The sequence below is a fragment of the Conger conger genome, chromosome 3 (assembly GCF_963514075.1).
Source record: "Conger conger chromosome 3, fConCon1.1, whole genome shotgun sequence".
NCBI classification, from domain to species: domain Eukaryota; kingdom Metazoa; phylum Chordata; class Actinopteri; order Anguilliformes; family Congridae; genus Conger; species Conger conger.
Window position 1 is genome coordinate 59,407,455 of NC_083762.1, and position 56,259 is coordinate 59,463,713.

The 56,259-nt window shown below is 44.6% G+C and overlaps 1 protein-coding gene across 16 annotated transcripts; it reads left to right on the top strand.

The window, feature by feature from the left end:
- The first annotated feature begins 821 nt into the window (after positions 1–821).
- Positions 822–52,007, top strand: LOC133123812 (R3H domain-containing protein 1-like). 16 transcript variants are annotated; one of them, XM_061234405.1, is made up of 26 exons: positions 822–939; positions 19,097–19,287; positions 20,878–21,018; positions 22,693–22,749; positions 23,250–23,339; positions 25,832–25,958; positions 26,365–26,443; positions 26,790–26,849; positions 30,881–31,021; positions 31,469–31,577; positions 32,388–32,531; positions 32,945–32,973; positions 33,512–33,565; positions 33,652–33,863; positions 35,705–35,965; positions 37,254–37,411; positions 37,789–37,890; positions 39,280–39,522; positions 39,881–39,986; positions 43,846–43,958; positions 44,254–44,408; positions 45,589–45,695; positions 47,533–47,702; positions 48,811–48,955; positions 49,813–49,910; positions 50,629–52,007. In XM_061234405.1, the coding sequence occupies exons 3-26, from the start codon at positions 20,893–20,895 to the stop codon at positions 50,650–50,652; spliced, it is 2,910 nt and encodes a 969-aa protein (XP_061090389.1). In that variant the 5' UTR covers positions 822–939; positions 19,097–19,287; positions 20,878–20,892; the 3' UTR covers positions 50,653–52,007. The 16 variants fall into 16 exon arrangements, with proteins under 16 accessions (XP_061090389.1, XP_061090381.1, XP_061090376.1 ...); XM_061234397.1 differs by lacking the exon at positions 822–939 and adding an exon at positions 12,381–12,553 and having other exon boundaries at positions 19,097–19,291; XM_061234392.1 differs by lacking the exon at positions 822–939 and adding an exon at positions 12,419–12,549 and having other exon boundaries at positions 19,097–19,291.
- The last annotated feature ends 4,252 nt before the right edge of the window (positions 52,008–56,259 follow it).

Below are 56,259 nucleotides of genomic sequence, written 5' to 3' on the forward strand. Positions count from 1 at the left end.
GCCCACTGTATGTTTAGCATCTTCCAACAGAACCTAAACATGCCTGTTTCAACTTGGTTCAACTGTTTCATATACGTCAACACATGTTATACAGTAGATATCTAAAGCATATGATATCACTCATCTTCAATTAATCTGGGTTATACAGGTAGTTAATTGCTACTGCATGTGCAGTAGTATGAGACATTGCTTTTATCGTTAATTATTTATAACCATGTTATATGGCATATGATAATATTCATAGAATCTATAGGCGGATGTTCTGTAGACAGTACATTTACAAGTGATAAAGTGCAAAACCTGTCTGGTCATAAGGAGTTTTTAAATATTTGACTCAAATTTAACACTTCTGTTCAACTCAACGCCTTTTACTGCAATTTACAACAAGACTTATCGAGCTTTGCAAGTTATAGTTTTTGCCAATTAAATACATACAAATACAATAATTCACAACAACCATCATATATTTAAGAAATTCAGTTTTACTGGTACAGACTGAATCTTAAATTCAGAATAGCCTACCATACTGCAATTTAGTTGTGTTCTACATCTATGCATATACAAACATACGATACACAACACACATCGAGCACACGAACACACTCGCACATATGAATAATTATAATATTTCACACACGAGCTTCTCCGGATCTTCAAAGTTATTTTCACAGCTCAAGTCCCACCTTTTCCATGTGGGCGGATGTTATTTAAATGAACAGTTGATTGGGATGGTGCATCGCTTTACAGTAGTTGCTGTAATTGGAGGAAGAAGCAGTCAATAGTGGTTCACGCTGTCTTAATAGCCAACCCTTGTGGGTCGTGTATTCACCGCCTACTCTCGGCATGCTGACTGAAAAAAAAACCCAATAAAGCCACATAAATATATAACAGGCAAATTTGTTTTTGAAATTAAACAACACTAACACCCATAGGCACCCGGTAAGGATATATGTATATATTTGGTTTGTTTGCTGATAATAATTCATTATAAATTGGTTAACGTTACTGAAGATGTATGAATGATGTGCTGTAACTTAGCTAGCTGGCTATGTACATTGTCCTACTTTGCTCTGCAGGTTCAATGCATTTTTTGGCCACCAAGGCCTTGCTAGTTATCTATCATTGGTAGATAATTATTAAGCTAACTAGCTAATAGCAGCGTTAAATATAATTTGCATTCGTCGGGTTAAGTTCTTTCAAAAGATGCGAAAGCTGACACGATTTTGTAGTTGTTTATCTAGTCTAATGGCTAATCTTATAAGCTACATAAAACTGCAGCTGTCATAACAGCAGCATTGTTGATAAGAGATCATGTAGATAACTTAAGGCTTGTTAAGGTGAAATTGTCTTCCGTATAGCTAGCGGTAGCTAGATAACGATAACAAACTCACACGTGAAGGCCGGGGCAATAGTCTCGCTTGGTGTTGTGATTTTGTGGACGTGTGGAATGATAAAAAGCTTGCTAACATATACGTCAGATTTTTTACTAGCTAGCTAATATGACAGCCCTTTCATATTCTCTGTGACAGTATTGCTTGTATTGATGTGATAACTTACCAGCTAACGATTTTTTGATTTTCTGCAAAAGTCGCTGGAGAACACAGCTAGGGAGCCCTTGGCTCTGGATGACTGGGCCCAGCTGACAGAGCAGCCGGCTAGCTAGCTACAGTAGTGGTTAACGCCGGTAGTTAGTTGACTAGCTAGACTAGTGCTAGATCGCTAACCGTTCTTAACAGGTGCTAAAACGTATGAGGAAGTCATTTTCAGGAAGCTCATTTCTAATACATAATCTCCTCAAAAGTTGTCAGACTTTTCAACGGAAAACATGTGAATAAATATGTATGTACATGGTTACCTTAGCCCTAACCTAGTCAACATTCGTTTGAGCTACTTCTTATCGTAGCTAGTTTGCGAGGAGGTGAAGACTTTAATCAAAGTTTTTATCAATAGCGAAACTTGTTATGGTTTAACGCCTTGTTAATCTTTGTGCAACATACTTTTTAATTGATTCACACACCCTGATTATGATCTGTTGTTCAGGATGTAGCTAGAGAGCTATATGTTCGATTACTATATGTGAAATTAGATTAAGATTGACTTGACGTTTAACGTTTGCACGTGCAATCGGAATAAAATAATGAATGTAGCTACTCAAATTTGTCAGCAAATGTAATGACTGAACGCAATACTCTGACCTTGCATTAATGTCTGCTTAATTGTTGAACTATTAAGATTCTCCATTCCGGATTCTAAAATGTCTCTTGGAGACTGGGACCCAAACATGGAAATGTTGTTCTCTGTGTAAAACCGTAGCGAGAAGTCTAAATATAGCAAGCTGTGTCAAACTAGAGATTTTGTACAGTCTTGTTTTCTGGGCTCTGTTAGTTAGGTTTAAACAATTTGCCTCCAGGATAATATTCTCTATACTTTGCTGCATTTGCCACACTGGCTGGTGTAGTCTGGTAGAATCCTACAACAGTTATGGCTGTGTGTTTTTATGGGGGATGATAATGAAGGAGGTATGGTAAAGGTAGGTACTGTATTCTTAACTAATATGGTCTGACACTAGGATCTAAGGCTCACCCAGAATGATGTCCGAGTTGATGGATGGCACGCAGTTAACCATATCTTATTGAATTCAGTCCCAGTCCCAAACAAGATGTGCTGGTTTTCACTCCAGCAAAAATCACAATTCTTCAAATATATTGAGCTGTCATTTTATTTTTAGTCTAGTTTTTTGAACGCAATATCTAGCCTACCTTTTTGAGACCACAACATGTTAGAAATGGATAATGGTCCTGTGAATTGTGAATGAGCAATATTAAGTTCAAGACTGACCAAGTGGATGGAGATTTTTGACTGCTAGTGCTTTTAGGTTATGTAATATCCTTATGACTGTTCACTTGAAAAGATGATTGCCTTTATTACTGGTTGATTGGTTGATAGATTCACAGTTTGAAAGTGTGGGCATCTGCCTACTGAAGTTAAAAACCTGTTCATTAACAAAGATTTTTACACTAAGCCAGACCAACATTTGTCAGAAATTTCTCAGAAAGACAAAAACATGAAATCACTCAAATGAATATGGCAGATATTCCTGGGTAAAAGAAAGTTTATGCTTGTTCGGTGCACAGTCATCCTATAACCAGAGGATAACAGTCAAATATGGAAGCTATCATCCGTCTTCCTGCCGGAGAGTCAAAACACTGAAGGCTGTGAATGTAGCCTACACTTTGCCTCATTTTGAGTTATTTTAGGTTGAGTTCTAGGCCTAACTGTATGAGCGTCACACAGTATCACTGCTGTTCTGTTTGTCCGTTCCCTGACTCCTGAGGCTTGGACTTGTTCAAGACACCAGTAAACTGAAGGTTCTGTCCAAAGCCTCCACCTTTTACTACGTGCCCAAGTGCCGATAGTCTCTGTAAATTTGTATGGAGCAATGTTCCACCGGCAGTTATGTTCTGTAATGTACGTTTTGGCTGTATCAGGGCGTCTAATCGCATTACCACTAATCTCACCGCTTTAATGTTTGCCAATAGTCTCATTTGCCTTGGCTGTGTCGACTGGGGGGAATATTAATAGGGCACAAGGTGATGCGGGGGGTGGGGCAGGGTTGGTGGTGGTGGCGTTGTCGAAATTCCATCTTCATCACAGGCAACTGGGACCCTCGTCTGAGAATACGGTTTTTCTAGCACAGCATTTCCCTCTTTCTCTGGGAACTGTGCAGGACCAGTATTGGCTGCCAGGTTACAAACAATAGTAACATGTGGGCATGGGGTGAAGGTAGTAATGGCAACCATGTTGTTGATCCTGGAGTATTTGTTCAAATATAATTCATCTGTCCCTAGGGAATGAGTTTACTTGAGCTCCTGTATCACCTGTAGGTTTTTTGGTCATGTGACAGAACATGCTTTTCTGTGATTTGCTGAAACTGAGTCCATACAAAACCAGGCCCTCATCCGATCAGGAAGTCCCCATGAAAAAAATCCTTGAGGAAACCTAGATGTGCCTGGAGCCTTTTCATCTTTATCTTATAATATACAAGTGAAGAAAACAGGATTTGAACAAGGCAAAAACCCAGTAGCTGACATGCGTAGAATGCACAGCATTAATGTGCAGGTGCACCCCTTCACTGTGTTAGTGTGCAGGTGCACGTCTCCACTGCATTAGTGAACAGGTGCACACCTCCACTGTGTTAGTGAACAGGTGCACACCTTCACTGTGTTAGTGTGCAGGTGCGCATCCTCACTGTGTTAGTGTGCAGGTGCACACCTTCACTGTATTAGTGAACAGGTGCACACCTTCACTGTATTAGTGAACAGGTGCACACCTTCACTGTATTAGTGAACATGTGCACACCTTCACTGCATTAGTGAACAGGTGCATATCTTCACTGTGTTAGTGTGCAGGTGCACATCTCCAATGCATTAGTGAACAGGTGCACACCTTCACTGTGTTAGTGTGCAGGTGCACATCTCCAATGCATTAGTGAACAGGTGCACACCTTCACTGTGTTAGTGTGCAGGTGCACGTCTTCACTGCATTAGTGAACAGGTGCACACCTTCACTGTGTTAGTGTGCAGGTGCACGTCTTCACTGCATTAGTGAACAGGCGCACGTCTTCACTGTGTTAGTGTGCCGGTGCATGTCTTCACTGAATTTGTGTGCAGGTGCACACCTTCACTGTATTAGTGAACAGGTGCACACATTCATTGTATTAGTGAACAGGTGCACACCTTCACTGTATTAGTGAACAGGTGCACACCTTCACTGCATTAGTGAACAGGTGCACATCTCCAATGCATTAGTGAACAGGTGCACACCTTCACTGTGTTAGTGTGCAGGTGCATGTCTTCACTGAATTTGTGTGCAGGTGCACACCTTCACTGTATTAGTGAACAGGTGCACACATTCACTGCGTTAGTGTGCAGGTGCACGTCTTCACTGCGTTAGTGTGCAGGTGCACATCTTCACTGCATTGCATTGCTCACGTGTGTAGTTCTAATACGTGCGCTCTCAAGTTGCTTCCCCAGCTGTACACTAAAGGGATTCTGTGATCGTTCTTTGAGTGCCCGCCTTTGCAGTACTGAGTCTCTTATTTTTGTTCTTTAATTTCCTCCGCTGTCTCTTAAAGGTCTTCTTGGTTTGCAGCCTCTCCCTTTTCACATAGCACACTGTCATGTACTCTCATCCCTCTTTCTCACTCGTGAAATATTAGTTTGGCTTTCATCTGACACGGCAGTTGGATTTACGCACAGCTGTAACGATGGGCGATGACGGAGAGGCGGCTTTCCCGCTCACGGACACGTAACATCGGCTGCTCCGCTAGCAAAAGGTGTTTGTGATGTCATTAATCAATGGGAAGAGCAGTGTGGTAAAGGAGTGGGTTTTCCTACACCAGCCCCTCTCCTTCCCATTCTGATGCAATGTGAACTCAGTGGTTTTTGTACACCTTTGGGGATAGTTGAACAGGGATTGTTTGATGCAGATTGGCAGATGCTCTCTCTTTGAAAAAGGGTGGGACGGACTATGTATGAACACTGCTGTAATGTCTATGTGGTGAAACCAAAATTGATAAAATCTGAGAGTGTGCACTTTAACCACATAATTGTGAGGCAAATCACGACATAATGGATCTTTGTCCCAAACGTTATGGAGGGCACTGTAGCTGTGATCAGAGAAAAAAAAAAAAAAAAAAAAAAAAGTCAACTGAAAATAGCCGAACTTGGCTTGTTTCTCTTCACTGACTTCAGGTGGGAGGGAGGGGGCGGCATTTATTTTTGCTCATGAGCCAGTTTTGAGAGAGGCTCATCCTCATGTTGACAAACTGCAATAAAATACATCAAAAGCCTAGAATGAAGACTAGTTCCTGAAAGCTTTCTTAAATCTGCACTAGGGAAGCGATTAATAACACCTGACTAATCGGTACTGGCTGACAAACCAACTGTCCAGTTACTTTTGTGCCCCCAAATTGGCTTTGTATAAAAATGCATTTCCTGATGACCTGATGTGGACTTAAATGCCCTCAAATTAAAGGGGACAGTCTGCACTTCCTCCTCATTCATTTATACACCAGTTTAATAATAGTTTAATTTGAAATCAAGTGCGCTGGACTACAGAAAAGGAATTGTACCACTCTCCAAATAAAATAACCTTAGCTCCTCACTGTATGTATTTGACCCAGGCCTGGTGGGGAATGCTGAGTTGTGTTGGGTTGCCTGTCACATTACACTAATAATAATAATAACAATAAAATTTTTTTTTTTAAAAATTAAAAAAATTAATAATAAATAATTACACTGTTAGGCAGGGGTGCCAAACTCCAGTCTGGAGCGTCGCAGTGCCTGGAGTTTTTGCTTTCCTTTCAACCGGCAGCCAATGCAGAACAATGTGTGTGGATTCTTTAGCCAGTCATTGACTTAAATGTGTATTGGTGGTTTTGAGCCCCTTCAAAAAGCCAGCAGACACTGTGGCCTGCCAGAACTGCAGTTTGACACCTGCTCTGTAAGCATTCTCCAGGGGTCTACTGGCGAGGCAGCGAGTCCACCAGGTTTCTCCAAAGTGAGGTAGAGGACAACATGGAAGAAGTAGGTGACCTAATTACAAACCGCTCTGACAGATCCCCTCTCCTTCTCCCTTCGGTGCTCCATTTCAGTCCGTTTTTACTGCATTTACAGGGCCCAGGTTCTTGAGAACTACGTTGAAGCTCACGGTTCGAAAGGCAGTGGCTTTCTTTATCATCTCTACAGAGCTTTTTGTTTGCAATCGCTTCCATTTTATCCATCATTTCCGTTCCTCAGAAACTCAATATCATTTCTCTGTGTAGATTTGAATATTCGAAGCCATCAAAGGGAGCGCACTGATCCCCGCAGGATATGAAATTGTTTGTCAAATATTATTGCCCTTTCACCGATATAAGTATAGACCTTGTACTCTTCGTATCTGCTTGGAAAGGTCAGTCGACGAGGGAGTTTTGCAGGTTGAATTACTTTTAGATTATGAAGGGAAAGTGATACGCATTACAGAGACTGTACTTAATATGAATCGAGCCAAGGTGTGCGCTGAATACATACATGGTTTTAATAACGGTGAGTGGTGACCTGTCTCCATGTATATTAAAAAAAAGTGTGTTTTGTTTATTAAGTCTAGGACACCATCTCAGCCATATATTCATTTTATGGGTCTGTTGCAGCAGCTTGGAAAAAGCTGTTGCTAAGAAACAAGTTTCCTATAACAAGCCCAGGGGAAAGACAAGCTCCTGTCACAGTTCTTTCATTAAGAGCGCTGCTCAAGTCAATTCGGGTCATTTGGTGGCAGCGGTGGGATGCACTGGGTCTGGCACAACGGGAAATGTGTCCTTGAGGTCATTAGTTTAGATTCCGGAAACTGGTACTGGGGTCGCCGACTCGGTGTCAAAGGTTACCAAAGGTGACTGTCTGCTATTCCTGCTTCTCATCGCTTCAGGGATCTCGCGGATCATCAGCGTAACCGTGATTGTTTTTCGACTGGCCAATTATTCATGTGTGAATGGATTAACTGGCCATTGAATTAGTTCCGTCTCGGTGTCTGATGAGGTTTGATTGATGGCCAGCCATGCCTGATGCCTCAATCTAGATTGGCTCGGGAGATTGACTGGACCGTAGGTGCCATTTGTGACTTTCCACTTGAGGAAAGCGTCAAACTGAGGGCATTGCGTAACCCCCCCCCCCCCCCCCCCCCCAGCAGCTGCACATGCGTGTCGTCTCTGCCCCGTGTGGCAGGTTCAGATGGCCAGTCTGTCTGCGCCCCAGGACCCCGGCGGCGGTTTAATGAGAATGCGGAGACGCCGTCGAGGACACGGCGGCCCTTTCATGTCCCGCTCGGTAGATCCGCGGCGGTAAATTCTCCTCTGCCCCCCCGAGGGGCCTCATTAGAATTGGGATTAGGTGCGCTATTATTTATTTATTTCTCACAAACCGCTTCCGATTGGTGGACAGCGGGGTGGCGAGTGGGGTGAGAGGGGGGCCGCTGTAAATAAACGTATTTGTCACTTTTTGCGAGCGCAAATTGCATCGCGAGGCTTAATTAGGAAGCGACGGCATTCCGCTTGCTTTATTATGCAAATGAGCGGGTCGAGCGTTTCTCTCTGAAATGTTGTGCCAGGTGTTGTTTTTCCAGCAAGAGAAGAGACTGGTGTGGTGATGAAATAACAGACTGCCGATGCTTTTTATTTTTTTTATTTATTTTTGACAGGTGGCTTGTGACAAGTGAGATGTAGCATTTGCAGTCCTCGGTTTGGATAGATATTACTGTTGGCATACTTCTTGGATTTGTTCTGGTAAGACGATGGACTGTGAAAAGGGGGCAATGGTTAAGCGATCGTTGTGCTTTTTTAACTGACAACAAGGCACTGCTGTTCGTCATCTGGTCTCTCTGCTGTCATTCTTGAGGGGGTCCCCATGGGAACAGGCTGAAAGTTCCACTTTTAAATCTGTGAGCGTTGCGTCACGTCCTGCGCACTTTGAACCCCGCGCAGCTCCAGCCCTGCGTAGTATCCCATGCGTCTAACCCTGCCGTCGAGCCCTGACTGCCTCTAGCCTTGCCTGTGTTGAGCCCTGCACACCTTGAGTACGTGTAGACCTGCCGTCGAGCCCTGCCCACGTCTAGCCCTGAGCGTGTCTAGCCATGGCTGTGTTCAAAAACCGCATACCAGCACAACTAGACTAAATTTCAGGCAGTTTTTCATTTAAATTTAGTGCGAGTAGTGTGCAAAGTATGCTGTTTCGAATGCAGCCCACACCTGCATCGAGCCTTAAACTTTAACTGCATTTTACCAGTAGGGAGAGTGTCAGCCTAGGTAAGCCTGTGTAGTTTATCTCATGGTTCCACCCGATAAGCAACCAGTCATATGATTGGAGAAAGGGGAAGCTGGTAAACAGCAGTGGTGCCCAATCATGTGCCATGGTGGGCAAAGAGTGGCTGTGTCTAAAATTGCAGACTTGTGGACTAGTTAGTGCGTAAATCAAGCAAGGAAGTCAACGGTCATGTGATGAAGTGTGTCCCAAACTCAAGTACAAAACTGGCAAGTACCTACACAACATTACTGGAAGTTCTCTTGCTTTATTTGGGAGGACTGAAAATTGAAGTCAGCTTCAGAGCACACATTCCATTCCCAGTGGTCATTGCGTTTTCAGAGCCCACGGCAAAGAAGAATTGGAATTTTAAATATGCAGACATATAAAGGGATGTAAGCTATGTAGCTAAAAATACAATGCAGCATCTAATGATGGCATAAAACTACATATGCTAGCTAAAGTCACTGACTAGAGATGACTAGCGTTAGCCGTGATTATCACATTTTCGCTCATCTCAACTTTAATATACATACTGCTAAGCATTTTACCATTTTTACCAACATATATTCACCACAGTTTCGTATAACAAATGTGTTTTTCTGCTGTAGCATATTGAGTCGGCTAGCTAACTCACTTCAGATGTCAGTCCCTGCTGCTAGTCGGATGCGTGTCAAATTACAGTCAGAAGAGTCATGTTATAGTACAACTGCGTCTCAAATTAACGGATTTTTAATGCTTTTGCAATTTCATGTGCACTTGTCAGGTAAACTTAACACAGGAGTGCACAAGTACACAAGTGTGCAATTTGAGACACAGCCCATATCAGCCCATTTTCATTCCAATCAGTACACCTGCTGATTTCACTAATTCGTTTCTTCCTCTCAGGATGAAGGTGTGTCAGTTAGTGAAATAAGCAGGTTGATCGGTTGGAATGAACCTGCATTCTCTCAGCCCTGCATGGCAAATGATTGGGCACCACTAGTGTACAGGGTACAGCAGTGCTCCCATTTTAGGAGCATTTGCTCCTGAAAAATTGATGTGCTCCTAATTTTTTCCCCCCAAATTCGCACACAATTAATTGGGATGCGTTAGTGTGCTCCTAAATTTTTCAACTTGGGGGCACTTGTGCTCCTTGGAAGAAATGGTGGCCTAGAGCCCTGGCAGAACTTTGGACCGATTGGGTCACAGGTGTCTAAATATTTGTTTAAATACTACCACATTGCACGGCGTGAAAGATTACTGAACGCATGCACAAACAGGCATCTAATGTTAGCATATATTACTCTGCAGCTGGTGCTCAGATTTGTGAAATTTGGCTTATTACCATTATACGTAATTGTCATGGCTGATCAAAATTGGCTCAGAGTCGCATATATTTGAAGAGCACCACCCCCCCCCCCCCCCACCGAGTCTTGATTAAACACAGTCTTTCAATGGTGTTGTGTCTTGTCATTAATTATTTTGATATATGGCTCTGCAACACAGTTGGTCTGGCCACCAGAGCGTCTGTAATTAGCCGCAGCAATGCCAGTCCTGATTTATGCTCCATATATAGTCATAATTTGTGAATACCGAATCGTCTGTGACAAACTGCACTTTCTAATTGAATAACAAAGGAAATATTTTTCCCAATTGGGTGATTAGATGCTGTGTTTCTCCCAGAGTCCCACTGGCTTTCATCAGTAAGGTATTGGGGAGTGTTTTGGTCCACCTAAAAACAAACAAGGTTTGCGATTTGTCGACCGCTTTCCTAGTTGTGGGATTTTGGTCCGTTGCTTTTTTCCATGCGATGTTTGCTGAATGAAGACTTTTGTTCGACGCTGTGTAATTCCATGTTAATCTGTTTCCCACTGAAGTGCTTCGATTTCCATTTATCGTTGAGGTTGAGTGCACCCGGTTGGATTCCACATATTGGATATCAGCTGTTAACAGGCTCTATGGCCTGAGGTCGCAAATTATGTGATTAGAATCTTCTTAACCGAACATTCTAATGCTGATGCAGCAATCACTACTGGTAATGGAATGCAATGGAGTTCTAGAACACTGACTTAGAATTTTGAAAAAAAATCTGTTCAAGCAAAATGTCAGCTTTTGACACTTGTTCTCAAATCCGTTTGCAGATTGACAGAAAAAGTGGTTGAAACGCCTTATCACTATGATTCTCTCACTCGCCTGATGTGATCAAAGGTTGAATAAAGTTCACAGGAATAAAAATATATAAATAATAAAAACATACATCGCTTACAATATACTGTATTAATCACTGTGGTCATGGGGCACTGATGAACATCTTCACATTAGTTGAACATCTCCAGGTTATTGCAAACCGTAACCATTAATTAATGTAGTGAGAGAACTGTTTTCTCGAAGCCCCAGAAAATGTGTTCGGTCGCATCTGTAAATAGCAGGTAGGTCGCAGGAGTTCTGCTGGTTCTGGTGCTGAACCGGAATCGGGTGGTCGACAGGCAGCCAGGCTACGTGACCAAAGCGAACACATGGGCAGAAGGGCAGCCTTCGGTTTGGGAGATTTGTCACTGACTTACTTTATAACGCTTAAAAACCTGAGTTAAACACCTGCAGCAGGCTTTGTAAGCGGGCTGAAATTGCGATGGGGGGCAGAAGGGGGGGGGGCAGCTTGTGCCCCTGCCCAATACTCAAATTATTGCAGCAGAAGGAGGGTGTCTGCCTGCTAATTTCAGCCTTTTAAAGAAGCTATCATCAAATATTAATGCCTGGAGAATTGCTCGGTGGGGGGGGGGGGGGTTAATCGAAAATGCAATACTTCCGCGGCTAATGCTAATGCAACGATAACATTTCTACATCAGCCCAGGTTCCTTTATTGCATTGTTTGGTTATTTAGCCAATATTTTCCTTCCGAAGGTATCCATGGAACTTTCTGGTCATTTTCCTCACCGCGTGTAGCTCAATGCAGTTGAACTACTGCGGCTGATTTTCAGGCAGAGGTGCGGTGATACGTTCCTAAACGTCGGAGTAAAAAAAAAGGGCTTTGCAGTCAAAGGCGGAAAAGAAAAGTCAGTATTTCTGCTTGTGTAGAAGGCCTCTGCAGACCCCTGTGGCGAAACGCTGTGCGTCTGTTAGACTTTGTGAAATGGCTGGAGCGCAGTGCAGGTGTTAGAGCCTGTCTTGTTTTGGGGAGGATTAGTGGTAGGGATGTGCAGTATAAAACCGTCTGGTGAATTGTTGCTCTATCGGTATGTCGGTCTCATCAGCTGTGTGCCCCTCGACTCTTTCGCTGCCGCTGTTCCCAGCCCCCCCCACCTCTCTGTGTGTGCGGCCCCCTTCCGGCTGGGGGTCCGCCCCCCTCCCACTCCCCTCTCTGAATCAGCTTGCGCACGGGCGGGCTGCCGGAGCGCTAATGAAGAGCTCAACTTAGCCGGCGCTGCGCCCGGTCCGAGCGCTCCGATTGGCTGAGGCCGCGCGTGACGTCGCGCAGCGCGGCTGTTGATTTGCCGTCGTCTCTGAGGCTGGGCCGAGCGCCTTTTGACGATGGACACCGGCAGGTAGAGCTCAGAAGTGTGTGTGCGCCACACAGAGAGAGAGCGAGAGAGAGAGAGAGAGAGAGAGAGAGAAAAGGAAAGAGAGAAAGGCTGCTTCAGGGAGCTGGCAGCTTGCAGCAAAGTCCATGGCCACTGCTGCTGCCGGTACTATGGAAACTAATCCTCTGACCAATGGAGATAACGAAGGCAGCTATGAGGCAGGTATTGTATGTCTTCCCCTTGCTTGTCTCACTGGTGCCTGTGTGTGTGTGTGTGTGTGCGTATGTATGCACACGTGTATGCGTTTGCTTTATGGTGAGGTAGGAAATTTGCCGGAATTTGAATGGAATTCCACCAGCGCACCAGAAGCAGACTTAGTTTGTTGTGTTGCTTCGCCCTGGTTTGAGAGAATGTGTCCTTGCCTTCTTTTTGGCCTTTCCCCGAGTCTGACTGCTAGCGAATGTGTTTGTGATCTGCGGTTCTCATATTTTTGAAGTGTGTTTTTGCCACGGGGTGACATATTGCCTTGTTAAAGCTTACTGGCACCACAATCGTGAAAAAAAGGGAATTGGAAACACACAGCCCCTTTGAACGGGGTTTACATGTCAGGGTGTTTTTTATATATGTGATATTTTTTATTTGAAGTTCCTTCCCCTTCCCTGCACAAGCGCCATTATGTTTTTGCCTTTGGGAGGAAAGGGAATGCACAGGGAGAGAGGGAAACGTCGTTCTCCTCTCCCTGCGGAGAGGGTGAGGGAATCTGCATGTCGCCAGTGCGTTCGGACCCGTTCAGTCGCCCTAAATAAAAACCCTTCCCCGTTGTGCGAGGGAGACAGAGACACCTCTTTACACGCGCTGTTGCGAAACGCCTGGACCCACCAGCCCGGCCCCTCCCTCTCGCACCTGCGGACGACCTCGGTCGTCTCCCGCCTCCAAACGGGTCGCGGACCCGCAGGTGAGACTTGCCGAAAAATCTCAGAGCCGTCACCGCCGTATGCCGAGCGCCGAGCCTCCCTACCTCTCTCTCTCTGTCTCTCTTTCTCCCCCTTTCTGTTTGGCTCTCTAATTAGCTCTGGGAAGCCATTAAGAAGCTGGCTGGGTTTAGCGTTTTTTTTCCTTTTCTTTTTTCTTTTTTTTCTCTCCCCTTATCCCCTCTGTCAGCAGTTTTATGTGGGTTATCCAGGTGTTTCAGTTGTGATTTTACAGCAGTTTTTTTCCCTCCCCTCCTTCCTGCTGACGTGCTGCTTTTAAAGAAATATATATCTTTTTTTTTTTTTTTTTTCAGCCCCTACCTGGCTGGAGCACAGCGCACGCTAGGCTTAATTTGCTAATAGTTTGGGCGTAATTGCTCTGATTCTTTTCTCTCGGCTCGCCTCGGGGGACCATTAGCCAATCGTTTTTGACGCTAAGTGTGCTTCGCAGGATAATCGGAGGTGAGCCGCCGCCTGCGTTCGGGCGGTGATGTTTCCCCGATGCGCTAACGTGGCTTCAGAAAATCAGGGCAGTCGAGCCCCTAAAAAGTGGGGCAAGGTTAAACCAGGAATGACTGCTGTTCATCCAACTGCTCAGTCGCACTGTACTTAGCTCGACAGCACTGATCTACTGTGTATATCCAGGCAAGCCTTACAGTGGGCTTCACATTGGCAATAATAATCGTATGTTTTTGAAATGCCTTTAATACCTTTTCATACCCTGATGTTGCTTGTGTGGGCTATTTTGACAATGTGCTTAAGCAAAATTGCTTTTTGTCCTCAAAATGTCAAATGCGTCTCTGTCCTGCCACACACACACATGTATGTATGAGGTGTGTGTCAGCACAGACACGGGCTATATATGAGTTATTAATATCGCTCTTAGCATCGCTGGTTATGTTGTATAAAAAATAAATGAATGTTGAAATATTACCTATTTTATATTCTGTCTTGTATGTCCTTTGTTAATCTGCTTTAATTGCAGTGAGGATGCTCCATCAAGTGAAAATCTGTAGTTATCTGGTACAGTGTATTCGTATTGGTTCGATTTAACGGCTCAGTACAGAGGGAACAGTTCTTCTGGAGGTTGACTGTACCTTTGTATCTTTCATCGGTGCTCATTTAGCGGTCATTACGCTAAAACAATTTCGCGGGAGCAAAATCTCTTACGTTTCTTTTTTATCTCCCATAATTCCCCACTTTCTCTTTCAGAGACTAATGTCAGGGGTCAAAGGTGCAGTATTATTGAAACACTGAAAGGCACTGAGAGCCGGGGCTGAACACAAAAGCGGGAGAACGAGATTTGGATGAATTAATCGCGTCTTTTATTCCGTTGTTCCAGAGCGCTGGAAACTCGGCACAAAACCATCGGGCTGGCACGCTCCAGACAGGCTGACCCCGTTTGCTCCTCGTGAGCGCGGCTAAAGCGGTTAGCTTCCCGCAACGCGCCCCGCCTCGCAGCTAACGGCGACGGCCTCGGATTCCTCCCGCCATTTGCATTCCTCTTCGAAAGGCTGTCAATCACCCGCAAACGCAATTACCTCTGAACTAACAATGTTTGGCCAAGTGCACACGGGGGTTATATTAATAATGAACTTCTTTATAGTCCGTTAATTTTGTTTGGGGGGGTTCTCTTAGCTCCCGTTGTATCTGATCCACAGATCAAAGGGATAATTAATGGAGGACAGTGGGGGTTTTTTCTGCATTGAAAAGAAAAATGTGATCTGATGGAAATTTAATTAATGCCTAATTTTTTTGTTGCTTCTTGAGTACAAGGGTGCTTTTTGTTAGATGTTAATTGGATGGTTCTACATGGAGGGTTTTTTTTTTTTTTTTTCACAAAAACATTTTTTGTCTTTTTTTTTCCTATAGTGAGAAAAACAATTAATTGTGACACCCTTGCTGTCTGAAACTGCAGGATATTTCTGTAGCTCTTGGTCGCAGATGCCCTCTGCTTCCTCCTGTGTGGTAACTCGGGTTGATTAAATTGATAAACGCCACGGAACAAATGGAGGGAGTATTAAATGCCTCCGGCTACCTTTCTCAACATAATCTTCAGCTGAGTATCTATTTGTGTTTTATTTGGAACAAATTTGTTTTCTGTGCGGCTGTGCCAGCCACGCGCTTGCGTCTCTAAATTGCCCTGGAACACGAAGGCGTCTGCCAAATTGGCAAATAATTACAGTGTCAAATCCGGGCAGGTGCTCCCGTCTCTCTGGTTAAATCATGCAACCAGTGCGGAGGGAGGTAGGGGGGTTTGGGCTGGGGAGGGGGGGGGGGGGGGTTGGCGGTGTCAGCTCTTCATTTTCAGACGCCAGGTAGAGCAAAAACAACTTATTTATCCTGGCTGCCACAACATCTCTGGGATGTGATTATTATTATTATTATTATTTTTTTTTTGATGAGAGGCGTGTATCGCGGAAGACTGGTGTGAATCTCGAAGGTTTTTCACGGAAAACCATGAAATCCAACTGGCGTCGTCAGGATTCATATTCTCGGCCTGCGGAAACGTTAAAACGCCTCTCCGTCGCCAGGCGCGGTGGTAATTCAGCAATGTTCTGCGTTTAGCTGCCGGGTGGGTGGTAGTGTACTGTGGAGAAATGGAGGCGCTCGGTGTGATCTTTAGACCCGCCTTGCGCTCGGTGTGATCTTTAGACCCGCCTTGCGCTCGGTGTGATCTTTAGACCCGCCTTGCGCTCGGTGTGATCTTTAGACCCGCCTTGCGCTCGGTGTGATCTTTAGACCCGCCTTGCGCTCGGTGTGATCTTTAGACCCGCCTTGCGCTCGGTGTGATCTTTAGACCCGGCGGTTCCCCGGCCGGCCTGGCCCGCGGCGCTCATTAACGCGGCTCACGTGGCGTGGGGTGCTCAGCCGTGCCGAACAGCTGTCCGCGGTGTAGCCATCGAGGCACCGCGTCCGGCCGAGGCAACAAAAGAATCCTGGAGCCGGGCCTAATGTCTGTTATCGCCGTCGTCCGGGGCGACTTGCCGCACGTGGCTTAGATTGGTATGCTTTTGCGCATTAGCGTAGCTGTGCTGAGGGCCTGAGGGAGACGAGCCCTTAATGGCGAAAGGCTAAGGCTCGTGGGCTCGGCTGTGTCTCCCAGCGCTACGCTAGCAGCAGTGAATCGAATTTCTGAAAAGAGTGCGAAAAGAGCTCGCTGGAGACGGACACGCGGTCGATGTCCAAGCGCCGTCTTCATGTTATCGTGTTTTTGCGTTACCGCAGCTTGGACACGCATGTTCCTGGTTTCAGAAGGACCCGTAGTCGTTAGTCAGCTGTGACAGGTCGCCATGGTAATTACACATGGAGTCGTTCACTGTGCTGCTGAGGTTGTGTCAGTTCTGTAACACAAGTGCGGTTGGTGCCAATTAAGAAAGCGAACCGAATTATTGCGCGAGTGAGATGCTCGTACCGAGCCGGTCAGAAGTGGTGTGGAAAGGGTTCAGGCTGTGCCTGGAAAGAGCAGAAACGCATTCCTCATGAAGCATTCCTTCAAGCGCAACTGAAGATGCACCACTTCAAGCTGCACCTCTCCCTGTCCCTCCCTACCTCCCTATAAACCTTGTTGTCTTTACTTCTGATATTTACTTGTGTATTAGGATGTTTTGTTTGGCTGGGTAAGTGGTTTCTTCATACATTTGCGTGTTGCGGTATTACGATTAAAAAAATAAGAAATTAAATAAAAATCCGATGATCAAATAGGCCCTGGTTCTTATCTTTGTTGTACAGGTAGCAGTTGAAATTGTACTTCCCTCTAGGGTCTTTCTGCGCACTTATCCCTGGTTATGGGTATGCGCTTTGCACTATGTTGTACGTCTGGATAAGAGCGTCTGCCAAATGCCATTAATGTAATGTAATGTAATGTTTAGCAGAGTTGGCATTCGAACTTGGCGTTCTCTAAACGTGCCGGTTATCCCTCTGAAATGTAACGGTCAGTCTCTTGACAGTGATGTCCTGCTGGCTGTCTTCGTGTATCACATCGAAATGGCGGTGCGTTTCCCTGGACGTAGGGCGTAGGGTCGTACCAATAACCCAGCTGTCTCTACTGGCTCATTGAAGTTGGACAAACGCTCTGTGTCGTCGAATTGTTGGGTCCAGTGGCTCTTGTGCCATTGGGTCAGATCAGGTGTTTATTTAGCTCCAGTAGTTCCCAATCCTGTTCCTAGAGATCTACCGCCCTGTAGGTTTTCATTTCGATCCTAATTTGGCAAACCGGATTCTACTAATTAGCAGCTCAACAAGATTTCTCCTGGTGAACGCGGTGGAGCTGGAGTGAAAACCTACGGGACGGTAGATCACTGGGAACTGGGTCGGGAGCCACCGAGTGAGCTGGACGTCAGCGGACAGCTTGGACTGCTTTCACACGCCGACTCTCTCGCGCCGTGAAAGCTCCATTTCGTTTTCCGCCAGTCCGCCATTTTATGAATTCTCGGAGCGTTTCACCAGCTTCAGAGTTCTCCTCCCCACACAGTCAAAGAGAAAGAGAAAGGCTGGATTCAGTTCTGACCGCAGTGATTTTCGATAGATTATATGCTGGAGTATGCCTGTCCTTCGGCCCCCAAAGGGGCACGGGGAAATGTCCAAGACTTCCCAAAAACACTGGCACGCCCCCGGGAGAGGGAGATAGAGACTGATGGTGCTGTCTGAGGGCTTGAAAGGAGCGTCTATTTGCTGTCTCTCCTGTGAAGGTCAACGCATCCTGGCAGTAAGACCTGAAAAGTAGGGAATTAAATTTGCTGTCCACCTGCACTTCTGCTCAATACCGAAATTAGTTTTGATGTATATTATTATTATATCGCATACTGTATATGTTATAGGGGTGTCGTCATTAGTTACCTGTGTAAGACATGCAGGACGCAAAGCTAGTAATGTCCGCACCCTCTTGTTAATGCTGCCGGGTGATATATTAAAGTCAACGTTTTGACCGGTTGTCTTGCTCACTTAAATAAAATGAACAGTGTGGAGCAATTACTTCTTAGGTTGCCACACTTATTTGCTAAAGAAGACCATTTCGCTATAGGTTGCCCAGAATGGTAAGAATAAGCTGACCAGATTGAATCTTGTACTGGGTTGCTGAATAGCTTCTGGCAGAGACGAGACACCTGCTATTTCGCCTTGGTCTTTGCCCCTACAAGAGGTTTTAAAAATCCACTAAAATGAATGAATGTTTAAAACTGATGATTTATTATCGAGGAGGCTATTTTAAATTGTTTAGTAAATATTTATAGTTAGAAGTAAAATTGCACAGGTTTCTTCGATGGTCTCGTGAACAGCAACACTTGCTATGTAGCTAATTGTGTTCCACTCTCAAAAACCTTGTTTTATTCGACCAGTACAAGAAATCACGGCTGTCTCATGAATACATGTATGCCCCCAGCACATGGCTGCTTATTACTTCTAACTTATAAGCAGTTATAATAAGCTGTGATATGTTATAATCATACTTCAGGGAAAAATGAATAATAATTACATAATTAAGTAAATCACTGTATAAATGTGAATATGAAAGTGCATATGTACAGTATAGGATGCAAGATACCCACCATCTCATGGCAGCGTTTTTTTTTTGTAACATGACATTGCTAGCAAATCTAAGATGAGCTTGGACGATTTCGCTGAAGAGCTTTTTCGGAGATGATACGGCTGAAGATCACTGCTGTAATGCAAAAAGTATGGCTGTAAAAAGGAGGGGATGAAATCATGCTTCAATCAGGTTTTCAAACGGTACAAATCTAACCGACCATGTGACACCGGGACCCGCTCTGACCCCTCCGTGTGTGTCACACCACAGGTCTCTGAGAGACATGACTGGCTGCTTGGAGGACTGCGGTCTTCTTCTGTGGACCTGGACCCAGTGCTGTTGACGGAGACATGGGAGTCTTCCCACCCAAGAGACGACCCGGCCTACCACTCTGAAGGGGACCCAGGCCTTGCCCTCCTGGCCAGCTGGACCCAGGTCCGGGCCCAGCACCGCAAAGCACTGTGGGTAAAAAAGAAAACGAGGCTGGGGGGGTCGATGCAGTTTCATTTCAGAGCATTCAAGTTCAGTTAATTCACTCAATGCCGCATTTGAGGCATTCGCCAGTTAATGAGATTAATTTCCTGAATTTCCTAAATTTACCTAGTTTAGCATGCAGCGCGTCCATCTAGGAAGAAAGTGGTAATCCCACAGGTCGCTTAACCGAGCTAAGATATCCCCCTCAGAAGAGCAGGTTTTTTAAATTTTTATTTTTATTTTTTTATAGAACGCCACTGCTCTCAGTTACCAATAGTGGTCCTTGCATCACCATTGGAGTGTTCAATTAAAACACCTTGGATCAAACTTTGTTGCTCGTGGTTCAGTCTTCCTGGTCATGACCCCGGCCCTGGTCAAACAGTGGATGGGGGAAAGCCTGACACACCCAGAAAAAGGTTTTGCAGCCTTAACCTGGGGATCTCACCACATTTCCACCACAAACTGGGGGGAAATTCAGGGCTCCGGGTTTTATTCGGTACTGCTTCGTGAAACACCCCCCAGGGCTGTCTGGCTCTGTGGCTGCTGGGGTGTTTTAAAGCGCTTTCCTCCCCATTGATTCTGCTGACCTAATTTGTTGAATTAATGAATCAACGGCGTACATATGCATTGGTCGCTATACACAGCGATATGTGCGTTTGCAGTTTTTTGGTACAAATCTGAAGATTCTATGCATCATTTACCAGATTGGAGCAATTGAGGCAATTTAGCGCTTGAGCTGAGGTTGGAGCGATAGCCAGTGTATCAGCCCCCCCCGGTGCGCGGGAGCTCTGAAAGGGAAGGGGAAGGCGATGTGTCCATCAGACCCGCCAACCCCCACCCCGCGCGCAGCCTCCCGCGCAAAGCTAATGCGCTAACGAGCCGTGTCCGACGTGCCCTTATCTCGTTATTTATTTTCATTTATTTACTTGGCAGACGCACTTACCCAGAGAGCGTCTCGCTCTGCCTTTCAGGCGAGATGGAGGGAGCTGATACCGCAGGAGCCCGGTGGAAAGGGCACAGGAGCGGAATATCAAGTGAGGGAAAACGGCCCGCGATAAAGCCAGAGGCTGCCTTCACGCGCCCGTCTGCGCGAGCGCACAGCGCTAACGGCGTTTAGCGCGTGGCGCTCGAAAACACGATAGTGCAAGCAAGCGTCGTCTTATCACGGCTTACCACATGTAGCCTCGCGCTAACCCGAAAGAGTGGCCGCGCTGTCATTTACAACATTGTCTTGTTTTGTGTGTGTTTTTGCTAGAGAGAGGATTTCGGGAGGATGGAATTATCACGGTGGGAGCTATAAACTGTAAACATTGTGTGGTCTTTAATACTGAAATATCACCTCCGGTAGACCAAAGTCCACGGAATACCCCTGGAATCCGTTGGACCCTGCTTCTTGGGTTATGTACGATTGTATTGCAAGTAACCATTGCATGAAGATCTAGCTTCCCGGCTTCCGGGTGTTCAGCCGTGTCGGAGATGCTTAACCAGCAGGTACAGAGGAGCTTTAATCTCTCTCTCGGTTGCCAGGCTTTTTGTAGCCTCCCCTAAGTAGGTTGTCTCGTCCTGTCACTGTACAGTATACGACTGACGCCATGAGGGGCCTGGAGGCCGAAGGGGTCAGCGGCACGCCGCCAAATGTACCGACCGAGGCAGAGAGCCGGGAACGCGTCGAGCCGGGGCCGGACGGAAGCCGCTGCGATGGTGGGAACGAGCCGCAGGTAAAAGCGAAATTCCGCCAGGGACCCCTCCTCTCCCGTCGTGCCAGAGAACCTGGCCCGCCCCCGCACCCTGTCCGCCGCTCAACCGACCGAATGCGACGGCCCCCTGACGGCTGCCATGGTAACGGGTGGACTTGCTTGTTTGCGTTTGCATGTGTTTGTTCTCGTAAGAGATTGCTCTGTGGGAGGGTTAACCTCGGACGGTGGCGCAGGTAAGAACATATTTTGCATTCCAGTGCAGTTCAGGTACGCTGGCCGACAGGGTATTCCTGGCACCGAAGAGCGCCGAACACCGGGTAACTGGAATTCTGAAAAGCATTAGCGACCGCTGAAGCCCTCAGCTCCCCTCAGCCGTGCGCGGTTGTGGAAGAGGACCTGTAAAGGTCAGGTTGCGTCTCTAATGGATGCGGCTGGAACAGGAAGTGGTGTGGCGCTGAATAACATTTCCTAAGATTGTCTTGGAGGGCAGTGACTCGTCGTGCTGCTCCGGGGGGTTCTGAGCCATGTCTGTGGAGATTGAGGGGAAAATTGCTTTTCTTCTGCCCCTGAGAAAAGGTGACTGTCAGGGTAATAAAAGAGGATAAGAGGAGCGGGAAGCAGGCCGGGCAGAGGAGCGCTGATAATCTGGAGCTCAAATCCCGGTTTATCCACAGACTTCCCCTGCGTCACCCTGGGGGGGCTTGTGTGCGTGTGTGTGTGCGTGTGCGTGTGTGTGAGGTGTGATGAGAGCTGTCAGTTGGTCTGCCTTAGTCTTTTTGTGTCAGAGTATGTCAATGAGTCTCTGTCATGCCAGAGTGCGAGTCATGTGGTGTCTGAGCCAATCATTCAGTCAGTCAGAGTCATGTGACGTCTTCAGTCAGTTGGCCAGTCTCAGTCAACCCGTTTCTGAATCAGTCAGTTATTCGGAGTCGGATATTTCCTGAGCTGTTTGGTGTCTGAGTCGCTCAGTCATGCCGTTGACTTAAAATGAGCGAAAATTGCAGCCGAACAGCAGAACGGCACATCGGGGGGGGGGGGTTTCAAACACCAGACAGACGCAAGCTTCATACATAGGAGCGTTAAAGAGGAGCGTGTTTACGCCGCGTTTTGAACGCCCCGAAAGTTTTTAGCTTCTCTGATGAAGTTTTACAACGAGCACAGGCGCCGGCAGCATCAACATGACACAGCACAGGAGAAGCGGGGCGGATGAGCCGGAGAAACGGATCAATGCCGTCTGTCTGTTAGCGTTATTGCTCTGTTCCACTCCTTCCCGCCTAATCATCGCCGTCTCCACAAAAGTCAGACTCGATACGCAGGGCGGCTCCCAGGAAAAAGCCCTGTCTGGCCGCTTGGCAGCTCCTCTAATCTTCATTAAAACAAACACTAACGTCACGGTTTCTTAGCGTACGTTTCGCTGTTACAAAGACCCGGTCCGTCCGAAAACTCTCACATCTTTGTTTTTTTTAAATCGAGATTCATGAAAGACCTGATCGGATGCCTGCTTTATATGGGAACGTCTGAAGTCAGACGGTATTACAGTGCTTGTCAGATTCGTCTTGTCTTCCAGATGATGGCACGTATTTCTGCATGAGCGCGCGCGTTTGTCTTCTCGCCGAGTGATTTAGTTTGTTGTGTGCGGAACTTGCCGGAAAACAGGCAGATTCAATCTCACATGGTCCCTTCTCATCTCTCCAGTTGCCCACCACACAGCACCAAACGCAAACACCTGGACAGACAGGGAAGAGATCAAAGGTATAGTAGAGCAGCATGATATAAAATGATGTTTGCATCCATGTTCGTTCGTCTCTTTTACCATAGTGAGGTTGAAGACATAAGCCACTTTTATTTGCATTGATTATTGGCAGGTTGTAATGGTATATGCCTGTTCCAATTTGTTTTTAGTTTAGCATAGAGGGGAATGTTTGCATAAATCTTTTCTTTTTTTTTCTCTTTTCTTTGACTTCTTTTGCGGTTGTGATTTTCGCATATTCAAGAGTTAACTGTTGCATGGGATGGTTTCATAATAAGAGTTGCTTGCCAGCATTCCAAATTGAAAGCCACAAAAAAAAATCTTGAATGCGCAGAACCCATCTTGAGCTCTGAAAATGGCCCCTCCCCAAGGGCACTTGCACGTGATTGTGGATAGTGGTTTGCTTTCAGTAGTTTGCCCGTGCACCCAGTTTGTGGTGAAACTCTACCTGCACTTTCACCATTGAAAATGATTGTTTTTAACCATGGATGCTCTCCCCCAGTCTAACGCTAAGTTAAAGTTAGTTCGGAGCCTGGCTGTTTGTGAAGAGTCTTCCCCTTCGACATTTACTGAACTGGCACGAGAACCCCAGGTAATCCTCATTACCACTGCAGCTCGTTCCGCTCATTTCAGGCTGCCATTTACTGTCAAAAAAACAAAGCAAGTCAACATTTCTTTCATTTAGTCAGGGAGTTTTCAAGCCTTTTAACTGGGGGACATTTTCAGCGCTCCCTTTTTCCTGCTGTCTCCGATTTCTTTACCCACTGATCACAAAAAACTCGTTACCCACTTCTTTCAGCAGTTTCTGTACTGAAATTTCATTTCAAAGATGTCGTAACTGAAAAACTTTCCCATTTTTCTTTGTTTTTGTTAATATAGTTGAGGCTGATATGCCCACGGCTGTTGCAGACTTCGACTGATAATACAGCGAAGCAGGATTCTAGAACATTCTGAGCGGCAGATTTTTCTCCTTCAGTCTGGTGTTAGCTTGTCGCTCGCATTTGTTCCATTTTAAAGAACCGATTCAGACTGTTTTGCCGTGGCTGGCTGCAGACACGCTGTTATGTCGACGCTGAATCAAACAGCGGTAAATACTGTAGCTCTCGCTCTCACAAAGGAAGCGCGCTGTACTCGCCTTGGCGGGGTGTGAATTGAAAGCCTCATTCGCACAGATCTGTGTCCTTGAATGCAGTGAATGAGGCTTCCTCTCAGGGGAATCGGCTTTATTCACGCCCTCCCCCCCCGCGCCCCGTAGCTCTTTTAAAACGGCGGCGAGGCGTCTGCCTGCGTCTGGAATTCGCCATTTCTAACGTAAACACTGCAGCCGCCATCCAGAACCCAAGGGCTCGGCGTCTCTGCGGTGCCTTTTAACCTCTGGCACTTTCTCCCGCTGTGGTTTTCTCCAGCTTCAGAGGGCAGCTTTCCTCATTGTTCCTGCGCAGATTTGGCAGTCGGGTGGGGGGGGGGGGGGGTGAAATGGGGGGGGTTGTCAGGTACACAAAAAGGCCGAACAGGAAAAGAATGGGCATATTGGTGCAATTGAGCAGAATCGAACCAGCCTCATGCCCAGGGCCCGCAATTATACGCTTTTTCGGGGTCACCTTCAACAGCCAGCCAGACAAAACACGTCAGGTCTGCGAAACCGCTGCGCTCCTCGGAGACGGGAGAGCGCGAGGCGAAAAGCTTTTATAAACTGCGCACGGCAAGGGCAAAATTGACTGGGGGCTGTGACCCCATCAGAAGGAAAGCTTTAAATTAATATTAATTTGCATAAAATGGGTTAATATCTGGGTCGCCGCCGGGTGCAGAGAAGTGGCGACAGCCGTGACGGACAGACGGTGGTCTCGGGGGTCTGGAGACCAGGCCGGCGTCCGGTCGGTGTGCGAGCCCCTTTGCTGGCCGTGTGGTAAACGAAAGCCGGTCCATTAGCAGTTACTCACGTCACATTGCAGCACATCTTCTCCGACTTTTGGTTGGTTGCCAGACTTTGTTATTATTCAGAAATGGATTCCGAGACCGAAATTCTGCATATAATGAATTTTATGAGTACTGTTTTCCCCCCTCAGAAACTGTCAGCGGCACCTCTACTGTCTTTTTGTAGAACATAACTGTGTGTAATTTTCAACTGTTATTGTGAAAATTAAAAAAGATTGTGTCAGTGTGGCTGTTCTGGGTCTTGGGGGATGGTGGTAATCACTCCGGCTTAATTGCAGAAATGTTTGTTTTCACAAACTTATCATTTTAATAGGGTTTAGCTAAAGCTGTGTTGGAAATTGGGACAATTTGAAAAGATAAATATTGCAGATTAAAATGAGGTCTGCCTGTTTTGCAATGCTAAGCACGTAAACCCTCAAACGCCTTTTATTGGCTTTGAACCTGAAGGAGGAAAATACACTCACTGAGCACTTTTAGTTAGACAGGTACAGCTTGTTAATGCAAATATTTAATCAGCCAATCATGTGGCAGCAACTAAATGCATAAAAGCATGCATGGGGTTCATCTGTTTTGGTCAAGGGGTTCATCTGTTTTGCAGACCAAATGTCAGAATGGGGAAGAAACGTGATCGAAGTGACTTTGACTGTGGAATGATTGTTGGTGCCAGACAGGGTTGTCAGACATCTCAGAAATTGCTGAGCTGGGATTTCCACACACAACAGTCTCTAGAGTTTGCAAAGAATGGAGCGAAAAACAAAAAACCTGCAGTGAGTAGCAGTTCTGCGGGCAAAAATGCCTTGATGAGAGAGGTCAGAGGAAAATGGTCAGACTGGTCAAAGCTGACGGGAAGGTGACAGTAACTGAAATAACCGCACATAACTACAGTGGTATGCAGAAGAGCATCTCTGAACACACAACGCACCAAACATCTTGAGCAGATAGGCTACAGCAGCAGAAGACCAATAAGTCTAAAAAATAAGTCTAATACATAGGTAATAAAGTGCTCACTGAGTGTATATCTATTAAAAAAAATAGATTAGTCTACCCAACATCTTGGGTAAATTCATCGGCCACCTCACTTATTTGGATATCTTTCTTTCCATGTGGTGGCACTGCATCGATGTCATCCATTTTCCTTCATGGGGAAAGATCCCGATTCAGCTGTCGCAACCAATCACCAAAGAAGAGCCGCCCATCGAGCATGAGGAAGAGAAAGGGAAGGCTGTGGACAAACCGGAGAAGTCCGAGAGGATTCCTCGGAAAATGCTGTCGAGAGGTGGGAGCTCCTCACCATTCCTGTGTCTGGGCTGCGGACAGGAAATCATTCCGTGATGAGCTGCAGTGTGCTGCTTCATTAATTAAGTGATCCTCCTAAACCAGTGGGTTGTGGGGCAGATTTGAATACTTTTCTGTGCTCGATTGATCTTACCTGGTGCAATTAAGCGGGCCAAGAGGACCAGAATGGGGGGTTTGCACTTCATAAGAGTATTTCTTGGGTTCCAATATAGCAGACAAGCTCAGCAAACAGTAGAAAAGTATTTGAATCCAGAGCAGTTACGGATTTGACCCAGGTCTGCTGTGGGCTGAGGCCTAGGGTCGGCTGCTTTGATGTGGTGATAACTGCACTGGATTTAGCCTTCAGTTACCCTCGGCGGAGCTGAGACTGCTCTTTTGTTTTCCAGATTCCAGTCAGGAATACACCGACTCTACAGGAATTGATCTCCATGAGTTCTTGGTAAACACACTGAAAAACAACCCCAGGTGTGCTTGTTTGCTTGTTTGCTTGTTTGTTTGTTGTCTTATTTGTTTGTTGTTTCTAACCTGTGACAGGCTCTGGCTCCTGTTGTTTTCACTGAACTATTGTGGGGGGGGGGGGGGGTAAAAAATAATTAATTGGTGAGCAGAGATTGAATTAAATTTTTAACCCTGTTTCTGACCATCTCTTCATACTGGTATGAATATGATGTAAAAAAAATGTACTTGCATACGTGCATATCTTCGGTTAATTATGAATCTGTAAGGTGTGTGTGTGTGTGTGTGTGTGTGTGTGTGTGTGTGTGTGTGTGTAATTCTGAATAGCCGTGTGTAACTCTGTTCCCCTTTCCAGGGACAGAATGATATTACTGAAGCTGGAACAGGATATTCTTGATTTTATCAGGAATAACGAGTAAGTTATCCATCCCCTTTTTTTTTTTGCTTATTCCATTTCATGTAGGGTACCACACTGGTCATTAGCCTGTACTGATTTGAGGGGATGGGGGGTGGTCTTGTGTTTTCAGTTGATCTTAATAAATGAATAACAAGTAAAGTGCAAATACTATGTAAATTCAGTTGGGAAAGGTTATCGGCTAAAGACCGAATCGTAGAATAATACACTCTATTGCCACTTTATCCAGTGCCCATGCTGTTCCTCTAAATGATGAATCATGTCCACTCAGTGAGCACTCCATTAGATATTTATTAGACTTATGCTTCTGCTGCTGTATCCTGTCCACTTAGAGGTTTGATGCATTGTGTGTTCTGCATTCCACTGTAATGCGTGGTTATTTGTGTTACTGTCCGCTTCGACCAGCCTGGCCCTTCCACCCTGTCCTCTCTCAGTAACAATGCATTTCTGCCCACAGAACTGCTGCTCACTGGATGTTTTTTTGCACCAGTCTCTGTAAACTGTAACCAACAATCATTCCATTCCATTCCAAAGTCTGTGCACGGGCCTGCTTTATGGCCAGAGTTTACCATTTTTCAAGTGAGCACTTCCAGTGTGGTAGTGCGCCATTTCTCAAAATAGTCAATTGACCTGCACCGTTCCCAGATACAACACAACACTTTTGGGAGGAGGTGCAACTGAGAGTTCTATAATGTTTCAGTAAAGCAGAGAAAACCGTATGATTGCCAATGGCAGTCTAATTTTAATTTCACAACCATATTTATTTTCAAAAGGTAAACTAATCATTATTAAAAGCCTGGACAAGTTTTCACAGGTTTTTTTCCAATAGAAAATAATACCCACATTTTAGCCAAAGGCAATGAACATAAAAAGGAGCATAAACCCAACCTTTATTCCACTATGAAAACAAGAAAAGAAAGAGTACATTCATTTCAATTACTGATTAAAGATTAGTTATTAAAATGACTTGGTTATTAATAATTAATGACTAGTTAAGTATTAAGATTAGTCAAAGTTTTACACTTTACATGTAGTATTTTACTGTAGAAAAATGAATAAAACATTGAGTTCTCTCTCGAAAGGCAAAGAACAACTTTTGTTAAATTTGTATTTTGAGTTCTTATAATGGACACACCAAGGTGTTGCCGATGTAAATGGGTCTTCATGTTCAGCGTGGTGCGATTAGCATGGGGCACACTTCCAAAGCAACGCTTGATGTGGTTTTATCAATTTTTCCCCCATTGCTATCATTGACACTAAATCCATAGGCTAATTGTCACGGTTCTATCTGTATAAACTATTTTACTATTTTACAGTAACAACGCTTCCTTGTTTTGTAACATGGGGTGGCAAAACAAGCGTGGAGGGACCTCACCTTTTAGTTTTTAATTCCAGAAATTTGTTAACTTAGAGAAGCAGCAATAGAATTTCTCCGGAGGAATTATCATTTTTGTCTGTTTTACTTTTGCATATATGTACAAAGATACTTGTACATATGAATGCACGACCAGCCCACTTATAAAGTTTTCTGACCAGTAGAGAACCAATACACAAAACAACTGGCTAAGGGGCATGGTATTAAAGTGACAACAAGGGCACAATTTAGATAATGATGTTTCCTATGGTGTTTAGTTGGTTAGGCTTGTTTAAAACAAAATGCATACTTTTGTCTGCATAAACAAACTGCAACCTTTTTACTGTGCGTGCTGAGCTGTTACACACCTGCAAGAACATTTCTTGATATTTCTAGTAATTTCTTGACATTACTTTATGCCTAAAAACTATCAATCTGTATATACACTCAGTGAACACTTTATTAGGTATTTATTAGACTTATTTTTTAGACTTCTACTGCTGTATCCTTTCCACTTAAGAGTTATGAGGTGTTGTGTGTTCGGAGATGCTCTTCTGCATATCACTGTTGTAATGTGCGGTTATTTGCGTTACTGTCACCTTCCTATCAGCTTTGACCAGTCTGGCCATTCTCCTCTGACGTCTCTCATTAACAAAGCGTTTCTGTCTGCACTGCTGCGCACTGGATTAAAAAAGTTTTTTGCACCATTCTTTGCAAACTCTAGAGACTAGTGTGCGTGAAAATCCAAGGAGATCAGCAGTTTCTGAGATACTCAAACCATCCTGTTTGCCACCGACAATCATTCCACTGTCAATGTCACTTAGATCACATTTTTGACCCATTCTGATGGTCGATTACAATGATTGACATTAACTGAAACTCCTGACCCCCCCTTATGATCTGCATGATTGTATGCATTGCACTGCTGTCACACAATTGGCTGATTAGATAATCACATGAATTAGTAGGTGTAATAAAGTAAAAAAGTTCCTAATAAAGTGCTCAGTGAGTGTCTATATCTCACTAGCCAGTTAGTGGTCTCTCTCACTAATTAGCTACTATTACCTAGACTAACTAGCTATCTATCTCTCTTAATTGCAAGCTGATAAAACGTGACAGTCATGCAAACAAAGCATTATTGAATTGAATAGATTGTTAGCAATAGCTGGCTCTCCAGTTCTGGTCGTAAAAGCTACATATTTGCCATAGTCTAGGCGGAACAATTATTCAGGAAATCAGATGAAATTGGCGAATAGGGAAGCGCAGAACTCCATGACTGGATGTTGATGGGTGATGCTGGCGAAAAGATAAGCCACTGGCAACTTTTTTGGGGCAATTTTCATCTTTCATTTGTCCAGTTGCTGGCCGTCACTCAGCTTCATAGGAAATGAATGGACTTACTGGTCAACCAAATTACTCACTGTGAGAACACTGATTAAGTCTAAATAGAAGGTTCTGCCCTTGGAGTGAAGAAATCACTCTAGTGAATATTTTTAAGGACAGTGACTCCACAGTAGAGGGCATTTTAAGTGACTTGACCTTGTTTTATATTGGTGAGCATCTAAATACCTTCTCAAAATGTTTTATTATTCAGTATGCTTATAAATAACGAGCAGGTCTGCTTTTGAATAATAACTGGCATGTGAAATGTTGGGATATGTTTGACTTGTTGACAGGGGTTGGATATTTGAGAAAAGCTACAACCAATCAACCTCAATCAATATATTAGTGTACTAATAACAGATATAGCAGAGAAAACCAGTAAATTGTAGTTATTTATTTACTGTTTTCTGGACCTGCTGTTGGCAGAGGGGAGAGCGAGGAGAGGGAGGTTGAGAGTTAGAGGTAGAGGTTGGGGGAGGGTGACAGGTAGGGGGGATGAACACTTTTCTCAGGAGCATTTCAGGACATTTCTTTCAGGATAATGTAGTATACAATGTATAGCATTGTACACCTCATGAGACCCATAGTATCATTTGGTTACTATGTGTCTTTTTGGAGTCTCCAAATGGCTGAGACATAGCTCAGAAAAAAGCTATGCAGAATGCTAATTTTTGGTGATTATTTCATCAAATTTGAAACAGGATCTGTCCAGCTGGCTGTGGCTCCATTGCGTTTGTCAGCCCACCAGGCATAGCCACAAGCATCTGTATCCACTCAAAAACACACAAAAACGTGTTGGTGAGGAATAAAATCCTCTTCCACTTCCACTGTGTTTGAACTTCTGTCACATTGTTTCAGTAATATTTCCAGTAATTCTGAGTTGCTTTTCAGAAGAGATGACGATTATTCCTGTAGTCAAAAGGGTTCAAGAATCATAACCATTTAATTTTGGGTATGTCACTTTCAAGCTTATGTTTAGAAAAGGGGGTGATACTTAAGGGGTTAGCTGATTGTTGTGTTCCTTATTTTCAGTGTCAAATAGAAAAGGTCAATAATTTTACATGGCAAACTTGTCAGTGCATAGTTTGAAAACATAGCTAGACATAGCTAGAGGTTTTTTGAGCCAAACCAAACCATGGATGGCAAAAAACAGTTAAGCCGTTACATCCTAGTGTTCGCAATAGAGCTGCGTTTACAGAATGCTGGAAAATGGGCCTTGTCGAAACTGTAGGTTACAGTGTTTTAATCCTTCATTTTTATTTTTTGTGTTTTATTTATTTTTTGCTGTTCTCAGAATCCAGAGGAGAAAGTTCCCTCCCATGACTTCTTACCACAGAATGCTGTTACACCGAGTGGCCGCGTACTTTGGGCTGGACCACAACGTGGACCAATCCGGCAAATATGTCATCATCAAGAGAACCAGCAGCACCAGGATGTGAGTGCTGTCATCTCCTTCCAGTTGTTACAGAATCTGTATTTTCTCTCATAGATGCAAAACTCATTTGGAGTAACTGGAAATACCCAGCAGGAGAGGGCAATGAGAGCCCTGTGCGTTTCTGAATTTTAATTATTTAAATGGCCCAATCATGTTTATGAGCTAACATTTTCGCTGCATTTATTGATAAGCTCATGAATGACGGGTGATACATGCTTCTATTTGCTGATATAGGCTATTTTACTGTAGCCTAGCCCTAAGCTACATGAACTAGTGTAGGCATTTAGAGTTAACTGAGCCAGGGGAAATGAAACCCTTCATACAAACCATTCCTCTAGGAACTGAATTGCCCACCCCTGCTATACACAACTACAGCAGCGGTTTTCAGGTGCCACAAGGTGAACTGACAGCTTCCCTTTCCTCTTCCCCCCGCCCCCCCTTCCGCAGACCAGACCAGAAGTTTTCGGAACACATCAAAGACGACAAAATGGCCGACTTCCAGAAGCGCTACATCCTGAAGAGGGACAACTCCAGCACGGACAAAGACGACAGTTTGGTAGGCTTTCACCTGGAAGTCCTTCAGTGCCGGGGCATCTCCGCAGGACCTGCGGTCTGCAGATATTCCTGTTCCCTCCTTCGGAGCTGGCGGTAGAGATGTGTCAGTGCGTGAATATTCATGCGGCAGGAACGGCTGGAGCGCGTTTGCGGCTCCGAATGATTGACTGTCGCTCCAAGGGTCCCTCGCACATCCGCAGTGATTAGAATTAGAACCAAGCAAGTAACCGCGGCCTTACCGCCGATAAATATGCATGAGCATCTGCTTTCCCCAGACTGGTTCGGGTTCAGCAGTGCAGGGACTGAACTTTCATGTGAAGTTGAGGGAGTTGGGCCACAGATATTATTGCAGACTAAGCAGATAATCGTTTTTCCCAGCGAGGGAAGGCTTTGGTGGTAACGTGGGTTTTTAGTGTTGCGTTAGATCAGGGACGTCAAACTAAATTCCCAAGGGGCCGCAGTGTCTGTTGGTTTTTGTGGTTTCCTTTCAGTCAGCTGGCAATTACGGCCTTGAGAACAAGGTGTGTGGATTCTTTAGCCAATCGATGACTTGAATGAACCACTGGTACCGACGACTATTAGTATATTATCATTGGTAAGAGCCCTCATATGAGCCCTCTAGGGTCCCTCTGTCTCTACCTGCACAATTACTTTTGACAACTAATTTCATTTGTTGATTTCAAAATTGTGAAAACATTTTTTTTTTTTTATGAATGTTTTGGGGGACGCAACATTGAAATGTAAGAATGTCGATTCCACCATCTGGTGGATCTATAGTAACGTCTGTTGAATGTTTTATTCCTACGGTCAGGATATCTGTGACGTCGCCGATGTGGGCACGTTTCGGCCGGTGTTGCAAATTCGGATGAGGCTGAAGGAAGATCGAAGAAGCAAGTCTATCGAGGAGCGGGAAGAGGAGTACCAGCGTGCCAGAGAGAGGATATTCGCTCAAGATGTGAGACCTGTCATCAGCTAGATTATAAATTATGTATTTTTAAATCGTCTAACGTGGCGGTGACAGTTTGAAAACGTTTGCTTGCTCAGACTGATTTCACGTTGGGTTCGGTGATTACTTCACAATTATATGCACTAAATTAACAGAATTCCCATTTGTCCCATGTGACGGTTATGTATTTTAAAATCATCTAAAGTGGCGGTGACAGTTGGAAAAGGATCGCTTGCCTATGCCGATTTCAAACTGGGTTCAGTGATTACTATTCAACTATTATATGCAGTAAATTAACTAAACCTCCCATGTGACAACTGTGTAATTATAAAATACACAGCCTTGTTGAAATTAGTTTTGTCATTTCTTATCATGGTTGTCTGAATTTAAATGTTCTGAATAACGTTCTTTATTCTTCACAGTGCCCGGAAAATTTCCCGTTGGATAAGAGGTATGATGTCGTCATGCTAGCTGCAAATGACACTCATTCCGGTGAAATTCTAGGGAGTGAAGGGTCAACACGTTGTTGTCCGTATTATAAATCCAATAGGATGTCTGTGTAATCGTTAAGGTATTAAGCTAGCAGGTACTGTAGAAAGCCCCCATGAACGGATGTAGAATATGCTGTTCATATGCTGCAGCTGAATGTGTTGAGACGTGGGCATGTGTTCTGTTCCATCATTCCTCTTATCTGTTATATGAAAGGGGGGACACTGTAACTGCTGTGTGAGCCAGATACAGATATCTCACAGGCCAGGAAGTTCCAACTCCTACAGGCCTCGAGCAGAGAACGCATCTCGTTGAAAATTAGGTAGTTGTTCATGACGCTATCGTGCACACTTTACACGGTCCCTCTTACAGGGCATAAAGAATTGCTGCATATATTTCTTTTCAGGGCGGTGTTTACTGTCAGCAGACGTGCTCTTTCTGCAGAAATAAAAACCCTTATAATTAGACTGACTTACTTTCTCTGCCTCTACATTCTGCAGGATCCAGGAAAATGGCACTTTTAACAGCACGCAAAGGCGAAGGCAGGTATTCAGGTACAGTACTCGGGTTCATTTATTGAAATATCATTTTAAAATCGTAAAGCCTTCGCGCCTTCAGCGTATCGTCGTGCGACCCGCAGGTTGAGGAATGGCTGGTCGGCGAACCAGAGCAGTTCGGAGAACGAGGCCGCGTGCTCTGAGCCCCGGCCCTGGAGCAGCACCGACTCGGACAGCTCCTACAGGAACCTCCGGCCCGCCCTGACCAAGGCCAGCAGCTTCAGTGGCATCTCGCTCCTGGTGCGAGGAGACAGCTCCTGCAGCAGCAGGGGCATGGGCAGGCTGTCCAAGACAGGCGAGTAGGAGCGCACCTACCGCAGAGCTCCCACCTGACACACACGCAGACTTACACTCACCCACACACACACACGTGCGTATGCGTACACCCACATGCGCACACGTGAACAGACGCACAAAGGTGAATACACACACATACTGTGCACACACACACACACACACACACACACTTTATTTCCCTATGCTTAAAAAAAGCATTCGGTCTTTGCAGTTATGTCATTTACATGTAAATTGGTATCATTGAATGTCCTGAAAATGGACAATGTAAAATGGGTCGGTCCATTTTGGTTGTGCATTCCCAGATGAGAGAATCATGGTCCTTCCTTTTTCTGTCTGCATTGTTGGGGAAACCCCACTCTTTCCCTTTGAGCTCGTGTGATTTGTAAAGTGCTCACCTCTCCATAGATCATGCTCAGCCATTATTTTCAGTTGGTTATGATGATATCTGCTTGCTGAACCACAGAATCGTGGGTCGCCTGAATTAGAATCGGCATCTTCGTTTCTCTTCCCTGTTCTTGTGCCTGACATTAATAGAAGAATTTCACGTCATACAAATCTTAGTATCTTTGTGTGAGGACCTTCATTCAATCAGATTGTGCACTTTTACAGGTGCTTAGGTATAATGTCCCTGCAATATTCTCATTTCTGAAGGCCTGTGCTGTCTATTTCAGACTTTATTAATAAAACTCTTTTTATTGATTCCGCGCTGATGAAATTCAGTTCAAATTTATCACATCGTGTGTCCTCGTCTTTGGATCACATTACATAACTGGAGTGTCCTGTATGCATCCTTAAATTCAAATGTGCTGTAGAAGAACACCAAGCTTATGGGCTGCAGAAGAGAAAGAACAGCACAGCAGACCTGGCTCAATTCTGTAATTGTTTTGGATTCTGATACTTTTGTATGCTTTACTGAGCTTGTCTGGTGTATTGGAACCTAGGAATTATTCGTAAAAAAGTACAAAGCGCTCCTTCTGGTCCTCTTGCTTCGCTCAGTTGCACCAGACAAGATCAATCGGGCACAGAAAAATATTTGAATCCAAAACAATTATGTATTTGACCCCAGGTCTGCTTTAGACATCTGCAAGCTCTGCTGGCCGTTCTCTCTAAGCGAGTCTCCCACGCCTCTGCACTTACAATCAGATTTTTCTTGCAATTTTATCTGTCCTTCAATGTCAACAAAAAAATAAAGAATGACCCATTATCGGCTATTACTAAAGACTTGACCTGCGGTGCATTTCAGGCAGTTCTGCTCAAAAGTTGCCATCTCACTCATTGCAAGCCGTGAGTTCTGAATGATCGCCTTTCATTGAACGCACCTGCTTGAAGTACACCTACCATAATGCAGACATTTTAGAAGAGAAATTGGGTTGAACTTTGAGTCCTTCAGAACTCGGTTGAACCAAATAACTTTTCACACAGGTGTGAAAGGAATGTGGTTCATGTTTGAATCCAGTTTTATTCATTTTGCAGAGTCGCTCATGAAATCACCAGAGGAACAGTACCTCCATTATTAATAACTGGGAGAAATCATGAAAACTGAATAACACCAGCAGTGATTGGTGGATACTTTCTGGCTATAGTTGTGGGATTACTCATGGTACCTTGGAGGTATCCACCACTTACCTGCGGTGTTGCTCTTTGTAACATACGCCATGATTGGTGGAGAGCTCCTTTCCCATTTCTGTGGGAAAATGCCCATGTTTCACCCTCTGTCTTGCTTTCTTTGGTCCCAGAGAAGAACCCACCCCCCCGCCGCCTCTGTGACCTCTGACCCTTGGCATGCGCACATTGTGGCTGTGCCTGCAGTTAAAGACCTTCTTGTTGCTCCTTCCACAGGTTCTGAGTCATCTAGTAGTGTGGGGTCCTCCATGGGCTCCCTCCCTCGTTCCCAGCAGCCCCTCCCTGCCCTGACTGTAATGCAGCCTGGTCATGCTGCCCCGGCGGTGACCTGCCCAGTCATCCGCACTAGCTGCCCCGTGCCCTACGAGGGGGTGACGGGCAGTCCTGCAGCTTCCACGGCTAACGCTAGCTACTGCTTTCTTCCCCTGGAAGCTGTGGGGATACCCCCTGGCAGCATTCTGCTCAATCCTCAAACAGGTTGGTGTCTTCTGACCTTGGAGCCTGCATGTTCTGGCTGTGTGTGTTTGTGTGTGCCTGCCTGCCTGTGTGCGTGTGTGTGTGTCTGTCTGCGTGTGTGTCTCTGTCGGTCTCTGTCGGTCTCTGTCCGTGTCCGTTTGTCCGTTTGTTTGTGTGTCTCGGTTTGTGTGTCCGTGTGTCTCTGTTTATGTGCGTCTCTGTGTGTTCACATCTGTTTGTGTATGTCTTAACTCTGTCGGTGTGTGCGTGTGTTCACGTGTGCTAGTGAGTGTGCGTGGCTGTGGTGAGTATGTGTATTTGCTTTCCAGTCCGTTTTTGTGGAACTTTCAACTAACACAACTCGCGCAAAACGCTGCTCTCTGATGGGAAAAGTGCCGATGTAGTAAATAAATGGATGGGTGGGGGAAGTAGACTTTTTTTTAAGGGGTCAAAACCATGGTGTGAGCTCAGTCATCAATTAAATACTTGCCGTCATGCATTATGCATTAGATATTTGTGTCCGTATCGCTGAGTGTGGCTGCTGTGGAATATTGTTGTTGATAATTGGTAGAACTTGCTTTGCTTTGATTGGTCTATAAAAAGAAGAGATAAAATGTCTTTCGCGATGCTGGCATTTTCTAGAATTGATACGGAGGCCTAATGATGCAGCTTAAATGCAAATGAGGTATGTTTCTGACAGTACACAGTACTTGGGGTGGTGGGCGTTATGGGGAGGTGGTATTGTGCTGCTAAGATCAATAAATCCAGTGTTATTCAAAACAAACTCCCAAAAGTCTGCAGAGAAGGGAGTAATGAAGCCACACCGTACGTGTTATTGAATATGGAAAAATGCAGTCTAGCCTCTGATAATGTATTCGTTTTCACTCTGTGCCTTCTGCCATATTTTTAAGATATGCATGAGGCTGATAAGAGGTGTATATAGCTGGCACTAATGTATTCCCTGTATCAGCCAGGCCGTGTAATTGCTTATTGACCTTTCTTTAACGGAGCCGGCCGATTGGAATTTTTCCAACCCGTCTTGAGTTCGAGGAATTCGTTTAGGAAACCATTTCTGAAATTGGAATGGGATTTTTTTTGGCGGGGGAGGTAGGAGTGGGTGGTACAGTTGGAGGTCATGTGTTGGTGGAACATGAGGTAAAGGTGAGCTACTCGAATTCAAATAATGCAATTCAAGTGCTGTTTGTTTTTGGCACATAGCTTTGTGAATTTGTCCAAAAAGAGCCCTTAACTGAAGAGGGAGGTGTTGTCTACCATCATGTGTTTGAAGACTGTGTGTTTAATTCGGCAGGCCAACCCTTGGTGAACCCAGACGGTAGCACTATGGTCTACAACCCCACCGTGGCTCAACAGCAGGGCGGAACCCAACCACCTCTGCCTCCTTCTCCTCTTCCTCCTCCCCCTCCAGCCCCCCACCCGCTCCAGCCAGCCAATCACATCGTCTCTCAGGTCAGCCATTCTCCACTCTCCTCCCTTCGGCACAGCACTGACGATGACGGACAGGTGCATTTATCTGTGGTGCTCGGCCCATCCCGAGAGCTTCAGTAGTGCTGGGCTTGGCATTAAGTCTTCAGGTTCATATAAAGCGGCTAGAAATGCGAGTTGAAAACCAAAAGAAAACCGCTGATTAAGTTTTAGAGAAGGGCGAGTCCCTTTTAAATGGAGCCTTTGCAGTAGATGCCATTACCGTGTTTTAGAACAACACCCACGCCATCACTGTACTGGACTCCCCTCGCTCCTCCTCATCATTCCAAAGTCTTACATATTTAACCTTTTGACTACTGTCATTGACCTTTGACCTCTCTGTCCACCTGTTGCCTCTCCAGCCGGTTCGATCCTTGCAGCCCCCTGCACAGCCTGTCCAGTACTCAGCCATATCTTACCCGCCTCAGCTGCTACCTGTCTCGCCTAACCACCAGTACACTGTGGTACCTATGCGCTCGTCCTCCTCTACTTCTCCTGTTGCACGTGTCTTTATCTTCTCCTCTATCTCTTCATATCTGTTTCTGTTTGTGCATGTCTCTATCTTTATCTTTATCTCTTTCTCTGTCCTTTGCTACCAAGCCTATCCAGTTTTGTGTGTGTGTGGCTGTGCTATCCTGTTGCGTGTGTGGCTGTGCTATCCAGTCGTGTGTGTGTGTGTGTGTGTGTGTGTGTGGCTGTGCTATCCAGTTGTGTGTGTGTGTGTGTGTGTGTGTGTGTGTGTTTGTGGCTGTGCTATCCAGTTGTGTGTGTGGCTGTGCTATCCAGTCGTGTGTATGTGTTTGTGGCTGTGCTATCCAGTTGTGTGTGTAGCTGTGCTATCCAGTCGTGTGCGTGTGTGTGGCTGTGCTATCCGGTTGTGTGTGTGGCTGTGCTATCCAGTCCTCTATAGCTTTACTTTGACTTGTCTTGGTTTCATGCAGCCTCTTCCCTGAGCCCTAATTCTCAAATTCCCTTTTTTGTTTTTGTAAGTAAATGTAATGGCTTAAAACATTTCAGTTCATTAAGACTCAAGAATTTCCCCCTTATCCCTTAAATTTTCTGTTGGAACGTAATGGACAGTTAACTTTAACTGGGAGGGTTCTGCAGTCACTTAGCAACTGAACAATGGGTAACCAGCTCCCCTCAAGTGACAGCAATACCTTGGTTTGCCACTAGATGGCCTGCAAAAACCACTGGCAGCAATGCTGGACTGTGCTTTCTCAGTTCTGGTTGGTGACAGAAATAATGAGCAAAACAGAGATTTGCGGTTTTTCTTAGTTATTAGCCGTGTGGCTTCATTATGCTAAACTGCATTGTAAGTCTTCTTCCAATTTGCACATTTCAGCAACTTTGGATTTATAATGGATTTCTAATAGATGTAAAGTTATTCCTTTGTACAAGCTGAGGAAAGTAATGATAAATTTGTACGCTGTAGCCTGTTTTGTCAGCAGGCTATTTCTCCCTCCTGCTTCATTAATCAGTTAATAACTCAACTAGTTAGCTTTTTTCATGTTTTCTTAGAGCATTGAGTTATGTCTTGTTCTGCTAACCTGCTTTCTGACCTCTTTCTGCCGATAAACATCCTTTCATGACTAATTAAAGATTCATTTTTGAATAATTCATTTTGCAGCAGATGCGAAGTTCGTGTCTATAAATAAACATTACAGTTTTAGGCTGATTACTGGAAAAGTAGGGTCAGTTATATTGACGCTGTAAGTGGGGAGCCACGTTCAGACTCGATGCTTTGGCTCAAGCTTGTGACTGTGTGTGCTTCTGGTGTCCGGCCCTTCCTGTGTGTTTCTCACGGACGCGCCCATCGTCCGTGAGTGATCCTGGTCTTTCCGTGTGAACAGCAGGACAGCCTGGGCGCCCAGTTCAGTCACATGACCCTGGCCCAGCAGCCATCCTGCGATGGACCCAGCGGACACACTGCCGTGTACCCCCCCGCAGTGCTGCTCCACCCCCACCAGCACACCGCCTATGTGCTGGCCCCCCCGGGCCAGCCCCTCCCTCCCCCCGCCTACTCCACCTCGGCCCCGCCCGTCAGCCAGCCAGTCGCGCCGCAGCAGGGCTTGGTGCAGCAGCCAATCCAGCAGGTACCGCACACAGCTCCGCCCCCTCGTATACCTGTCACTTCCTGTCTCTGCGCTGCACTTCTCTGATTGCCTACTTTCCGAAATAACTATCCTAACTATCCATCCTAACATTAACAAAATATTTAGCTACTGTATGTAGAGAACATTGAAGTATATGTAGATGTAAGGTATGTAAGGGTACATAAGCATAGCCTCTTCGGTGTATCCAGGTTACTAAGCTTGCCATTGCTATATGATCCCGGAAACTGATTGAGTAGCTTCCATACTTACAGTATGGTGCTTTAGTGCTCCATACTTACAGTATGGTGCTTTGGTGCTCCATATTTACAGTATGGTGCTTTTGTGCTTCGCCTTCTAGATGCCTCCATGCTACTGCGCCTCCTATCAGTACCGTCCCGTCACCCCAGTGCACTACAGCGGCACCCAAAGCCAGCAGCCCATGTCCCACCCCACCCAGCAGTCAGGTAAGCCCAGCCCAGGTACCCTGGGAGAGGGGCAACTCTTCTTCCCAAACAGGGCCTTCACAGCTCCCATTCCAGGTTGGGGAAAAAGGGCGCTGGCCTCTCAGAAACGATACAGTTTGTGTGTGCGTGCAGTTGAATAAAGGAAGGCCGCGTCTTCCTCCCGCACCGCATGGATTTATTTTAATTCCTTTTTCACAGCGCTTCAGGGGAATAGGGTTTTTGGCTTAATGCTCCATTGTCTCGAATGCTCCTTTGTCTCCCGCTATCCGCCCTAATGTAGGATGACAATGGGGTCCCCTCAGTAAACTGCATAGAGGAAATTATAGAGGACTGGTGGAACGGAGTTAATCACTCACTGTACAGTGTGCTTATTTTATCAGGGACTAGAATGGTAAAACACTTTTACTGTCTGCGCAACAGTAACATTCCTCCAAACAAATTTTACTTTTTACTTTTTACTTTGTGATCATCCCTGCTTCTGATATTCAACACTGGAAGGGAAATTCTAAATTCATAAACAAATTTTAAACTGCCATCACAGCTTCCTGACAATAAAGGAATGCTCGCTTGCACCTCATCTTATCTCCATATATTACAAGCTATTTTAGGAAATCATTCAATGAAACACAATCGACACAATCGACTCAATGCGACTATCAGACTTTTAATATTAAGTGCATGCTAAATCTAAAAGTCTCACATCTTATACAGGACATTAACATAAATATTCAGTTCGATATAACTGTATGTAAGCTATCTAGCTAAAAATACAATACAGTAGCTATTGAGGGCATAAAAACTACATACGGTATGCTTGCTAATGTCATTGACTGGAGATGACTAATGAATTCATAATCAAATTCCTAATGTCAGACGGCACGGATGGTGCAGTGGGTAGCACTGCCGCCTCACAGCAAGGAGGTCCTGGGTTCGAATCCCTGTCGGCCGGGGCCTCTCTGTGCGGAGTTTGCATGTTCTCCCCGTGTCTGCATGGGTTTCCTCTGGGTAGTCCGGTTTCCTCCCACAGTCCAAAGACATGCAGGTTAGGCTGAATGGAGAGTCTAAATTGCCCATAGGTATGAGTGTGTGAGTGAATGGTGTGTGCGCCCTGTGATGGACTGGCGACCTGTCCAGGGTGTATTCCTGCCTTTCGCCCAATGTATGCTGGGATAGGCTCCAGTCCCCCTGCGACCCTGTTCAGGATAAGCGGGTGAAGATAATGGATGGATGGATGGATTCCTAATGTCCTCTCATCTGTGCCCTAGAAAAGAGGTTTGAGGGTAGGAAAGCCTGGGAAACTAGAGGGTGTGTCTGATATTTTCTGTGGACCTGCTTTGTATGCATTTGCGTGCGTTCATGCATACATCCGCATGGGTATCGTCAAGAGGGGTCATAGGTCATGACCTTGCAGGTGGAGGTGTGGATCTGGGTGGCAGGATGTGGGGCCGGGACACTGTCTGAGACGACTACCATTCTCACAGTGAACCGGTCTCTTTTCCCGCCACTGAATGCTCAACGGCGGCCATTTGGGGGAGGCCACCTCAGGACAGAAGCTCTAAAATGTCAAGTGTAGAATATGTAAAATACCGTATGACTTCTGTGATGTCCTGTATGACTTCCGTGGACTGCCTATGCGGTCCCTTTTTGTGCTCGGCTCTGATATAGAAATATTACTGGCAAATTGGATAAAAAGAGAAGGTAAGATGATCATATCTGATGGAAGACAAGGTTCCCCGACTCGGCAAAACTGCCTTTATCCTCTGAACTGAAAGGCCGGCTTCTGGAATGAAGAAAGCCGGTGAGCATCAGAAGCCCAACAAAGCCACAGAAAACAATGCCGTCGCGCACGTATTTCTCACAAGATGTCTGACTGTTTGCCTCCTGCTGGGAGCTGAGCGGTAACAAGTGCCTTTGAAAGCGGTCGGTGTCGGGTACATTGGCATGAGAAATGTCTCTCCGCCCAGGTTAATGTCGTATCCGCTTGCTGTACGGTTTGTAAGAGGCCAGAGTGCAGGACAGCCCTTTTTATAGCCGGCTGCTCTGGTCCCTGTGGGGAACCGCTGGCTGCCACTCACTCCGCCTGTCCCAGTTTCCCCCTCTCATCTGGGCCAAGTTGATTGCAGCCAGCCCCAGTAAAAAACTGGGGTGGAGAAAAAAAGAGTGCTTTAGGCAAGAGTTTTTCCACCAACATTGTGCCCGGTACGGTACGGTAACCTTGACGCTGATGCTCTTTTCCCACGGAAGACCTTCTTTTAAATGCCACTCTGGGTGTACTGTTTAGCTGTAGCATAGATGCTGCTGCAAGTCTTTCTATTCTTCTTATATCTTGTATTATATACGTACACTCACCGACCACTTTATTAGGATCTTTTTGACTTTATTACACCTAGGTATTCATGCGATTATCCAATCAGGCAATTGTGTGGCAGCAGGGCAATGCATATAATCATGTAGATACGGGTCAGGAGCTTCAGTTAATGTTCACACCAACCATCAGAATGGGGAAAAAATCTAAGGGACTTTGACTGTGAAATGATTGTTGGTGGCATTGAGGGTGATTTGAGTATATCAGTATGTTTTTCACACACACTAATCTCTAGAATTTGCAGAGAATGGTGGAAAAAAAATTAAAAAATCCAGTGAGCAGCAGTTCTGCAGACAGAAACGCCTTGTTAATGAGAGAGGTCAGAGGAGAATGGCCAGACTGGTCAAAGCTGACAGGAAGATGACAGTCACGGAAATATCCACACATTACAACAGTATGCAGAACAGCAACTCTAAACACACAACACATCATAACTCTTAAGTGGATAGGCTACAGCAATAGAAGTATAAAAAATAAGTTTAATAAATACCTAATATAGTGCCCGGTGAGTGTATATATAGGTCCTTTTTGGTAGCATTTCATAGGTTCCAATGCACCAGACAAGCTCAGTAGAAAAGTATTTGAATCCAAAACAATTGCATATTTGATATGTTCTGTCCTCTTTATTATTATTTTCCAGTGTCTGTACATTTGGTTTGTGTGTTCACCTTGGTGATATTTTCCTCTAGTTTATTTGCAGTGTTGCTTTATTTTTATTTAGTCTGGATATCTGTTCATTTGATGAAGTTATTGGGTCAGAAAGTACACTGGTTGCATCAGGCAAGTTGCATCATGCTTAAAGGGATATTGCACTTTCTGGGTTTTTCCTTAGTATTTCACTTTTTGTATGGCTTTGAGTAGCCATTGATAGTTGGAGAAGTTTCTGACAACCCACCTGACTGCTAGCTTTGCAGTGGCTGTTGTATAGTAAAAAAAATAAAAAAAATACACTTTAGGTATTTTCAAAAATGTGTACACTGACCTTGTGTGTCCAGAGGCTGTAAACAGGATCTCAATAATTTCCTAGCATTTATTCACAATTATGTCCCTTAAAATCCATTTCACTTCTTGAAAAAGTGAAATGGTTCTTGAAAACCACTTTTGGTTCCGATACTTTCAGAAATATATTGGGCTCTTTACTTGCCTCTGTTTTTAATTGTTGTTCATTCATCACACTTGCATGGAATGACATAAATGGATTTATTGTGCCCTCACAGCTGAAAGTTGTCATTGGGCACCCAGTGTCATTTGTGGGAGTAATGTAATTATTGATAAAATTGGAAATTTGTTGTCAATTATGGCTGATAATAATTTTGATAATAATTGATGTTGTAATTCAAAATATCGATTTTAAAGTTTGCATATTGGGTAATTTGTGCTCCTTTACTTCGGGATTCAGTTTCAGTGGAGCTCCATCCCCTGACGCTTTGGGTCTGGTCTTCTGCATTTTGGTGGCAGTGTGGCTTCATTCGCATTGGCTCATTGTTGTTTCAGGTTATCAGACTGTAATGCCAAACCAGCTGCAGACCTATCAAGGCATGGTTGGAGTACAGCCGGCCCCCACTCCGAACGTGATGGTCCAGTACCCCTCCGTGCCATCCTATCAGGTCCGTTTTTCCCCATCTCTGAAACGCCTGCATTTCCTTCTCCCTGGGTGGGGGTTAATGAAATGAAAGATTCACTACTAGCAACCGCTGTGCATTGAGTTTGGGGTTGTGTCAGGTGTCGTGTACATTTGCCCTGTGCCTATTTTAATGGAGAGTGTTCGGAATTTGTGGGTCAGTACTTTTGAGGAATTTTTGGTAAAGATAAAGACCTTCTCCCCTTCTGTATATACCTATGTGTTCATCCTGGCTGGTGCAGAGGTTTCCATTTTGGTGACTGTAACCATCTTGGCCTCAGCAGGTGCCCATGTCCCATGGGTCCCAGGGAGTGGCCCAACAGACGTCCCAGCAGCCAATAGTCTTCCCAAACCAGTGCAACCAGGGGTCTATATCCACCCCTGGCATGCAGGTGTGCTATGGTGTCATCCCAGCCGGTCAACAGAAGACCGTGAGGTGAGCTGACTACAGGTCCATGTCACTGCTGATGGCAGGGCAGAAAACTAGTGATGCTGGCTTTCTTCGGCCTTCTCGGATACAGGCTCCAGTAGCTTAATGTCGGTAATTAGCTGTGAGTGATTGCTCTGACCGGGTGAGGGGAGAAACAAACATGTAATGAATTTCCTTCCTTTTAGCCGACATTGTGCGCCAATTAAACTAAAACACATTTAAAACACACACCATAAAGCTGGACATGTTGGGGAGGGGGGGGTGGGGGCGGTAGGAGGAGAAGGGCCCTCTGTTTGCCGGCTGGAAAGAGAGCTCTGTTTTAGTAGGTCGCTCTCAAGATGATTTATAACAGGAGAGATCCAGCGGGTCTTAATATAACAGCGCTGGTCCCGTGTGGCGATATCTCTCTCCCCGCCATTCTTCATACGAGCAGCGTGGACGTGCTCTGCTCCCCGGAGCCTTCGCTGCCTCCCGCTGCTGTTCCGCTGGCACCGCAAGCCCTCCTGTCCTCCCCCCCTGCTGCTGCCGAAACAGGCCGCAGAATGGAGTGGTCAAACAGAAAAGAGTGCTGCCCTGTTCATTTTACAACACCTGAATGTGCTGGTTTTTTCCGCTTACTTCACGGTGTACCAATGACTCTGCAGTTTTCCACCTGGTTTTGACTATGCGAATATATAAACTTCTATGTGAATATAAACTTCTGGTTTGCAGGAATATATGAGTAGGTTTGGTGGCAGTAGGTTTTGTTTTTAAATTTGCTGTCCTTGTATCGAGCTGCAGAGTGTCAGGAATAGGCCCAGGCCCAGAGTCGCTGCTGTGTTTAAGATGGATTGTGTGTTACGTTGTTGCCTGTGTCTGTGATTCAGTGTAGGATTGCAGGTTTGAGGCAGCACTTGGGATGGTGTGGGATGGGTTGCGGGACTGTGCATGTGTGCGGGACCAGTCAGTAGATGCTCATGTGAGTGCTGTTCCGCAAATGACTGTATTCTTCCTGATTTATTTTCTGTGCCTGTGTGTGCCTGTGTGTGTGGATTTGGGTGGGTGCGTGCCTGCGTGTTTGTGTCGTGTGTGTGCGCATGTATGTGTGCGTGGCATGTGTGTGCGTGCCTGTCTGTTTGTGTCATGTGCGCGCATGCATGTGTGTGTGTGTTTGTGTTTGTGTGTGTATGTATGCTTGTGTCCACAGCTCCTCGGTAGGATTTTGGCCCTCCCCAGGGACGGAGCAGATGCCGTTCCCTCGGACCCCTCCCTCCCCCTGCAGCTCGCTGCAGTTTCCCGGGCAGCAGTGTGCAGGTACAGCCCCCTGCGCTGTCACGGCGACCGTGCTTCTCTCATGTGTGGTTGCTGTCACGGCGACCGTGGCACGCTCACTTGAGTGTTTTTATATCACTGTTGCTGAGAGAAGAGTCCATGGTGACCAGCTCACCTTAAACAGCTGCATGTCACCAAGAAACCTTCAGCTTATCGATTTTTATTTATTACAGTTATTGTAGTTTTTTTTAATCTCTCCTCCAAATCCCTTCTCAATTGTGTCTCCTCCCTCCCCGAGGTATCTCTGCACTTTTTTAAACCCTGAAATTAGACCGGCGCAACAAAAGAAGGTAGAGGGTGGCTTTAAAGAACCGAGTTCTTTTGTAATTCTTTCACAGATCAAACACTTGATTGAATTGATTCAAAGATGGCGGCGGTGGGGGGGCCCCACTGTATTACGCGACGCTGGCAAGGAAGAATAGGCTTGCCAATGCCTTTAGATCAACCGATTTAATAGGCTGTGCGGTTTAAGAAGCGATTTAGTCTGTGCAATTTAATTATTTAATAGATTGGGGTGGTAATTAAAAAAGCAATTCCTGCCTGCTTCATTCGCCATTATGGCTGTCATTAAATAGGCTTTCCCAGGGCCCTTGGAATGTAATTTGCCATTTTGTGTTTCTCCAGTTAATGTGCGTTTCCTCTATTGGAAAGGTCTTGTGAACCTTTTTTTTTTTTCTTTTTTCCCCCGTCGTCTTTTGGTTTTTTTTCCCCCCAACTCGTCACAAAAAACTGAAATGCCTTTCAAAGCTTCAAATTAGATTGCCGTTCAGATGTCGATGGCCAAGTTATGTAGTGATACGGGGATTACCCAGTGGAGACATTTTCTAGAGCTTTAGAAAATCCACAGTGTTGAGCGAACCTTTGAATGCGGTTTTGACTGCAGTGCTTTTTATCTTTCTTTTTTTAAATGGAAGACATGGCGGCAGATAAGACCTTAATGCTAGCCTTCATATTTGTATTTTCCCTTCAAGGTTGAATGGTGGAGTGCGTAGTGCTGTTAGCCGCAGATATGGCGGGGGGGGGGGGGGGGCTTGTTGTGTTGACTTGTTTTAAAATGCAGGTGGAAGCAGTAAGAAGCGTGAAAGACGAGACGCGCTTTTCAGCCTCGGCTGAAGACATGGGCTTTGTTGCCCTTGAAACGCCCCGCGCGCACCTTATCGGTGAAGCCGGATTAAGTATCATGTCATTTTATTATCCATAAAAATAATTATAATGGAGGGAAGACGTTTTCGAGAGTAGCAATAATGAGGTCAAGAGGAGGTCTGTGGGTGCGCTAACCTTCGTTGTTGGGCAAACATGTTTAATTGGATGTCTGGTGGATGGAATTTGTAATATGATTAAGTATTTAGGCTCAGCCGGCCTTGGGATGCATTCTTGGTGTCCGGCGGAAATGATTCATACGGAAGTCGACACGCCCTCTTTGTTCAAATACCAAATTTAATTAATTTCAAGGCATTACACTTAAGGCAGCTGTGTCTTTTCAACGTACATTATTAAATGGTCAAGAACTGTAAACAAAAGCAAACGATGACATTTCGTTTGTTTGATTGCTAGGGAGAAGAGAGGATATTAATGAAGAAACAACAAGAGGGAATAAACTAATCGAGGGAAAGACGCGCTAAATTAATTTCATATTCTTGGTGCGCCTCCGAGCGTTTGTCTGGCTGATGCCGTGTATGAATAAACATGCCGTTTTACCAATGTTTGTAGAATCGCATCCCTCCAGGTCCCGCTGTTTTCAAACCTGTTGACTCCCAGATATGCTAATGCGGCATGCTGGGATAGCGGGTGTGATTGGGAGTGGTCTCTGTGTCCACAGGCGGCCCCCCTCCCCCGGCCGGCGGGATGGTCATGATGCAGCTGACGTTACCTTCCAACCCTCAGACCCCGGCGCTCTCGCCCCCTCAGTGGAAACGGCATAAACACTACAGCCTGGACCATCAGAGGGGGGCCAAATTTACAGAGCCCCCTGTGCTCGACACATCACAGGTATGGGGGCAGCCGCAGGGCCGTACGTGCGATGGTGGTAAAATGGTTCCAGATCTGAGGGTCCTGGGTTTGATTGGTTATTTCTGCCATTGTCGATACTGCTCATCATTAATCTCCATCAATGTCTGTCACTCTGTCAATAGGCTTTATTGTACTTTGAAAATGAAAGTGACCGGCCAGGGGTCATTATTCAGTTCTGTTTAAAATCCACATGCATTGCAGTTAAATTTAGAATACCTGAACCCTGAAAAAACAAGTCCTACACCCCCAAATAAAACCGGAAAGTGAGGTTAAAAGTCCCCTGTAGGTACTTTAGAAGAAAATGGTCAGAGTTTGGCTGAGTTCAAAGAGAAGCATCAGGTTACCATTGGCAGTAATTAAAGTGAATACTGTACTGTGGTATACATTTATACAGTGGTCTACATTTTAGATTTTTTATTTTCATGGGAGTCTTTTCCTATAATTTGTCATAAGCGAACACATTTGGAGGGATTTCTGACCATTCCTCCATGCAGAACTTTTCAGAATCATAGATATTCTTGGGATACCCCCCTCTTCAGTTCAGACCACAGCTGTTAATATGCACTTGCATCTTCTTCCTGCTAAGTTTCCACCATATGTTTTACTCTTTTTTTATTTACTTACAGTGCTTTATGTGTTTTTTTTGTACCCATTACCCGACTTCTTTGGCTTTTCCCATGCAGATGGTTGACAATGGGATTTTGCATGCTTCTTACCTCATTTTTTGTACTCTAGTGAAACAGGACATGATGGAATGACACATAGTTCCTTTCGACTAAGATTAGTGTTAGTATTGCCAATTTCACTTTGTTTATTTATTCATCTACAATAATTGTCACGGGTGGCAATAAATTTGGCACCTGTTGTTTCCAGAAAAATGAGATTACTAAATAAGTAAACGTATTGAAATAAAAGTATATAGTTTTCCTGTAAGTTTGAACATAAAATATAGAACATTATTCATGTTTATTATATGCAACATATAATGCATTTTTTTTTTAAGGATGCCAATAATTCTGGAGCCCACTGTATTTGGTCTCAATAGAATTGTGGCTGCACTGAAAGGCTCTTTCCCCTCCCCTTGCAGAGCAGTTTGCAGCTGGGCACCCCTGTCATGTCCCCCACCCAGCTGCTCGCCCCGGCCCATCTGACCAACATGACGAACGTCCGTCCCGGCCTCACCCCCGTCTCCATCCTCCCGCAGTGCCCCAGAACCTTCGTCCCTGGACAAGGTGAGCAGAGGCACACGTGTCTGTCCAACCAACCCAATTGTCCAGCTAAGCAATCGCCCAACTGCAAAACTGTCCAACTGCCCAGCCATCCAACCACCAAACCGTCCGGCTATCCAACCATCCAACTCTCAAAACTATCCAACCACCTAACCATTCAACTGCCAAACTGTCCTACCACCCAACCACAAAACTGTCCAGCTATCGAACTGTCCAACCGACCAACCATCCGACCGCAAAACTATCCAGCCACCTAACCATTCAATTGCAAAACTGTCCTACCACCCAACCACAAAACTGTCCAGCTATCGAACTGTCCAACCGACCAACCATCCGACCGCAAAACTATCCAACCACCTAACCATTCAACTGCCAAATTGTCCTACCATCCAACTGCCTAACCATCCAACCACAAAACTATCCAACCACCCAACCCTTCAGCTGCAAAGCTATCCAAAATGTCCACCTAACCTTTCAAGAATTGTGCCACATTGTTGAAGCTTAATTGTGATTCATTCTGCTTATTCTAGCATGGAAGACCGGCCCATAAGAGATTTTCTAGTTTGTTACTTTCCCCACAGGCAAAGTGTGAAGTGACTCATGTTTAATGCATGCCCTGTTCAACCATGAATGTTTTGAGTGTGAGAAATTCTGTTCATTTGGAATAATGATTTGAAGGTTTAGCACAGTTGACTTGCACTGGTGCCTCAGTGATTCATATACACCCACATGTCTGCAAATCTTGTTAGTCTGGTCTGGCGCATTGTTTTTTAAATTTTTATTATTCAGGTGAAGTTTCCCTGGACAAGACTGTCTGCTAACTGAATAATGTTTATATTGTTTATTCCCTCCACATCCAGGAGAAACACTGTACCATTTGTTGGGGCAACCCCTTCAGTATACCCCTTCCATCCACCCCCAAGTATTCCACGGCCCCCACATTGTCCAAAATCACCGGGTGAGTCCCCAGGTCTGGATTGGTGTGCTCAAAATGAAGTAGCAAGGCTTTGCTGCAAAGGGTGACTCCAGAATATTCGGGTCAAGCTGTGATGTATTCAGCCAAAGTTGCGTAGTGATTTTGAACTGTAATGAGGCAAAGTACCCAGATTCCGTGCCAATATTCCGATTGGTTTTTATTGAAGCCATGGTATAATCTATCTAATATTATATACAGATACATGTCTGTTTATTGTTAATGGATTTATTTGAGCCTACAGTATTTTTGCTACTTGTGAGAGGGCTTGTAATTCTGTCACTTGTGAGAGATCATTTCTTGATTAGTGCTGCTTGGAAACAGTCAAATTGGACAGAGGTATTTGCGTATCTAAGATGTTAGGAGTATATTCGGTCACAGCAACAGTTCACACCTAAGAGATGATTGGGGTTCAGTCAGAATTGAGAGGGAGGGCCTGATATTTGCAGCGCCAGGACTGTATTACACCATGTATATCAAGAGATAACCAAAATGGCAGAAACATCAGCTCCAGACCTGGGTTAAAATATACTATTCAAATACAAAAAGCACGGCAAAATATTTGAATCCAAAACAATGACGTATTCTACCCAGGTCTGGTCAGCTCACTGAGTGGTTTAGCCCCCAGGTACAGTGCATGCAGTGTTACAATGTGCCCAATTGAAGTTGTGTTATGAAAGTGCGACTTTCTCTTTCCATTTAGATAACAGAGGAGTCCTGTAAGTGACTGATTTGCTGGTGGGGGGGTCAGCCGTATGGAGGCGGATGCTCTGCCTGGGGACTGTGCAAGCTTGGCAGCCGCAGTAAGCCACAGCTGCCCCACCTTGCCTGTTGGGGTCAGGGGCAATGGGGCCAACACCGGCTGCTCAAAGCCCCCGCCATACCCGGCCTCCTTTCCCCTCCTCAAACGCAGTGGCTCCCCCACCTCCATCGGACTCAGAGCTAGTAAGTTGCTACGATTTTCACAGGAGAGGGCCAGCTCCCAGTAGGGGGCACCACTGGGCAGCACGGGACCTGCAGCCTGGCCTTTGGCTAGCAGCGCCACGTCACCAAAACCACCACCGCTACCAGTACCGGTCACATTCACTCCCCACTTCCTCTTTCTCACTGGTTTTACTGATTTATTTAATGGGTTTTCACTTAAGTTGTAAAGACTTTGAGCTTGTGTTGTCTTGCTGATGTTCTAGCGATTTAAAAAATGAAAGTAGTAAAATTTTAAAACCCAAAAACAAATGCAAAGTTCCAATCAAAAACACCAGCATCCGAGTTCCCTGGAACATTACAGAAGGCCAATATAGTTTTTATTGTTCTGTTTTACATGTCAAAAATATTGCCAGACCCTAAACTTGGTTGTACAGCTGAACTGTTTTCCCCCCAATTTCTTGGTTTCTGGCTTGGAATGCACCAAATGAGATCCAAATTGCTGGTGTTGGGCATCCAGCCAGCCACTTAGAATTAATGTGGATGGCTCGGCGGTGGAACTGTTTCCAAAATCCCAAAGGACCGCCCAGGTGACCCCTGTAACAATGAGAATGCAAACCCTGCCACAAACACTTAACACATCAGCAAAATCATCAAATCGGCTCTCACTGTGAATGTAATGCTTGTAAAAGAAGGCGTCCTTAAGAATTTGTGTTTTTGATCCAATTTTCCTGATTTGAACTTTGAAAATCAGCATATCTCCTTGATAGTATTTTTAGCCAATCTCAGAAGTCTCCCTAACGTCCAGTTCTTTTTACAGCTTTCTTCTCAAGGCCCGTCATTCTAATTATTTTTTATTAATAAATAATTTTACAACCATACCCTGTTTAAAGGGAGCTAGACAAAGTCTGTTTGAATACTGAATACTGATTGTTTCTTGACCATCTCCCACAAGGCTGTACAATGTTTGCTGGCACAAGTATGTTTTACTTGCAAAACTAATAAATGTCTACACAAAATGATGTGCTTTGGCCATATTTGGAGGTTTATTCCCCCTCCGGGGAAAACACTTAAGATTGTCACCTGTTCTGCACATGTCTGACACCTATGGAAAACTGTTTGTGATGTCATACTGACAATTAAAATATTTTTTAAAGAAAACATGAAAATCTTGTGATGTCCGTGACATAAATCACATTTGAAAATTGTCAATTTTGTGATCGATATTTCACCTTATTTCTCCTATAGCCCGCCATTTTACAGAAAAAAAGACCATTGATGTATTGGTATCATCGAGGGGGTAACACGGATAAAGAACTTTTCAAACTAGAAGCCAGATGAATATTTGAATTGAATGGTCTGAATGAAGAATTGTTCCTGCATCCTTTTCGTTAGTGTTTTCTATTATGTTTTTCTTACATTTTTGACTTCATATGCATTTAAATGAACGATAGATACTATGCTTAAACCTCATTGTGTTTTTCTTTATATATATATATATATATATATATATATATATATATTCTTTTTTTATTTCAGTGAATGCAAGACAATTTGCGTGTTACATCTCCCTTAACAGATTGATGCGAGGCCAGCGTTGTATTTCATGATATGACCATTTTTCAAGACCCATGACCGTTCAAATGCAAATTGTGATTCCTAGGACTTTCTATGAGTTTTCTTAGTCCATAATGGGTTAAGATCAACATAATTGGTCATAAAAGGCAAGACCAACCTTTAATAGTCATCAGCTTGACAACATGTTCCTACATAGAGACACTGAAGGAAGCCTTATGCTGAAGTCTTTTCCTGTTTCTCCTAAATTAAAAGATACATCTTTTGTATTTGGCCGCACAGATGGTGCAGTGGGTAGCACTGCCGCCTCCCAGCAAGTAGGTCCTGGGTTTGAATCCCGGTCGGCCGGGGCCTTTCTGTTGTTCTCCCCGTGTTTGCGTGGGTTTCCTCCGGGTACTCTGGTTTCCTCCCACAGTCCAAAGACATGCAGGTTAGGCTGATTGGAGAGTCTAAATTGCCCGTGTGTGTGAGTGAATGGTGTGGGTGCCCTGCGATGGACTGATGACCTGTCCAGGGTGTATTCCTGCCTTTTGCCCAATTTATGCTGGGATAGGCTCCACCCCCCGACGACCCTGTTCAGGATAAGCAGGTTAAGATAATGAATGGATCTTTTGTATTTGAGGCATCTTTTGGTGTGCTTTCTTTTGAAACTTGCGTTGCAAAAAAAATAAAAATAAAATAACTTAAGACACTTAATCACTATTGGAACCGTTATTAAAACTCTAATTACCATCATTCACAAAAGTTTGCAGTATATTGAGCCTTATGGAATTTTTAATGATCCAAAACTATTTTAGATTTATGGTCCATTTCTGTAGGGCCTCATCCATAAAAACATATTTGTACACAGTACGTTAAACATCTCCATTCTAACCAGAGGATAATTAACACATAATTAATTCTGTCAGTGAACATGACCGTGAAATTGAGGTCTTGGAAGTGTTGAGAATCTGTCTTCCCTAATGGCATTCAGTCCCTGGGAATTGCATCTTTTCTGCTAATTTTGGATTTTATAACTCCTTCTCAAAGGTCTATGATTTCATCATAGCTGTTGACGTGGGTCTTGAATTTCTGAAGTGTGTGCACTACTTCTTTTTTTTTTTTTTAAGCATTATGGTACAGAATGATCAATTGAGCGTAATTTTTATAAGCTCTATCTCTTCAGGTTGGTGCCGTTTAATATACACTCACCAAGCACTTTATCAGGTGTTTATTAGACTTATTTTTTAGACTTCTACTGCTGTAGCCTATCCACCAAGAGTTATGATGCATTGTGTGTTCAGAGATGCTCATCGGAATACCACTGTTGTAATGTGTGATTATTTACATTATGGTCACCTTCCTGTCAGCTTTGACCAGTCTGGCCATTCTCCTCTGATGTCTCTCATGAACAAGGCGTTTCTGTCTGTAGAACTGCTGCTCATTGGATTTTTTATTTGGTTTTTGCACCATTCTTTGCAAACTCTAGAGACTAGTGTGCGTGAAACTCAGGAGATCAGCATTTTCTGAGATACTCAAACCACCCTGTCTGCTAGCAACAATCATTTCATGGTCAAAGTCACTTAGATTTTTTCCCCCCCATTCTGATGGTTGACGTGAACATTAACTGCAGCTCCTGACCTGTATCTACATGATTCACTCTATAAATATTCACCATAAGTAATTAAAAATAAATTTGCTGTTCAAAGCTAAGGATGAAGTGCCTTACTTCATTTAAAAAAAGAAAAGCAGACTATTTTACATTTTTGCAGATGGGGAAAGCAGAGAGGGTTGCAGGAATGCGGTAACAAAAGTGTACAGTATCTGGTTCTGGGCCTGTGTCTACTGTGTAGTATTCACATACAGGGGCCTGGATGGGTTATGCATAACATGCCCGTTACCATGGTAAAGGGTGTCATGGGCGATGTGCCATTTCAGCTGTACAGCAGGGAGCCACACTGGAGGTCCCTGTAAAAGTTCAGAAGCGTGAGTCAACCTGACGAGTTGCAGAGATGAAAAGAGCTTGGTTTGTACATGGATCAGTGGCAGAAGACCTCCTTGGAAAAATAAATTGCTGCAAATTGTGTTGGTGGACCAGGGGGAATCTGTAGACTGTAGATCAAGCAGAAAAGCCAATGTCCATTTACAGGGGCAAGGGACTGTTGCAGAGGTCTACTTTCAGATGAGAATTTAAACCTAGGTCCTACCCTCATTTGTCATTTAAGTGCCCAGTCCATTTGTCAAATTCTCAATCTGGCAAAGGAATCGTCCCCAACTCCTGTTTCATTGCAGGTGATGTGTGGTGGATAATATGGTGCAAAATGGATGCCATACACATTGGAGGTGGTAAGTCTGTCCTTTGCTTTAAAGTTTTATGATCAACAAAGGTGCTATATTACATGTACTGTAATCTATTATTGTTAGCAGCAGACTTGGCTGCTGTTATTTACTACCCTGCTACAAGGATTGTGTGTATACAATGACGCAAAATTGAAACCCCATCAGCAAATAGTTAAAACAACCAGCAATTCTGCTTTTTAAAAAAGAATAATATCTTCAGCTGGACCAGTCTGAGCAGAGGATAAAGAGACTGTTGCTTGGTGACTAGAGAGAACCTGGCATCCAGTGGGTTTACCTGAGAGATGGCAGAAGGTGAGGGTGACACACAAGCCCATATATATGTGTATATGAAATGGTACATTTGGATTAGCATGTATTATTCATTTTTCTCATTTAGCAGACCCTTTCAACCACAGTGACTTACAGAAGTACATTTTATGTGGTTATGTGCAATTGACAGCAAAAATGTGGAATATAAACAAAAATCCCCCAATACACATTACATTGCACAAACAGAAACATAAGAAAATGTAAATCTAAATGCATGTATTTCTCAAATGATTTGTACCAAAAACCCTCTCTGTTGTTTGTATCAGGATGATGTGAGCAAATGTCATTGTTTGCATTTGTTAATATATCCTTGACTTATTCTATTGTTAAATTGGACAGTAACTAAAGGACCAACATTATGGAGATATGGATGAACTGGTAAGAAAGGAAATTATAAAGGTTGCTAGGGCCATCTATTGGTCTCCTGCAGCAACTACTTACATTACAGAAGCAAGAATTTAATCTAATGCCCAGTCATGGCAGAAATGTTCTGCGTTGTCAAAGCTAAAATGCAATATGCATCTGAATAGCTTGTTGAGGCTATAACAAATTGTTTACTGTTAACATGCATACATATGCAAGTGCTCATAGCAATATATGAACAGCAAATATGAAGATTGATAAATTAATAATTGTAACTGATAGGAAAAATAATTACAGTAGTTAAAATTGTGGTATTTCATTAGCTGGATGTTTCCAAAGACAGATGCATTATACATGCATTATGACACCAAGAACATGCATGTATTTGTAATAAATTAGCAAAACATCAGCATTATACAGTGGACTCCATAATTATTGGCACTATTATAATTATTAAGAAACTCAAAATGCCAACATGAGAAACATGTAGTACTGTATTAAGGTTTCATAAATATTGCAACCCTGGTTTATTAATTGGTACATTTGGAAGGATTTTGGACTACTCCATGCAGGTTTTCAAATGGATTGAGGTCTGGTGCCTAAAATGGCTATTGCAGAACATAGGTTTCGTTGTCACCTAATAATTTATGTGTTGATTTTGAGGTATGATTTGGGTCATTGTCTTGCTGTAAAGTTCACCTACAACCAAGTCTCAGCCTTGTGGTTGAAGCAACCAGGATCTCAGCCAAAATGGTCTCATACTTGTTGGATGCCATTATACAATTCATCTTAACCAGTGCCTCTGGACCTCATTTCATGCTGATGC

Bases quoted from the DNA above. Each gene is read 5' to 3' on its own strand.
- LOC133123812 (XM_061234392.1), top strand. From the start codon at position 12,478: ATGGCCACTGCTGCTGCCGGTACTATGGAAACTAATCCTCTGACCAAT. The intron at 25,959-26,364 runs GTGGGAGCTCCT...TTTGTTTTCCAG, and splicing joins TCGGAAAATGCTGTCGAGAG to ATTCCAGTCAGGAATACACC. The intron at 32,532-32,944 runs GTGAGACCTGTC...TATTCTTCACAG, and splicing joins AGAGGATATTCGCTCAAGAT to TGCCCGGAAAATTTCCCGTT.